This window comes from Rattus norvegicus, chromosome 3, assembly GCF_021556685.1.
Source record: "Rattus norvegicus strain SHRSP/BbbUtx chromosome 3, alternate assembly SHRSP_T2T, whole genome shotgun sequence".
Taxonomy (NCBI): domain Eukaryota; kingdom Metazoa; phylum Chordata; class Mammalia; order Rodentia; family Muridae; genus Rattus; species Rattus norvegicus.
The window spans coordinates 163,891,566-163,955,180 of record NC_141536.1 but is presented as its reverse complement, the minus strand read 5'-3'; the positions used below and the strand labels follow the sequence as shown (position 1 = coordinate 163,955,180).

General features: G+C 39.7%; 1 protein-coding gene and 1 pseudogene across 1 annotated transcript; both read left to right on the top strand.

Moving 5' to 3' along the window:
- Positions 1 to 3,334: 3,334 nt before the first annotated feature.
- Positions 3,335 to 33,625, top strand: LOC148006595 (uncharacterized; annotated as a pseudogene).
- A 10,719-nt stretch (positions 33,626 to 44,344) lies between these two features.
- Positions 44,345 to 47,347, top strand: Zfp931l1 (zinc finger protein 931 like 1). The gene is made up of 3 exons (XM_087655364.1): positions 44,345 to 44,391; positions 44,703 to 44,763; positions 45,729 to 47,347. Exons 1-3 carry the CDS (start codon positions 44,358 to 44,360, stop codon positions 46,804 to 46,806), a joined length of 1,173 nt encoding a protein of 390 aa, XP_087511490.1. The 5' UTR covers positions 44,345 to 44,357; the 3' UTR covers positions 46,807 to 47,347.
- The last annotated feature ends 16,268 nt before the right edge of the window (positions 47,348 to 63,615 follow it).

Below are 63,615 nucleotides of genomic sequence, written 5' to 3'. Positions count from 1 at the left end.
ACTTCCTATCCCCAGCATGTTCTTATTGGTGAAATTACAAGAGGCCAATGTCTAGGCAAAGACAGAGGAATCACTTTTGAATTCAAGAGCAACGATGATCACCAAACCAGGAAACAAATTGGATGCAGGCTTGGGAGCTGAGAAAGACAGAGTACCCTCCATGTAAGATTCAGGGAAGAGGGGCCTCAGTGGTATCTCCCCAAGTCGGTTTTGAGTAGCAAAGATGTGATAAAGATTTTACTAAGCAATCAGTCAGAACTTTCACGGGGGGAGGGGGGGCATTAGCAATGTAGAAGTTTGGGAGTGGGCCAGGCAATGAGATGATTTATGCATATTAAAGGCAGATCTGTGTGTGTATGTGTGCTTGTGGTGGGTGGCAAAATTTTAAATCCTATTTATACAGTGTTCGAACTTGCGTTGTGAGTATTACATAATGTAGACATTTCCTATTCCAAAGTTATGTAAATAAAATTAGCTAAAACATTATAGTCGTAAAACTTGTCTTCTGTACATATTGTAAAATAACAAGTGTTTTTTAATTATTGCCATGTCCACAAGAATAGGCAGCGAAGTTAAGAGAACAGACAGGACAAGCAGCCAACAGGCTGGGGGACCATCATTTTTTCAGTTGTTTGGGAACACATAAATAACAATCTTCAAGCTGCACATAGGCTGTACATGTTTTTGGGTGTGGGCCCAGGTCCAGGCCATGAATGCTCTTTGGTTTTTGGATAATTCTCTGGGCCCCCTTAAGTACTGAGGTCAATGAACTCTGTTGTTCTACTTGTGAAGTTCTTATTACTTCCAGATTCCTCAATTCCTCTAGGAAAATATTCCACCAGTTCCTGGAGCTCCCTCCAGTGTTTGGACATTTTGGAAAGCTACTACCTGGAGCCTCCAAGAGGACAGATATGCTAGGCTCCTGTCTGTAAGGATGCAGAGTATCATTAATGCTGTCTGGGAATGGTTCTTATCTATGAGATGGCTCTGAAGTTGGACCAGTCATTGGTAGCCCATTCCCTCAGACCCCACTCCTTCTTTGTCTCTGCACCTCCTGTAGGCAGGAAGGTTTTGTAGATGGGTTAGTATGATGATTCCTTCACTGGGACTCCAGGGAGGTTACATAAGGTGGTCACTTCAGGTTCTACCTCACGCGCTCCTTGGAGTGCGTCTCAGCTACCATCACACTAATACATTCCATGAAGCATCACCCAACCAGATCTCTGGCAAATCCTAGACAATCATGTCCCAATCATATTATTCCTTCTGGAATTGCCCCTTACCTCCTCATATCTGTCATCATTTAGTGTTGGGGTCCCTTGGTAGGGTCACAGCAATCGGGAGAGTGAGCAGGCAGAGAAACTGTACAACGCTACATACAATTTGTTATTTCTCAGTACCATTTATAGGAAAGCAATATAAAAATTTCTCACAGCTTCTAAATCGAAACAGCCTTTACTACACAAACGGTAGTTCATCTGGGTACAAGCAAACCTAAATCAATTTGCAGTTTGAGATGTCGCTCTGGGGTCATAGTGTTCTGAGTGTGGCTAGGGGTCAGCTCACACATTCATCCTTGCATGTTACCTTCCATGGTTTAACTGCTTACAATAGACACGGTGAACAAGGCAAATCTCATAAAGGACATCATTTAGATAGGATTGGCGTACAGGTTCAGAGTTTCAGCCCACTATCATCAAGAGAGGAACATGGCAGCATCCTTGTGGGCATAGTACAGCAGGATCTCAGAGTTCTACATCATTATCTGAAGGCTGCTAGCAGAATACTGGCTTCCAGGCAGCTAGGAAAGGGATCATAATTACCACAACCACAGTGATATACCTGCTCCAATGGTCCACACCTAACAACTCCACCCACTTGGCCAAGCATGTACAAAACAACACAAGGTAAGTTCTTTATTATCTGAGCTATTTACAGACTGACTCAGTGGAGTAACTATTGACAAAAGAGCATTCTGCACAAGAGGTACAATTTATGAAGCTGTGCACACTTTCTCAGACTGAAAGGACCAGGGATTCATCACAAGCTGTTGTACCCTCTGGGCATCTGTGCCCTCTCTGTGTGGAGCAAACTTTCAGCCCCTCACTCAGCTTGGTGCTTCTGGTGATTTAGATGGAGCAAAGTTAGGGATGCCTCCTAATGTGCATCAACCTAACTTCTGTGTCACGGCTGCCCTGCTTCTCCTCACCTTTTCAATTCCACTCCAACCCCACCTGCTTGACTCCACCTCTTCTTCCTCATCTTCCTATTCTTTTCATTCTTCTCCTGCACATCTTCCTGCACCCCCTCCTCCTCTTATTTTCATTGCTTGTTTTTCCTTTTACTTGCAGTAATGTACTAAGTATCTGTGATCTAACATCCTTCTACATACAAGTATCCAATTCAGCATGTTAAGAAGATGATGTACCAATCGCCAAGAACATATACAGAGTATCTTTCATATTCCAAACCTGTAATCTGTGTCTATTGAAACATTAATTTTCACTTTTCTCACCCACATATTGGCTCTGACTAAATACTACCTCTGTATGTTTGAAAGCTCTAAGGAACATGAAGTGTTTGTTGGTCATTGTGAAGGTGGCTCATTTCACTTTGCCTGAGGACCTCCTGGTGGTTTGAAAGAGAACACTGACGATACTCTCATATGTTTGCATATTCTGTCCCTGGTTGGTGGGACAATTCGGGAAAAGATTAGTTGGTAGGACTTACTAACGGACTTGTGTTTCCCAGGGAAGGAACAGGCAGACTTTGACGTGTCTAAAGCCCAAGCAATACTGAGTGTCTCTTTTCTGCCTCATCCTTGTGGATCAGGATTCAAGGTGTAATGTCTTACCTATTGTGGCAACATGATGACACTTGCTGATTGCCACTTTCAGTGCCATGATGATACATTCTTTTGTGTGTGTGTGTGTGTGTGTGTGTGTGTGTGTGTGATATTCCAAACATTCAGTTTTACCACTGAAGACTCAGGAGGCCAATGTTTTGGTGAAAGTCTTCTAGATCCAAAGGCAAAGTGAGAACCCAGCTGACCTTATTCCTAAACTGACTACCCAAAAATAAAGGGTCTTTCTCTTTCTCCAAGCTACCTTAAATACTCCTTAGCTCATTGCCTCCCTTTCCACATCCTGTGTTCATTCACTCTCAATTGTCACATTGTATTAATTTTGATTTATGGTTAAGTTCATTTAATCCTGTTTATAGAAATATCTCAGTTTCAATGTTATGCCTTAGAGCTGAGCAATGGCTCACCAAGCAACAGGTTTTTCAAATTCACAAACTTGGAGCTCACAATAAGAATAAATGCCTTGCAAAAATGGCTGCAAAATCTTACTGTACTTACTATGAAACTGTAAGTCCTCAGTGAGCTTTTCTATGTGTTTCCTTTGTTATGGTATTTTATCAGAACAATAGAAAAACTACTAAGGGACTTGAATGTTCATCCATATTATGGCAGATGTGTTGACTGATACTCTGTTCTCTGTATAAATCATGCATTCCTTACTTCTTCATCTCTCTAATGAAGTCTGGATGTTTCAACTTGCATGTCTTGAGAATATGGGTGTGATCAACCTGTGTGGAAACCTATATGACACCTGGTGTTCAGTTGTTCTGTAAGTGGAATCATGGGCTTCCCTGCTAATTCTTTGGTTGGTTGCCCTAAGGCTGTCACCATACCATTTTGTATAGAATGGGATCTTGTCATAATCACCCAACCATGCACAAGTGCTCTGGCCTGTTCAAAGCCCAGAAGACTTACTTTTCAGTTTGTCTCAACGACCATAGAAATGAAGAGGATGTGATGGATCCTTATAATTGTTAACTTGGCACAATCTGGAATCACAGGAAGGAAAGTCTCAAGCAGGGATCATTTGAATGAGGTTAGCATGTGACTATATGTGTGGGATACTGTCATAATTATGTTTTTTGAGGTGAATATACTCACTAAGGTGAGTGCTTCCATTTCCTAGGGACGGACCCTGGTTGTGGAAGAATTCAGAAAGTGAACTGTTCATTAGCCCACATAATCTAAGCAATCTCTGCTCTTGTCAGTGGACAGCTGCGTACTCGCGTATCAAGCTCCTGACCCTGTGACATCATCCAATAATGAGATATAGCCAGGAATTCTGATCTCAAATTATATTTTGTTTCCCAAGTTGGTATTGTTACTATATTTTATTTTAACAATAGCAATGAGCCTTAGAAATAAATTTAAACATTTCATTTCTACTTGTAGGATTTTTTAAAAATGAAACTTAAAGAGAATGTGGCTTGGATGGGGTAGTCTACAGAATACTAAGTTTATGGTTTTAGAGACATGTATTCCTGTCTCCTGGGATTAAAAGATTTTTCTAAATGGCTGGAGCTAATTTAGTTTGGTGGAACCTTGACAAAAGATCATTTCTTCCTTAATTCAATTTACTAACCTTCAAGGGAGGATTCAGCTCCATTTCACTGGATAACATTAATACTCAAATCATATATTTTGTACTTTTCCTCTCTCAACTTCCCGTTTTTCATTAAAGTGCTCTACATGAGACTTAACCTGAAAACAAAGTCTATGATGGGTATTTCTGAGACTTCTTTGTCAAGACATTTAATCTGAATCTTTTCACCTTAGCCTTGAGCAGACTCTTCAGACAAGGCATAAAGTAGTGACATTATGCAACAAAATACTGCATAAGCAGTCTATACAGCACATACTGAAATCGTTCTCCTTTGAACCCTCTTGGGCCAAGCCTGCACAATACAAATCACTCTCAGTAACAAAGATTGCCCCATTCCTAATAAGATAACACATTAAGTCCCATTTAAAGCATTCCATTGCTATCCAAACCCAAAGTCCCAAAGTCCACATTCTTTCAAAGAAAAGGATGAACAGGCCTATCACAGCAATACCCCAGGCCCTGGTACCAGTTTCTTTCTCACTTAGGGTTTTATTTCCATGAACACACACAATGGTCAATGCAAGTTTTTGCAGCACAATATTTAATTGGGGCAGGCATACAAGTATAGAGGTTTAATCCATTATCAAGAAGAGAGCATGGCAGCATCCAGGGGGGCATGGTGCAGAATGATCTGAGTTCTACATCTTCACCCAAAGAAAGCCAGGAACAGACTAATCATCTGAGGAGTAGGTAGGAGGAGGATCTCAAAGGCCATCACACAGTGACACACAACCTCAAACAAGGCCATCCCTGCTAATAGTGCAAATCCCTGGGCCAAGCATATGCAAACCATCACAATTTATAATGAGATGAACATGTTTTTTTTCTTTGAGTTTGTTTATACAATGAATTACATTTATGGAGTTACATATACTTTACCATCCCTGCATTCCTTGGATGAAACCTTCTTGATCGGGATGGGTGATTATTTTGATGTGTTCTGGGATTTAGATTGCTAGAAATTTATTGAGTATTTTGTAATTGGTATTCTTATGGGAAATTGATCTGGAGTTCTCTTTGATGGGTGTTTGTGTGCTCCCCTGCCGGGAAATTCCACCAGTTATACCTCCCCCACTCATTTGTGGTTTTATTACCTAGTTACATCCTCTCCTCTTGGTAGTCACATGACCGGTAGGAATGGCACAGACTTTCCACCACCCAAAACCACAGCATTGTCCCAGGAACCAAGGACAACCTGACTGTAGCTCCAAAAAAATCCTTGTGGGCCTTGATAGCCCCTTCCCCATTCCTGTGGCTTTTTTTTTTTTGGTTGTTGTCCTTAAATATAGCATATATCTGTAGAATGCGGTTCTTAGCCATCTTCTCCTGCTTGAAGGCTGAGGAACCCCGATGCCCCAGAATTAATAAACCTCTTGCTGATTGCATCGAATCTAGGCTCTGGTGGTCTTTGGTTACCTGTGGATCTTCGGTGGTATTCCTTCGGGTCCAAGAGTATCTGTGTAGAAAATTTTCCACTTTCTCCTGATGTTCAAGTTTTGTTGAGTATAGGTGTTTGGAATGGGATCTCATAATTATTTAGTATTTTCTGTTTCTGTTGTTTTTTCTCCCTTTTCATTTCTGATTTCGTTAATTTCGAAACAATCAAGGTACCCTCCCCTGAGTTTGGCAAAGGTTTTTCTACCTTGGCCATTTTCTCAAAGAACTAGCTTCTGGTTTTTTTCATTCTACATAGAGTTTGTTTTGTTGTTGTTGTTGTTGTTGCTGTTGTTGTTGTTGTTGTTGTTGCTTCGTATTTGTTTTGTTTGATTTTTCTTTTTGTTTTTCTTTTTTGTTTCTTTCTCTGTTTCCACTTGGTTGTTGTCAGCACTGAGTTTCAGTATGCCATGCTGTCTTTGTGTATAGTTGTTCCATTTTATTCTAGAGCTTGCAAGTGTGTTGTCAAGCTGCTGCTGTACTCTCTCCAGTTTGATTTTGGAGAAACTCAGAACTTTGAGTTCTCCTGTTAAGTGTGCTTTCATTGTGTCCCATGAGTTTGGGTATGTTGTCCCTTCATTTGCATTAAACTCTTAAAAGTCTTTAATTTTTTTTCTTTCTTCCTTAACTAATTATGTTGTTGTAAAATTATTAAATATATAATGGTTGTCTTTTACTCCCTCTAGATCCAGCATTTGGGTCTTTATTACTTACAGTTGGGTATTTCTTATTTACATTTCAATTATTATTACATTTACTGGTTTCCAGGGAAACATCCACCTAACCCCTTCCCCTCTCCTTCTGTATGGGCATGGAGTATGCTAAGCAGTCGTGTTTAAGATTAGGATAGTAGTATATATGTTTGTTTAGCAGGATTGTCCAGATATTTGTCTCCAAACCATAAAAAAGGGGACAAATCTTGTTTAAACTCAGCGATAAGGCCCATGATGGTATCAAAAACAGGACCCTAACAAAATGCTCAAGATGAGATTAGAGTGTCACAAACAACATTGAGGCCTGGTCTTCCATATGGATACATTATCAGTTCCAAGTCAAATGTGGACTTAGATAGGAATGTTTTTTGGATACTTACGGTTCCCTTTGTACAGCACTGTTTTATTAGACTTCTCCTGAGTTTGTACCATTTTATGAGAGTTACTGACGGCTTCATAGAAATTTCCACTTTGTTCTACCTATCCCCTGTAAATAGTATAAAACACGCTACTCTTCAGAACCTCACTTCATAAAAGACACAGCTTGTGCATGATCTACCCACCACAGCTGCTATAGATTCTACCTTCTACCTTTCCTAGCATTGTCATCCTCTGGACCTCCAAATCAGGACCCCATCACTGGAAAAGAAACTACTATTTCAGGACTCTCATGCACTTAAGAAATGATTCTGGGGATCTTTGCTGTGTAAATCTGCTAGCTGCCTACGTAGCACTTGTAATCCTTATTTAAACTGTATTTCAACAACCTGAGGCCTTTTCTGGATAGAAAATCATCCATCCCAGCATATGTGGAATCCAAAACACTGTTTTTTGGCTAGCTCCTCTTTTAGCATTACACAGAACGGAGCCCATGGTATCATTAAAAAGACTTTTGCTTGTTGATATTTTAATTGTATGGGAAGTGATTTCTTTCTGGTATATATTAACTCTGAGAGAGCTGTATCTTCTGGTCTGTATTGAAATGATTCTCAGACAATGTAGTCTTAGACTAGCCTAAGACTCAGGTAGCCTTGATCTTGGTCAGTTGCTCCCCAGGGCGATGACCTTGCATTCTTTTACTGGAAATGCCTAAATTTTTGAGATAAAGGAATGAAGCAAAATGATGTTTTATACTTGCTTTTTTGACTCATATAATGAACTGTCCATTTTTTCTACCTTCACATGAGAACCAGGGGAATTGTGTACTCTCTTAACTGTCAGATGAAAAAGGGCGGGCAATAGCTAGATCAACAACCAAAGTTGAAGGGAGTCTGCTGTAGCAGTCACCAATCTGGAGAAGTACCTGATTCAGGCAGGGTGAAAAATTTCTAATTTCACATCACATATTAAATAATACATGTAATAAAAAAGTAGATTAGTGGATCCTTAATTTTTGAAGATGAGCGTGAGACAGTGGATGATAAATTCCTATTATAGGACCCGTAATATAGAGATATGTGCAATCTTTGTTTACCAAATTAAATCATCCCCAAATTTTATAGAAGATGCCATCTTCTGTAGCTTGGTGTGTCATGATATGGAACTCAGAAGTTAACATTTCACATAGGGACAAGGATAAAAACTATCTTATTAATGCCATTCCTTCTATGAAGAAGTACCTGCTGTTTTTCAAAGTCACTTGTATTTATCTTTGCTTAATGTCAATTTTGGTTATTACTTTATAAATTTCATTATTTATGCACACATGCTATATTCCAGTACTGGTTCTATTCTCTAATGTTTCCCAGGAATTAAGAATTTCATTTCTTCTTATAAAGAGAATTTATATCTTCCTTTTTCGAGCAACATCTCTGTAGCTCAGGCTTTCTTGAAGTCATCCAGTTAAGATTGATTTGACCACCTAATCCTGCCTCTACTGACCAGTGGTCAGAACAATGTCCTCAACTCTTTTCTCACTCAAGTTTATCTTGTCATTAAGGAGAAAAAGAAGACATGAATGAGTGTTGTCTAACCTCTCTGTGTTAGGGATGCGAGAACTACAAATTACAAGGAACCTGTGTAGTTAAGAATTTACTTCTCTGACAACTTTGGAGCTGGAATAATCACAGCCCAAAAAAAGCCGGAGGAATACATAAGGCGAGGCATTTCTGCTTTGGAACTTGTTCTCATTAACCATGAGTAGGCAAGTAATTTTAGACAATCAGTAAATTTCCAGACTGGTCATCTTGGAGTGTTTTCCAGATCGGAGCAAAGGTGAACTTAAAAGAGAAACTGAACTTATATGTATGAACCAAATTTCTGTATTTCCACTAGTTCAAAAAAAAGAAGATCTAGACAAAGTGTGGCTGTGCCTAACCAGGAAAGTTATTATTCCTCTTTGAAAATACAAAATGTTAGAGAAAAGATATAATACTTGGTGTGCTCTAGTACACACATCAGTCTTTGGAAAATATCGGACCATCCAGTGTGTTTTGAATTTGACAAATAGTATTTGAGAATATAATTAATTCATTTCGTTCTTCTCCTTTTCAGTAGTGTTAAGTCTGAATCCCTGGGACCAATGGCATGGGAGCCCTATTTATCAAATCAATGCTAAACTGACCTTCTGATTCTCTAATCATAACTCACTCCCTAACAGTCACAGAATATTGCTGACATACCTCCTCCTCTACCCCAAGGGTTAGGATGCCAATCTCCCAGCTTCAATTCCTTATGTAATCCAAGCATTTGGTAACTGATCTTTCTCTTTTATCATTATCATTCTGACCCCTTCCTTGGTGTGGCTCTTGTTTCTTTCCTGCTTCCTGTCTCAACAAGTTTCAAGTTCATGTTTATTCTAGGCTTTCACAGATAATCCTGAAGCAAATGCATTTTGATCATCCTTCTGATTTTCATGTGTTCTATGGATCTATGGTAGTTCGAGACTATGGGCTAGTAACCACTTATCAATGAGTGCATACCATGTGTGTTTTTCTGTGATTGGGTTACCTCACTCACGGTGATATTTTCCAGTGCCATCCATTTGCCTATGAATCTCATAAAGTCATTGTTTTTGAGAGCGGAGTAATATTCTATTGTGTAGATGTACCACATTTTCTGTATCCATTCCTCTCTTCAAGGGCATCTGGGTCCTTTCCAGATTCTGACTATTATAAATAAGGTTGCTATGAACATAGTGGAGCATGTTTCTTTGTTATATGTTGGGGCATTTTTGGGTATATGCCCAAGAAAGGTATAGCTGGTTCCTCAGGTAGTGCAGTGTCCAATTTTCTGAGGAACCTCCAGACTGATTTCCAGAGTGGTTGTACCAGTCTTCAATCCCACCATCAATGGAGGAGTGTTCCTCTTTCTCCACATACTCGCCAACATCTGCTGTCTCTGGAGTTTTTCATCTTAGCCATTTTGACAGGTTCAAGGTGGAATCTTAAGGTTGTTTTGATTGGCATTTCTCTTATGACTAGAGATGTTCAACATTTCTTTAGGTGCTTCTCAGCCATTCAGCATTCCTCAACTGTGAATTCTTTGTTTAGCTCTGAACCCCATTTTTAATAGGGTTATTTGTCTCCCTGCAGTTTAACTTCTTGAGTTCTTTGTATGTTTTGGATATAAGGCCTCTATCTGTTGTAGGATTGGTAAAGATCTTTTCCCAATCTGTTGATTGCTGTTTTGTCCTAACAGCAGTGTTTTTTGCCTTAGAGAAGTTTTACAGTTTTATGCGATCCCATTTGTCGATTCTTGATCTTAGAGCATAAGCCATTGGTGTTTTGTTCAGGAAATTTTCTCCGGTGCCCACGTGTTAGAGGCTCTTCCCCACTTTTATCTCTGTTAGTTTGAGTGTATCTGGTTTGATGTGGAGGTCCTTGATCCACTTGGACTTATGTTTTCAAGAGGGTGAGAAGAATGGATCAATCTGCATTCTTCTACAGGCTGACCTCCAGTTAAACAAGGACCGTGTGCTGAAAAGGCTATCTTTTTTTCTTTTCTTTTTTTTTGTTAAAGGTAAAATTTTATTCACATAGACATTGACTTACAAATACATTTGCCCGTGATTTAATTCATGTATGAATGACTAGAGTCGGTTGCTGCAGGAGTCTGCCTCTGTTTCTTACATGAAAGCTGTGTATGTCCCACTGAAAGGTTTGCGGTTTTTTTTTTTAATTTATTTAATACTTAATAATAATTCTTTGGTTTCCGGGCAAACATCCCCCTCCCCCCTCCCCTTCCTTATGGGTGTTCCCCTCCCAACCCTCCCCCTATTGCCGCCCTCCCCCCACCAGTCTAGTTCACTGGGGGTTCAGTCTTAGCAGGACCCAGGGCTTCACCTTCCACTGGTGCTCTTACTAGGATATTCATTGCTACCTATGAGGTCAGAGTCCCGGGTCAGTCCATGTATAGTCTTTAGGTAGTGGCTTAGTCCCTGGAAGCTCTGGTTGCTTGGCATTGTTGTACATATGGGGTCTCGAGCCCCTTCAAGCTCTTCCAGTTCTTTCTCTGATTCCTTCAACGGGGGTCCTATTCTGAGTTCAGTGGTTTGCTGCTGGCATTCGCCTCTGTATTTGCTGTATTCTGGCTGTGTCTCTCAGGAGCGATCTACATCCGGCTCCTGTCGGTCTGCACTTCTTTGCTTCATCCATCTTGTCTAATTGGATGGCTGTATATGCATGGGCCACATGTGGGGCAGGCTCTGAATGGGAGTTCCTTCAGTCTCTGTTTTAATCTTTGCCTCTCACTTCCCTGCCAAGTGTATTCTTGTTCCCCTTTTAGAGAAGGAGTGAAGCATTCATATTTTGATCCTACGTCTTGAGTTTCATTTGTTCTAGGCATCTAGGGTAATTCAAGCATTTGGGATAATAGCCACTTATCAGTGAGTGCATACCATGTATGTCTTTCTGTGATTGGGTTAGCTCACTCGGGATGATATTTTCCAGTTCCAACCATTTGCCTACGAATTACATAAAGCCGTTGTTTTTGATAGCTGAGTAATATTCCATTGTGTAGATGTACCACATTTTCTGTATCCATTCCTCTGTTGAAGGGCATCTGGGTTCTTTCCAGCTTCTGGCTATTATGAGTAAGGCTGCGATGAACATAGTGGAGCACGTGTCTTTTTTATATGTTGGGGCATCTTTTGGGTATATGACCAAGAGAGGTATAGCTGGATCCTCAGGCAGTTCAATGTCCAACTTTCTGAGGAACCTCCAGACTGATTTCCAGAATGGTTGTACCAGTCTGCAATCCCACCAACAATGGAGGAGTGTTCCTCTTTATCCGCATCCTTGCCAGCATCTGCTGTCACCTGAGTTTTTGGTCTTAGCCATTCTCACTGGTGTGAGGTGAAATCTCAGGGTTGTTTTGATTTGCATTTCCCTTATGACTAAAGATGTTGAACATTTCTTTAGGTGTTTCTCAGCCATTCGGCATTCCTCAGCTGTGAATTCTTTGTTTACCTCTGAACCCCAGTTTTTAATAGGGTTATTTGTCTCCCTGGGGTCTAACTTCTTGACTTCTTTGTATATTTTGGATATAAGGCCTCTATCTGTTGTAGGATTGGTAAAGATCATTTCCCAATCTGTTGGTTGCCAATTTGTCCTAACCACAGTGTCCTTTGCATTACAGAAGCTTTGCAGTTTTATGAGATCCCATTTGACGATTCTTGATCTTAGAGCATAAGCCATTGGTGTTTTGTTCAGGAAATTTTTTCCAGTGCCCATGTGTTCCAGATGCTTCCCTAGTTTTTCTTCTATTAGTTTGAGTGTATCTGGTTTGATGTGGAGGTCCTTGATCCACTTGGACTTAAGCTTTGTACAGGGTGATAAGCATGGATTGATCTGCATTCTTCTACATGTTGACCTCCAGTTGAACCAGCACCATTTGCTGAAAATGCTATCTTTTTCCATTGGATGGTTTTGGCTCCTTTGTCAAAAATCAAGTGACCATAGGTATGTGGGTTCATTTCTGGGTCTTCAATTCTATTCCATTGGTCTATCTGTCTGTCTCTGTACCAATACCATGCAGTTTTTATCACTATTGCTCTGTAATACTGCTTGAGTTCAGGGATAGTGATTCCCCCTTGAAGTCCTTTTATTGTTGAGGATAGCTTTAGCTATCCTGGGTTTTTTGTTATTCCAGATGAATTTGCAAATTGTTCTGTCTAACTCTTTGAAGAATTGGATTGGTATTTTGATGGGGATTGCATTGAATCTGTAGATTGCTTTTGGTAAGATGGCCATTTTTACTATATTAATCCTGCCAATCCATGAGCATGGGAGATCTTTCCATCTTCTGAGGTCTTCTTCAATTTCCTTCTTCAGTGTCTTGAAGTTCTTATTGTACAGATCTTTTACTTGCTTGGTTAAAGTCACACTGAGGTACTTTATATTGTTTGGGTCTATTATGAAGGGTGTCGTTTCCCTAATTTCTTTCTCGGCTTGTTTCTCTTTTGTGTAGAGGAAGGCTACTGATTTATTTGCGTTAATTTTATACCCAGCCACTTTGCTAAAGTTGTTTATCAGCTTTAGTAGTGGAACTTTTGGGATCACTTAAATAAACTATCATATCATCTGCAAATAGTGATATTTTGACTTCTTCTTTTCCGATCTGTATCCCCTTGACCTCCTTTTGTTGTCTGATTGCTCTGGCTAGAACTTCAAGAACTATGTTGAATAAGTAGGGAGAGAGTGGGCAGCCTTGTCTAGTCCCTGATTTTAGTGGGATTGCTTCAAGTTTCTCTCCATTTAGTTTAATGTTAGCAACTGGTTTGCTGTATATGGCTTTTACTATGTTTAGGTATGGGCCTTGAATTCCTATTCTTTCCAGGACTTTTATCATGAAGGAGTGTTGAATTTTGTCAAATGCTTTCTCGGCATCTAATGAAATGATCATGTGGTTCTGTTCTTTCAGTTTGTTTATATAATGGATCACGTTGATGGTTTTCCGTATATTAAACCATCCCTGCATGCCTGGGATGAAGCCTACTTGATCATGGTGGATGATTGTTTTGATGTGCTCTTGGATTCGGTTTGCCAGAATTTTATTGAGTATTTTTGCGTCGATATTCATAAGGGAAATTGGTCTGAAGTTCTCTTTCTTTGTTGGGTCTTAGTGTGGTTTAGGTATAAGAGTAATTGTGGCTTCATAGAAGGAATTCGGCAGTGATCCATCTGTTTCAATTTTGTGGAATAGTTTGGATAATATTGGTACCAGGTCTTCTATGAAGGTTTGATAGAATTCTGCACTAAACCCGTCTGGACCTGGGCTCTTTTTGGTTGGGAGACCTTTAATGACTGCTTCTATTTCCTTAGGAGTTATGGGGTTGTTTAACTGGTTTATCTGTTCCTGATTTAACTTCGGTACCTGGTATGTGTCTAGGAAATTTTCCATTTCTTGTAGATTTTCAAGATTTGTTGAATATAGGCTTTTATAGTAAGATCTGATAATTTTTTGAATTTCCTCTCAATCTGTAGTTATGTCTCCCTTTTCATTTCTGATTTTGTTAATTTGGACACACTCTCTGTGTCCTCTCGTTAGTCTGGCTAAGGGATTATCTATCTTGTAGATTTTCTCAAAGAACCAACTTTTGGTTCTGTTGATTCTTTCTATGGTCCTTTTTGTTTCTAGTTGGTTGATTTCAGCTCTGCGTTTGAGTATTTCCTGCCTTCTACTCCTCCTGGGTGTATTTGCTTCTTTTTGCTCTAGAGCTTTTAGGTGTGCTGTCAAGCTGCTGACATATGCTCTTTCCTGTTTCTTTCTGCAGGCACACAGCGCTATGATTTTTCCTCTTAGCACAGCTTTCATTGTGTCCCATAAGTTTGGGTATGTTGTACCTTCATTTTCATTCAATTCTAAAAAGTTTTTAATTTCTTTCTTTATTTCTTCTTTGACTTGGTTATCATTGAGTAGAGCATTGTTCAATTTCCATGTAAATGTGGGCATTCTTCCCTTATTGTTATTGACGACCAGTTTTAGGCCGTGGTGGTCTGATAGCACGCATGGGATTATTTCTATCTTTCTGTACCTGTTGAGGCCCGTTTTTTGACCAACTATATGGTCAATTTTGTAGAAAGTACCATGAGGAGCTGAGAAGAAGGTATATCCTTTTGCTTTAGGATAGAATGTTCTATAAATATCCGTTAAGTCCATTTGGCTCATGACTTCTCTTAGTCTGTCTACGTCTCTGTTTAATGTCTGTTTCCATGATCTGTCCATTGATGAGAGTGGGGTGTTGAAATCTCCCACTATTATTGTGTGAGGTGCAATGTGTGTTTTGAGCTTTAGTAAGGTTTCTTTTCCGTATGTAGGTGCCCTTGTATTTGGGGCATAGATATTTAGGATTGAGAGTTCATCTTGGTGGATTTTTCCTTTGATGAATATGAAGTGTACTTCCTTATCTTTTTTGATGACTTTTAATTGAAAATTGATTTTATTTGATATTAGAATGGCTACTCCAGCTTGCTTCTTCTGACCATTTGCTTGGAAAGTTGTTTTCCAGCCTTTCACTCTGAGGTAGTGTCTGTCTTGGTCTCTGAGGTGTGTTTCCTGTAGCCAGCAGAATGCAGGGTCCTCGTTGCATATCCAGTTTGTTAATCTATGTCTTTTTATTGGGGAGTTGAGGCCATTGATGTTGAGAGATATTAAGGAATAGTGATTATTGCTTCCTGTTATATTCATATTTGGATGTGAGGTTATGTTTGTGTGCTTTTCTTCTCTTTGTTTTGTTGCCAAGACGATTAGTTTCTTTCTTCTTCTAGGGTATAGCTTGCCTCCTTATGTTGGGCTTTACCATTTATTATCCTTTGTAGTGCTGGATTTGTAGAAAGATATTGTGTAAATTTGGTTTTGTCATGGAATATCTTGGTTTCTCCATCTATGTTAATTGAGAGTTTTGCAGGATACAGTAACCTGGGCTGGCATATGTGTTCTCTTAGGGTCTGTATGACATCTGTCCAGGATCTTCTGGCCTTCATAGTTTCTGGTGAAATGTCTGGTGTGATTCTGGTAGGTCTGCCTTTATATGTTACTTGACCTTTTTCCCTTACTGCTTTTAATATTCTTTCTTTATTTTGTGCGTTTGGTGTTTTGACTATTATGTGACGGGAGGTGTTTCTTTTCTGGTCCAATCTATTTGGAGTTCTGTAGGCTTCTTGTATGCCTATGGGTATCTCTTTTTTAGGTTAGGGAAGTTTTCTTCTATGATTTTGTTGAAGATATTTACTGGTCCTTTGAGCTGGGAGTCTTCACTCTCTTCTATACCTATTATCCTTAGGTTTGATCTTCTCATTGAGTCCTGGATTTCTTGTATGTTTTGGACCAGTAGCTTTTTCTGCTTTACATTATCTTTGACAGTTGAGTCAATGATTTCTATGGAATCTTCTGCTCCCGAGATTCTCTCTTCCATCTCTTGTATTCTGTTGGTGAAGCTTGTATCTACAGCTCCTTGTCTCTTCTTTTGATTTTCTATATCCAGGGTTGTTTCCATGTGTTCTTCCTTGATTGCTTCTATTTCCATTTTTAATTCCTTCAACTGTTTGATTGTGTTTTCCTGGAATTCTTTCAGGGATTTTTGTGTCTCCTCTCTATGGGTTTCTACTTGTTTATTTATGTTTTCCTGGAATTCTTTCAGGCATTTTTGCGATTCCTCTCTGTAGGCTTCTACTTGTTCTCTAAGGGAGTTCTTCACGTCTTTCTTGAAGTCCTCCTGCATCATGATCAAATATGATTTTGAAACTAGATCTTGCTTTTCTGGTGTGTTTGGATATTCCATGTTTATTTTGGTGGGAGAATTGGGCTCAGATGATGCCATGTAGTCTTGGTTTCTGTTTCTTGGGTTCCTGGGCTTGCCTCTCACCATCAGATTATCTCTAGTGTTACTTTGTTCTGCTATTTCTGACAGTGGTTAGACTGTCCTATAAGCCTGTGTGTCAGAGATGCTGTAGACCTGTTTTCCTGTTTTCTTTCAGCCAGTTATGGGGACAGAGTGTTCTGCTTTCGGGCATGTAGTTTTTCCTATCTACAGGTCTTCAGCTGTTCCTCTGGGCCTGTGTCTGGAGTTCACCAGGCAGGTCACTTGCAGCAGAAAAGTTGGTCCTAACTGTGGTCCGGAGGCTCAAGTTTGCTCGTGGGGTACAGCCTAAGTCCTCTCCGCGGCAGCATCAACCGGGAAGATGTGCGCCGCTCTTTCCGGGAGCCTCTGTGCACCAGGGTTCCAGATGGCGTTTGGTGTTTTCCTCTGGCGTCTGGATGTGCGCAGAGTGCAGTCTCCTCTGGTATCCCAGGCGTGTCTGCCTCTCTGAAGGTTTAGCTCTCCCTCCCACGGGATTTGGGTGCAGAGAACTGTTTATCCGGTCTGTTTCCTTCAGGTTCCGGCGGTGTCTCAGGCACAGGGGTCCTGCCGCTCCTGGGCCCTCTCCTACGGAAACCCAGAGGCCTTATACAGTTTCCTCTTGTGCCAGGGATGTGGGCAGGGGTGGGCAGTGTTGGTGGTCTCCTCCGCTCTGCAGCCTCAGGAGTGCCCACCCAACCAGGCGGTGAGGCCTCTCTCCCACGGGTTTGGGAGCAGAGAGCTGCTGCGGGCCGGGATCCGCGGTTGTGGGACTTCCGGTAAACACAGGAAGTGCCCGGTCCTAGAGGAATTTTGCCTCTGTGTGTCCCGAGTTCACCAGGCAGGCCTCCTGCAGGGGAAAAGCTGGTCCCACCTGTGGTTCCAAGGCTCAAGTCCGCCCGCGGTGCACTGCCCAAGTCCTCTCCGCGGCGGCAGCAACCAGGAACATCTGCGCCGCTCTCTCCGGGAGCCTCTGCGCACCAGGGCTCCAGATGGCGTCTGGTGTTTTCCTCCAGTGTCTGGACGTGCGCAGAGTGCAGTCTCCTCTGGCCTCCCAGGCATGTCTGCCTCTCTGAAGGTCTAGCTCTCCCTCCCCCGGGATTTGGGTGCAGAGAACTGCCCATCCGGTCTGTTTCCTTCAGGTTCTGGCGGTGTCTCAGGCGCAGGGGTCCTGCAGCTCCTTGGCCCTCCCCTACGGGAACCCAGAGGCCCTATACAGTTTCCTCTTGGGCCAGGGATGTGGGCAGGGGTGGGCAGTGTTGGTGGTCTCCTCCGCTCTGCAGCCTCAGGAGTGCCCACCTGACCAGGCTGTGAGGTCTCTCTCCCACGGGTTTGGGAGCAGAGAGCTGCTGCGGGCCGGGATCCGCGGGTGTGGCGCTATCTTTTTTTCTATTGGATTGTTTTGCCTCCCTTATCAAACATCAAGTAACCATAGGTGTGTGGGGTCATTTCTGTATCTTCAATTATATTCTTCTGGTCTATCTGCCTGTCTCTTTATCAATCCCATACAGTTTTTATCACTACTGATCTGTAATACTGCTTGAGTTCAGGGATAGTGATTCCCCCAGAATTCCTTTTATTGTTGAGGATAGTTTTAGGTGTCCTGGGTTTTTTCTTATTCTAGATGAATTTACAAATTGTTCTTTTTAACCCTCTGAAGAATTGGATTGGAATTTTGATGGGAATTGCACTGAATCTGTAGATCGCTTTTGGTAAATCGGCCATTTTTACTATATTAATCCTGCCAATCCATGAGCATGGGAGATCTTTCCATCTTCTGAGATCTTCTTCAATTTCTTTAGAGGCTTGAAGTTCTTATCATACAGATCTTTCACCTGCTTGGTTAAAGTCACACCGCAGCATTTTATATTATTTGGGACTATTATGAAAGGTGTCTTTTCCCTAATTTCTTTCTCGACTTGTTTCTCTTTTCTGTAGAGGAAGGCTTCGGATGTATTTGAGTAAATTTTGTACCCAGCCATTTTGCTGAAGGTGTTTATCAGTTTTAGTAGTTCGCTGGTGGAACTTTTGGGATCACTTAAATATACTATCATATCATCTGCAAATAGTGATATTTTGACTTCTTCCTTTCCAATCTGTATCACATTGATCTCCTTTCGCTGTCTGAATACTCTGTCTAGGATTTCGAGAACCATACTGAATAAGTAGGAACAGAGTGGGCAGCCTTGTCTAGTCCCTAATTTTAGTGGTATTGCTTCAAGTTTCTCTCCTTTTAGTTTAATGGTAGCTACCGGTTTGCTTTATATAGTTTTACTATGTTTCTATATGGGCCCAAAATTCCTGTTCTTTCCTGACTTTTATCATGAAGGGGTGTGGAATTTTGTCAACTGCTTTCTCAGCGTCTGATAAAACGATCATATAGTTTTTATCTTACAGTTTGTTTATATAGTGGACTACGTTGATAGGTTTCCGTATATTACACCGTACCTGCATATCTGGCATTAAGCCTTCTTTATTATGATGGATGAGTGTTTTCATGTGCTCTTGGGTTCGGTTTGCCAGAATTTCATTGAGTATTTTTGCGTCAATATTCATAACAGAAATCGGTCTGAATTTCTCTTTCCTTTTGGTCTTTGTGTGGTTTAGGTATAAGAGTAATTGTGCTTTCATAGAAGGAATTGGGTAGCACTTCGTCTATTTCAATGTTGTGGAGTACTTTGGATATTATTGGTATGATGTCTTCTAGGAAGGTCTGATAGAATTCTCCACTGAACACATCTGGACCTGGGCTTTTTTTCATTGGGAGACTTTAATGACTGCTTCTAGAATCCTCTTCTTTTTTTTTTTTTTTTTTTTGGTTCTTTTTTTCGGAGCTGGGGACCGAACCCAGGGCCTTGCGCTTCCTAGGTAAGCGCTCTACCACTGAGCTAAATCCCCAGCCCTAATGACTGCTTCTAATACTTGACAGGTTATGGGGTTGTTTAAATGGTTTATCAGTTCCTGACTTAACTTCGTTTCCTCATATCTGTCTAGGAAATTGTCCAGATTTTCCAGTTTTGTTGAATATAGGCTTTTGTAGTAGGATCTGATGATTTTTTGAATTTTCTCTGATTCTGTTGTTATGTCTCCCTTTTCGTTTCTGATTTTGTGAATTTGGACACACTCTCTGTCTTCTCTGGTTAGTCTTGCTATGGGTTTATCTATCTTGTTGATTTGCTCAAAGAACCAGGTTTTGGTTCTGTTGCTTCTTTGTATAATCCTTTTTGTTTCTACTTGGTTGATTTCAGCTCTGAGTTTGATTATTTCCTGCCTTCTACTCCTCCTGGGTGTATTTGCTTCTTTTTCTTCTAGAGCTTTTCGATGTGCTGTCAAGCTGCTGACATATGCTCTCTCCTCTCTCTTTCTGCAGGCACTCAGAGCTATGAGTTTTTCTCTTAGCACAGCTTTCATTGTGTCCTGTGTATGAGTTTGGGTATGTTGTACCTTCATTTTCATTAAATTCTAAGAAATCTATAATTTCTTTCTTTATTTCTTCCTTGACCAGGTTATCTTTCAGTAGAGCCTTGTTCAACTTCCCTGCATATGTGGGAGTTCTTTCCCTGTTATTATTGAAGACCAGCTTCAGACATGGTGTTCTAATAGAACATTTGGGATTATTTCTACCTTTCTGTATTTGTTGAGGCCTGTTTTGTGCCCGATTATACAGTCAGTTTTGGAGAAAGTAGCATGAGGTGGTGAGAAGGAGGTATATCTTTTTGTTTAGGATAGAATGTTGTATAAATGTCTGTTTAAGTCAATTTGGTTCATGACTTCTTTTAGTCTACTATGTCTCTGTTTAATTTCTTTTTCCATGATCTATCCATTGGTGAGAGTGGGATGTTGAAATCTCCTAATATTCTTGTGTGAAGTGCAAGTTATGCTTTGAGCTTTGGTAAGGTTTCTTTTATGTATATAGATCCCCTTGTATTTGGAGCATAGATATTTAGGATTGAGAGTTCATCATGGTGGATTTTTTCTTTGGTGAATATGAAGTGTCCTTCCTTATCTTTTTTGATGATTTTTGCTTGAAAATTGAAAATCTCAATGTGGTAAGGTTTTTGGTCTAGAGAGCAATAGGACAACCTCAGCTCTGGAAGCAGATGCAGACCAAATGGAAACTGGAAGGCGATATCATGCTGTATCATGTACACATGTATTGTATCTTTTAGGATGTACTGATTTATGATGATGTGCATGTGAACTTCACTCAGGAAGATTGGGCATTGCTGGATCGTTCTCAGAAGAGTCTCTACCAATGTGTTATGCTGGAGACCTGTAGGAATCTCAGCGCTATAGGTAATTCAATGAATTTATTATTCACTTTGTAAAACATAGGCACAGCTGGTTTTGTTTAATACTTGATATTTTTTTTTTTCGGAGCTAGGTACCAAACCCGGGGCCTTGCGCTTCCTTATCTTTTTTGATGACTTTTTCTTGAAAATTGATTTCATTCGATATTAGAAAGGCTACTTCAGCTTGCTTCTTCAGACCATTTCCTTGGAAAGTTGTTTTCCAGTCTTTCACACTGAGGTAGTATCTGTCTTTGTTTCTCAGGTGTGTTTCCTGTAGGCAGCAAAGTGCTGGATCCTCATTACATATCCAGTTTCTTAGTGTGTCTTTTTATTGGGGAATTGAGTCCATTGATGTTGAGAGATACTAAGGAATAGTGATTGTTGCTTCCTGATATATTCATATTTGGATGTGAGATTATAACCGTGTACTTGTCTTCTCTTTTTTCTGTTGCAAGACAATTACTTTCTTGCTTTTTCTAGGGTGTAGCCTGCCTCCTTTATGTTGGGCTTTACCATTTATTATCCTTTGTATGGCTCAATTTGTAAAAAGATATTGTGTGAATTTGATTTTCTCAGGGAATATCTTGGTTTCTCCATCCATGTTAATTGAGAGTTTTGCTGGGTACAGTAACCTGGACTGTCACTTGTGTTCTGTTATTGTCTGTATGACATCTTTCCAGGATCTTCTGGGTTTCATAGTCTCTGGTAGAAGACTGGTGTAATTCTGATAGGTCTGCATTTATAGGTTACTTGACCTGTTTCCCTTACTGCTTTTAATATTCTTTCTTTGTTTTGTGCATTTGGTGTTTTGAATATTATGTAACGGGAGGAGATTCTTTTCTAGTCCAAACTGTTTAGAATTCTGTAGGCTTCTTTTATGTTTATGGGCATCTCTTTCTTTAGGTTAGTGAAGTTTTCTTCTATGATTTTGTTCAAGATATTTACTGGTTCTTTGAGCTGGGATTCTTTACTCTCTTCTATACCTTTTATTCTTAGGTTTGATCTTCTCATTGTGTCCTGGATTTCCAGTATATTTTGGGGAGTAGCTTTTTCCCTTTTACATTATCTTTCACTGTTGTGTCAATGATTTCTATGAAATCTTCTGCTCCTGAAATGCTCTCTTCTTTTTCTAGTTTTCTGTTTTATGCTTGTATCTACAGCTCCTTGTCTCTTTCTTTGTTTTTTTTTTTGTTTGTTTGTTTGTTTTTTTATATCCAGGGTTGTATCCCTTTGTGCTTTCTTCATTTTTTTTTCTATTTCCATTTTCAGTTCCTTCACCTGTTTGATTTTGTTTTCCTGTAATTCTTTCATGGATTTTTGTTTTTCCTCTCTAAGGGCTTCTACTTGTTTATTTGTGTTTTCCTGCATTTCTCTAAGGCAGTTCTTTATGTCTTTCTTGAAGTCCTCCATCATCGTGATCAAATGTGATTTTAAATCTAGATCTTCCTTTTCTGATGTGTTTGGATATCCAGTGTTTTCTTTGGTGGGAGGATTGGGCTCCCATGATGCCATGTATTCTTGATTCCTCTTGTTTGGGTTCCTTCAGTTACCTGTCAACATCCAGTTGTCTCTGGTGTTCAGTTGTTCTGCTATTTCTGAGAGTGACTTGACCCGTCCTATAGGCCTGCGTGTCAAGAGTCCTGTTTTCCTGTTTTCTTTCAGCCAGTTATGGTAACAGAGTGTTCTGCTTTGAGGAGTGTAGTCTTTCCTGTCCACTGGCTTTCAGCTGTTCCTGTGGGCATGTGTCATGAGTCCACCAGGCAAGTTTCTTGGAACAGAAAAGTTATTCTTACCTCTAGTCTCGGTTCTGAAGTGTTCCTCGGGGCTGTGTTTAAACTCTCAGTGAGGGCATCAGCCAGCAGGGCCTCCACCTCCTCCAGGATCTCTGTGCACAGGGCACCCAGATGGGACTAAGCAAATTCCTCTAGAGTAAGAAATGTGGGCAGAGAGTAGTCTCCTCTGGTTTCCCAGGTGTGTCTGCCCCTCTGATGGTATAGCTCTCCCTCCCACAGGATTTGGGTGCAGGGAGCTGCTTGACCAGGTGTTTTCAGTTCAGGACACAGTCTGGACTGCAGTTTACTGCAGCTTGATTGTGCCTATCTTCCTGTTCCCACAGGCCCTATACAGTTTCCTCTTAGACCAGGGATGTGGGCAATGGTAGGGAGAGTTGTCGGTCTCTACTGCCCTGCAGTCTCAGGAGAGCCCACAAGCCTCTGTGATGAACTCTCTTTCCCATGTCATTTTGTGAGTTCTTGAATTTCTGAATGTTCTACATTCAGTTTTGTTTGACTAATTTTGTCAATTGTTTAGAAATTAGTAGAAAAGAGGTAATAGGGTTCCTTCAGAAGTAGTTCATTACAATCCTTTTACCTTTCTATTACCTCCCGCCAATGGAATGATTCACAGAAATTCAATTCTTACTTACAAAAGGAGGCTCTGAGATGCAAAAGTTTCTCATGTGCTTATACTGCTGGGTCTGTAAATAGTACAAATTCCACATCTTGTAACATAATCCATATAGCAGAAAGCAGACATTAAATGATGTGTGTGATGGGAGGAGATTTTATTATGGTCCAGTCTATTTTGAATCTGTGGGCTTCTTTTACGTTCTTGGGCATCTCTTTCGTTAAGTTAGGGAAGTTTACTTCACAAAAAATTTGAAGATATTTGCTTTTTATCTTCGGCATCTTTATTATCTTCTATAACTACTAACCGTAAGTTTGCTTTTCTCACAACATTGTACTGTCTGGATTTCCTGGATGTTTTGACTTAGAAGTTTTGTGGGGTTTTTTTGCATTCTCTTTAACTGTTGTGTCAATGTTTTCTATGGGATCTTCTGCCCCTGAGATTCTCTCTCAAACCCTTATAATTTTTTGGTGATGCTTACGTACTACTCCTGATCCGTTTCCGATATTCCTATCTTCAGGTTTGTCTCTCCTTGTGGTTTCCTTATTGTTCCTATTTACAATTTTAGATCCTAGATGACTCTGTTCAGTTTCTTCCCCTCTTTATTAGTTTTTTTATGTAAATCTTTAGGGGATTTTATTGTTTCCTCCCTAAGGCAACTACTTATTTACATGTGTTCTGTATTGCTTTAAAGGAGGTAATTATGTCCTGCTTAAAATCCTCTATCATGACCATGAGATGTGATTTTCTTTTCTTTTTTTTTTTTTTATTAGTGAAACCTTGTAATTTTTTTTTTTATTAACTTGAGTATTTCTTATATATATTTCGAGTGTTATTCCCTTTCCCGGTTTCCGGGCAAACATCCCCCTCTCCCCTCCCCTTCCTTATGGGTGTTCCCCTCCCAACCCTCCCCCCATTGCCACCCTCCCCCCATAGACTAGTTCACTGTGGGTTCAGTCTTAGCAGGACCCAGGGCTTCCCCTTCCACTGGTGCTCTTACTAGGATATTCATTGCTACCTATGGGGTCAGAGTCCAGGGTCAGTCCATGTATAGTCTTTAGGTAGTGGCTTAGTCCCTGGAAGCTCTGGTTGCTTGGCATTGTTGTACTTTTGGGGTCTCGAGCCCCTTCAAGCTCTTCCAGTTCTTTCTCTGATTCCTTCAATAGGGGACCTATTCTCAGTTCAGTGGTTTGCTGCTGGCATTCGCCTCTATATTTGCTGTATTCTGGCTGTGTCTCTCAGGAGCGATCTACATCCGGCTCCTGTCAGTCTGCACTTCTTTGCTTCATCCATCTTGTCTAATTGGGTGGCTGTATATGTATGGGCCACATGTGGGGCAGGCTCTGAATGGGTGTTCCTTCAGTCTCTGTTTTAATCTTTGCCTCTCCCTTCCCTGCCAAGGGTATTCTTTTTCCTCATTTAAAGAAGGAGTGAAGCATTCACATTTTGATCATCCGTCTTGAGTTTCGTTTGTTCTACGGATCTAGGGTAATTCAAGCATTTGGGCTAATAGCCACTTATCAATGAGTGCATACCATGTATGTCTTTCTGTGATTGGGTTAGCTCACTCAGGATGATATTTTCCAGTTCCAACCATTTGCCTACGAATTTCATAAACTCGTTGTTTTTGATAGCTGAGTAATATTCCATTGTGTAGATGTACCACATTTTCTGTATCCATTCCTCTGTTGAAGGGCATCTGGGTTCTTTCCAGCTTCTGGCTATTATAAATAAGGCTGCGATGAACATAGTGGAGCACGTGTCTCTTTTATATGTTGAGGCATCTTTTGGGTATATGCCCAAGAGAGGTATAGCTGGATCATCAGGCAGTTCAATGTCCAATTTTCTGAGGAACCTCCAGACTGATTTCCAGAATGGTTTTACCAGTCTGCAATCCCACCAACAATGGAGGAGTTTTCCTCTTTCTCCACATCCTCGCCAGCATCTGCTGTCACCTGAGTTTTTGATCTTAGCCAATCGCACTGGTGTGAGGTGAAATCTCAGGGTTGTTTTGATTTGCATTTCCCTTATGACTAAAGATGTTGAACATTTCTTTAGGTGTTTCTCAGCCATTCGGCATTCCTCAGCTGTGAATTCTTTGTTTAGCTCTGAACCCCATTTTTTAATAGGGTTATTTGTTTCCCTGCGGTCTAACTTCTTGAGTTCTTTGTATATTTTGGAAATAAGGCCTCTATCTGTTGTAGGATTGGTAAAGATCTTTTCCCAATCTGTTGGTTGCCGTTTTGTCCTAACCACAGTGTCCTTTGCCTTACAGAAGCTTTGCAGTTTTATGAGATCCCATTTGTCGATTCTTGATCTTAGAGCATAAGCCATTGGTGTTTTGTTCAGGAAATTTTTTCCAGTGCCCATGTGTTCCAGATGCTTCCCTAGTTTTTCTTCTATTAGTTTGAGTGTATCTGGTTTGATGTGGAGGTCCTTGATCCACTTGGACTTAAGCTTTGTACAGGGTGATAAGGATGGATCGATCTGCATTCTTCTACATGTTGCCCTCCAGTTGAACCAGCACCATTTGCTGAAAATACTATCTTTTTTCCATTGGATGGTTTTGGCTCCTTTGTCAAAAATCAAGTGACCATAGGTGTGTGGGTTCATTTCTGGGTCTTCAATTCTATTCCATTGGTCTATCTGTCTGTCTCTGTACCAATACCATGCAGTTTTTATCACTATTGCTCTGTAATACTGCTTGAGTTCAGGGATAGTGATTCCCCCTGAAGTCTTTTTATTGTTGAGGATAGCTTTAGCTATCCTGGGTTTTTTGTTATTCCAGATGAATTTGCAAATTGTTCTGTCTAACTCTTTGAAGAATTGGATTGGTATTTTGATGGGGATTGCATTGAATCTGTAGATTGCTTTTGGTAAAATGGCCATTTTTACCATATTAATCCTGCCAATCCATGAGCATGGGAGATCTTTCCATCTTCTGAGGTCTTCTTCAATTTCTTTCCTCAGTGTCTTGAAGTTCTTATTGTACAGATCTTTTACTTGCTTGGTTAAAGTCACACCGAGGTACTTTATATTATTTGGGTCTATTATGAAGGGTGTCGTTTCCCTAATTTCTTTCTCGGCTTGTTTCTCTTTTGTATAGAGGAAGGCAACTGATTTATTTGAGTTAATTTTATACCCAGCCACTTTGCTGAAGTTGTTTATCAGCTTTAGTAGTTCTCTGGTGGAACTTTTGGGATCACTTAAATATACTATCATGTCATCTGCAAATAGTGATATTTTGACCTCTTCTTTTCCGATCTGTATCCCTTTGATCTCCTTTTGTTGTCTGATTGCTCTGGCTAGAACTTCAAGAACTATATTGAATAAGTAGGGAGAGAGTGGGCAGCCTTGTCTAGTCCCTGATTTTAGTGGGATTGCTTCAAGTTTCTCTCCATTTAGTTTAATGTTAGCAACTGGTTTGCTGTATATGGCTTTTACTATGTTTAGGTATGGGCCTTGAATTCTTATTCTTTCCAGGACTTTTATCATGAAGGGGTGTTGAATTTTGTCAAATGCTTTCTCAGCATTTAATGAAATGATCATGTGGTTCTGTTCTTTCAGTTTGTTTATATAATTGATCACGTTGATGGTTTTCCGTATATTAAACCATCCCTGCATGCCTGGGATGAAGCCTACTTGATCATGGTGGATGATTGTTTGGATGTGCTCTTGAATTCGGTTTGCCAGAATTTTATTGAGTATTTTTGCGTCGATATTCATAAGGGAAATTGGTCTGAAGTTCTCTTTCTTTGTTGTGTCTTTGTGTGGTTTAGGTATAAGAGTAATTGTGGCTTCGTAGAAGGAATTCGGTAGGGCTCCATCTGTTTCAATTTTGTGGAATAGTTTGGATAATATTGGTATGAGGTCTTCTATGAAGGTTTGATAGAATTCTGCACTAAACCCGTCTGGACCTGGGCTCTTTTTGGTTGGGAGACCTTTAGTGACTGCTTCTATTTCCTTAGGAGTTATGGGGTTGTTTAACTGGTTTATCTGTTCCTGATTTAACTTCGATACTTGGTATCTGTCTAGGAAATTGTCCATTTCCTGAAGATTTTCAAATTTTGTTGAATATAGGTTTTTATAGTAAGATCTGATGATTTTTTGAATTTCCTCTGAATCTGTAGTTATGTCTCCCTTTTCATTTCTGATTTTGTTAATTTGGACACACTCTCTGTGTCCTCTCGTTAGTCTGGCTAAGGGTTTATCTATCTTGTTGATTTTCTCAAAGAACCAACTTTTGGTTCTGTTGATTCTTTCTATGGTCCTTTTTGTTTCTACTTGGTTGATTTCAGCTCTGAGTTTGATTATTTCCTGCCTTCTACTCCTCCTGGGTGTATTTGCTTCTTTTTGTTCTAGAGCTTTTAGGTGTGCTGTCAAGCTGCTGACATATGCTCTTTCCTGTTTCTTTCTGCAGGCACTCAGCGCTATGAGTTTTCCTCTTAGCACAGCTTTCATTGTGTCCCATAAGTTTGAGTATGTTGTATCTTCATTTTCATTAAATTCTAAAAAGTTTTTAATTTCTTTCTTTATTTCTTCCTTGACCAGGTTATCATTGAGTAGAGCATTGTTCAATTTCCACGTATATGTGGGCATTCTTCCCTTATTGTTATTGAAGACCAGTTTTAGGCCGTGGTGGTCCGATAGCACGCATGGGATTATTTCTATCTTTCTGTACCTGTTGAGGCCCGTTTTTTGACCAATTATATGGTCAATTTTGGAGAAAGTACCATGAGGAGCTGAGAAGAATGTATATCCTTTTGCTTTAGGATAGAATGTTCTATAAATATCCGTTAAGTCCATTTGGCTCATGACTTCTCTTAGTCTGTCTACATCACTGTTTAATTTCTGTTTCCATGATCTGTCCATTGATGAGAGTGGGGTGTTGAAATCTCCCACTATTATTGTGTGAGGTGCAATGTGTGTTTTGAGCTTTAGTAAGGTTTCTTTTACATATGTAGGTGCCCTTGTATTTGGGGCATAGATATTTAGGATTGAGAGTTCATCTTGGTTGATTTTTCCTTTGATGAATATGAAGTGTCCTTCCTTATCTTTTTTGATGACTTTTAGTTGGAAATTGATTTTATTTGATATTAGAATGGCTACTCCAGCTTGCTTCTTCTGACCATTTGCTTGGAAAGTTGTTTTCCAGCCTTTCACTCTGAGGTAGTGTCTGTCTTTGTCTCTGAGGTGTGTTTCCTGTAGGCAGCAGAATGCAGGGTCCTCGTTGCGTATCCAGTTTGTTAATCTATGTCTTTTTATTGGGGAGTTGAGGCCATTGATATTGAGAGATATTAAGGAATAGTGATTACTGCTTCCCGTTATATTCATATTTGATGTGAGGTTATGTTTGTGTGCTTTCATTCTCTTTGTTTTGTTGCCAAGACGATTAGTTTCTTGCTTCTTCTAGGGTATAGCTTGCCTCCTTATGTTGGGCTTTACCATTTATTATCCTTTGTAGTGCTGGATTTGTAGAAAGATATTGTGTAAATTTGGTTTTGTCATGGAATATCTTGGTTTCTCCATCAATGTTAATTGAGAGTTTTGCTGGATACAGTAATCTGGGCTGGCATTTGTGTTCTCTTAGGGTCTGTATAACATCAGTCCAGGATCTTCTGGCCTTCATAGTTTCTGGCGAGAAGTCTGGTGTGATTCTGATAGGTCTCCCTTTATATGTTACTTGACATTTTTCCCTTACTGCTTTTAATATTCTTTCTTTATTTTGTGCGTTTGGTATTTTGACAATTATGTGACGGGAGGTGTTTCTTTTCTGGTCCAATCTATTTGGAGTTCTGTAGGCTTCCTGTATGTCTATGGGTATCTCTTTTTTTAGGTTAGGGAAGTTTTCTTCTATGATTTTGTTGAAGATATTTACTGGTCCTTTGAGCTGGGAGTCTTCACTCTCTTCTATACCTATTATCCTTAGGTTTGATCTTCTCATTGAGTCCTGGATTTCCTGTATGTTTTGGACCAGTAGCTTTTTCCGCTTTACATTATCTTTGACAGTTGAGTCAATGATTTCTATGGAATCTTCTGCTCCTGAGATTCTCTCTTCCATCTCTTGTATTCTGTTGGTGAAGCTTGTATCTACAGCTCCTTGTCTCTTCTTTTGGTTTTCTATATCCAGGGTTGTTTCCATGTGTTCTTTCTTGATTGCTTCTATTTCCATTTTTAATTCCTTCAACTGTTTGATTGTGTTTTCCTGGAATTCTTTCAGGGATTTTTGCGATTCCTCTCTGTAGGCTTTTACTTGTTTATTAATGTTTTCCTGTGCTTCCCTAAGTGTGTTCAGGTCTTTCCTGAAGTCCTCCAGCATCATGATCAAATATGATTTTGAAACTAGATCTTGCTTTTCTGGTGTGTTTGGATATTCCATGTTTGTTTTGGTGGGAGAATTGGGCTCCGATGATGGCATGTAGTCTTGGTTTCTGTTGCTTGGGTTCCTGCGCTTGCCTCTCGCCATCAGATTATCTCTAGTGTTACTTTGTTCTGCTATTTCTGACAGTGGCTAGACTGTCCTATAAGCCTGTGTGTCAGGAGTGCTGTATACCTGTTTTCCTCTCTTTCAGTCAGTTATGGGGACAGAGTGTTCTGCTTTCGGGCGTGTAGTTTTTCCTCTCTACAGGTCTTCAGCTGTTCCTGTGGGCCTGTGTCTTGAGTTCACCAGGCAGCTTTCTTGCAGCAGAAAAGTTGGTCTTACCTGTGGTCCCGAGGCTCAGGTTTGCTCGTGGGGTGCTGTCCAGGGGCTCTCTGCAGCGGCAGCAACCAGGAAGACCTGTGCCGCCCCTTCCGGGAGCTTCAGTGCACCAGGGTTCCAGATGGTCTTTGGCTTTTTCCTCTGGCGTCCGAGATGTGTGTGCAGGGAGCAGTCTCTTCTGGTTTCCCAGGCCTGTCTGCCTCTCTGAAGGTTTAGCTCTCCCTCCCACGGGATTTGGGTGCAGAGAACTGTTTATCCGGTCTGTTTCCTTCAGGGTCCGGCGGTGTCTGTGGCAGGGGTCCTGCCGCTCCTGGGCCCTCCCCCACGGGAGCCCAGAGGCCTTATACAGTTTCCTCTTGGGCCAGGGATGTGGGCAGGGGTGAGCAGTGTTGGTGGTCTCTTCCGCTCTGCAGCCTCAGGAGTGCCCACCTGACCAGGCGGTTGGGTCTCTCTCTCACCGGGTCTGGGCGAGATGTGATTTTCAATCCAAATCTTGCTTTGCTGGTATGTTGATATACCCATTACTTGTTGTGGTGAGAGAACTGCGTTGTGATGATGACAATTAGTGTTGATTTCTGATGCTTTGCTTCATATGCTTGCCTACTGCCATCCAGTTATTGCTAATGTTAGTTGATCTTGCTGCTTCTGACAATAGCTTGTTCCTCCTGCAGACTCATATGCCTCTGATCCTAGGAATGAGAATGCTCCTGGGAGACCAGTACTCTCTGGCCTTGTTTTTGGTCTGGAGGGCTATGACACACCCTTAGCACTGGGTACAGATAGAGACCAGGTCTGTCCTCTGCCAGGCCTACCCACCACTCCATTGCCAAGATTGTTCCAAGCTCATCTCTCCTTTAACAACTGTGGAGCAAATGTGTGTTCCAACCTGTATGATTTGCAATGAGAGCACTCCTAAGAGACCATCTCAATGTGGTGAAGTTTTTGATCTAGAGAGCAATAGGACCGCCTCAGCTCTGAGAGCACATGCAGACCATAAGGGTCGCATCCCAGGTTAATCAGACATTCCTGTGCCTTGAAAGCTCCTGGTGTATCTCCCTTTGGATAGTCAGTGGAGAGAAAGTGCAGTTTCACCTGTGGGCATAGGAGTGAGAGTGCTCCTGATAGACCACCCCTGAAGACCGGTTTTGGGTATGCAGTTCCTTGGGAAAGCTCCAGCTTTTGGCACAAATGGAGAGTGGAAGGCGGTATCATGATGTATCATGTACACATGTATTGTATCCTTTAGGATGTCCTGACCTATGATGATGTGCATGTGAACTTCACTCAGGAAGAGTGGGCATTGCTGAATCCTTCTCAGAAGAGTCTCTACCAAGGTATAATGCTGGAGACCTGTAGGAATCTCAGCGCTATAGGTAATTCAATGAATGTATCATTCACTTTGTAAAATATAGGCACAGCTGGTTTTGTTTAATATTTAATTTGTTTTTTTGGTTTTTTTTCGGAGCTGGGAACCAAACCCAATGACACTTGCGCTTGCTAGGCAAGCGCACCACCACTAAGCTAAATCCCCAACCCTGATTCAGTTTTTTTTTTTTATTTCACTTAAAATGAGGAAGAATGAAGTGAGTAAATCAGACATGGTTCTAAAGTTCACTAAAGATAGTATCTTAAATGTTGCCTAATTCCAATTATTTAACATAATTTCTCTGATACCATTTTTAGGATACATTTGGGAAGACAATACTACTGAAGAATATTATAAAAGTTCTGGAAGACATGGAAGGTAATTTTCACGTGAAAGATGATAAGATAATGCCTCCCACGAAAATTTCATGTGTGCAGCAAGTTTTAAAGAAATGCAACAGGGTAAAATACACACTGCATCAAATATTGATTAGGTCATCATTATATGTCTACACCCTTTTAATAAGCAAATAGTCCATAGTAAATTGTGGTGAACCATATTCTGTAACAGCATGACTAAATTTAATGATATGAACAGTTTATGAGATTTAAGAATGGTTTTGTGGAGAAACCTTAAACCCTGTTCCACAGCTCTGTAAGGAAAACAAAGTGAAATTGTGTAAATGTAATGTAGAAGTTTTCTTTTGTAATGTGTTGACTGTTATGTGTTATTCTTCTTTTGATATGGATGTCATATGTCCCTGTGAATGCAAGCCAGGAGAGCATAGTGATACTGAAAGTAGCAACATACTTTTCTCTTTTCCAGAACAATTAGAAGATGTACAGTAGATACCACTTTGAGGAGAGTTTCTTAATGTGGGCAAAGTTGATAAATATTTAGTTTTTGACTATGATTGGTGACATTTACACATTCAAAGTGCTGAATCACTTTATGAGATTAGGGTTATAGAAATTATCCTCTTTTCATTGGCTCATGTTGCAATTGTAGTATTCCTCAAAGATAGCAAAATTTATCTTTGCAGTCAGTCTACAAACGCTCTGAGTTCATTGAGTTCTCTTCAAATATGTTAACACTCTTAATAGAAAAATTATGGAATAAATATGAGTCATGTAATCAATTCTCTTCCTATTCCATGTGTCTTCAAACATTCAAGACAACCCATAATAAAAAGCAACACCTTTGAATGTAAACAAACTGATATTATGTTAAGATCATTTTGCTCTTTACACTTAAACCAAATTTGAAATGAATTCATAGATATAAAAAGATTCATGAATATAATCAATGTGAGAAAAAATTTACATGTGCCAATTGTTATTGCAGGTATGAAAGAAATTTTACTGGAAAGCAAACCTTTGATTTTATTCTGTATGGTAATGGCTTTGCAGTTCAGAGTCATACCCAAAGGCATAATGCAGAGGAGCCCTATGAAGGTAACCTATGTGGTAAAGCTTTTGTACAGAGGAATAATCTCAAAACACATAAAAGGACACATAATAGAGGAGAACCTTCTGAATGTAACCAATGTTGTAAAGACTTTGTAAGAAGCAGTGCTCTCCAAAATCATGAAGGAACACACACAGGAAAGAAACTCTGTGAATGTAGTCAATGTGGTAAAGCCTTTGCACAAAGGAGCAGTCTCAAAAGACAAAAAAGGACATGTAATTGGGAAAAACGTTATAAATTTAACCAATGTTGTAAAGCCTTTGTCCAAAACCATGGTCTCCAAAAACATAAAAGGACCCATACAGGACAGAAACCCTATGAATGTCACCAATGTGGCAAAGCCTTTGCACAGAGCAGTCATCTCCAAATACATATAAGAACTCATACAGGAGAGAAAACCTATGAATGTAACCAATGTGGCAAAGCCTTTGCAGACAGCCGTAATCTCCAAACACATAAAAGAACACACACAGGAGAGAAACCCTATGAATGTAACCAATGTGGGAAAGCCTTTGCACAAAGGAGTCATCTCAAAAGACATATAAGAACTCATACAGGAGAGAAACGCTATGAATGTAACCAATGTGGCAAAGCCTTTGCAGAAAGCCATACTCTCCAAATACGTATAAGAACTCACACAGGAGAGAAACCCTATGAATGTAACCAGTGTGGCCAAACCTTTGCATACAGCAGTAGTCTCCAACAACATTAAAGAACAGACACAGGAGAGAATGCCTATGAATGTAACCAATGTGGCAAAGCCTTTGCACACAGCAGTACTCTCTAAAAACATAGAAGAACACACACAGGAGAGAAACCCTATGAATGTACTCAATATTGTAAAGCCTTTGCAGGAAACAGTCATCTCCAAAGCCATATAAGAAAACATACAGGAGAGAAACCCTATGAATGTAACCAATGTGGCAAAGCCTTTGCACGCAGCAGTACTCTCCAAAGCCATATAAGAACACATACCGGAAAGAAGCCCTATGAGTGTAACTAATATAGCAAAGCCTTTAACAAAGGAGTAATCTCAAAAGACATTAAAGAACATATAATTGAGAAAAATCTTATGAATTAACCAGTGTTGTAAACCCTTTGTAAAAAGTGGTGATCACCAAAAATATAAAAGAATGCATACAGGAGAGAAACCCTATGAATGTAACCAATATGGGAAAGCCTTTGCAGGAAGTAGTAATATCTAAGAACAAAAACGAAGACATACTGGAGAGAAACCCTGTGAATGGAACAAATATGCTACAGCCTTTGCACAAAAGAGTCATCTACAAAGACAACAGAAACCATGCAGGAATGAAACCCTTTAACTGTAACCAATGTGTCAGAGCTTTTTCACAAAGCAGTGGTCTCTAAAATCTTAAAAAGTACACATACAGGAGAGAAAGTTTTTTGAACGCATCCAGTGTGGTTTTATAACATTCTCACAAAGCAGTGACCTCCAAATACATAAACAATCACAGCAGAGAAACCCAATGAATGTCTTAAATCTTCCTAAGCCTTAGACATCCCAATCATCTTCAATTGTATAACTGAATATGTACTAGAGAAAAATGCTTGGACTGTAACTACTGTGGTAAAATCTTTCCCAAAACAGTCATTTCCTAGCCCATAATATAATACATACTGCATAGGAACCCTATGAATGTAAGAAATGTGGCACACCTTTTTTAAATCATAGTACTTTGCAAGTAAATAAAAGAAGACATACTCAATAGAAACCCAATAATATAATCAGTGTTATTATGCCTCTCTGTTTGAATGAGCAATCATCGTTCAAATACATAAAAGAAGACAAACAAGAGGGACACCCTATGAATGTAAGCAAAGTGGTAACACCTTCGCATATCAGTCATATTCAAAGGCAAAAAATAAACCATAATTTAGAAAAATCCTTTGAGTGAAGTTAATAAAACCTTGTGAGTGCATTTAGCCTGGTGAAACAATCATGTATTTCTATAGACTTCACCAACATGAAACGATCCGTACCAGATAGTAACTATGTGAATAGATTTAATATGGGGAGGTCTTTTCAATTCTCACATATCATCATCAGGGCAAAAAAAAGCTATGAAGGCATTGAATATGGTAAAGCCTTTGCACATTTCTAAAGCATTTATCATCATGAAAATAATCATGCTGTAAAGATATGAGTGTAAACAATGTGGAAAAGCCTTTGTGCAATAGGGTTCTCTCAAATTCAACACAACTCAAACACAGGGGATGAAAATGGTAGGAATTTATTGTAATAAAGCTGCTCCTGGATCATGGACAGAAAATGAACTCAAAGCCTAAACTGTGACAAGTAAGACATCCTCTAATCACTGTTACACAGAATGTCAAAGAGCTGCCATCCCACAATCAAAATCTCTGACCCAGAATCTTCCCTGTGTAAAAGAACTGGAAGAACAAAAATGGAGAAGAGCCTGAGCAAAAGGAGGTCCAAATTGAGTTCCAGCTCAGTGGGAGACACCAAGATCTGACACTATGATTCAGGCTATGGTTTGCTTACAAACGGGCCTATCATGACTGCCTTCTGAAAGACCCTAGAAGCAGCTGAAAGAGTCAGATGGAGACATTTACGCCCAACCAATGGACAGAAACTAGGACCCCTGTGGTTCAATGAGGAAAAGCCTAGAAAAACCTGAAGAGTGATACTATATGAATACCAGCAGTGTTAATTAACCTGGGCCCCTGGGATGTCTCAGACACTGAGCAACCAGCCAGGCAGCATATACATGCGCATAGGAGCCACCAACACATACAATAGAGGACATTTAGGTCTGGACCCATTCAGAGAAGATACACATATCTTCAGGAGACTTAATGTGACACAATGTGGGATGATGGGATGGGGACATTCTCTTAGGTGTGGTAGGGAGGAGGTGTGGGATGTGGAACTGTCAGGGTAGACCGGGAGGGGGATAACACTGGAATGAAAAAAAATTGAACAATCATTTAAAAAATAATGAGGAAACACATCTGGGCCAATTTCAGATATATTTTCCCACTGTCCAGAATTTAGGGGTAGATGCTTATGTAGATTAAAATGTCAACTGTTTTAGGATGTGGGTGTTACAGTTTAGTCAATGATATTCGTTTGTTATTTGGTATTGGAGTACACATGTTGTGTTTTGAGGAGCACAAGATAAATAGCCGGGGCATTATTAGAGACCGTCGTTATGTTTTCAAAATCAAAAAGATGAGTAAAGGAAGGTGGCCACCAAAGGGAAGTCCACAACTCCTGTCTGCTTCGGAACGTGAACTTAGTTTCACCAGATGATTAAAGGAGGTTGACTAAAAAAGGGGTGTATTCTTGGGGCTGGGGCTTGTTTCTTTGTTGCTTCTTCCCAATTGGTGTGGATTGGTTGTAATGTCCTCTAGTGCTAAATTGGTTCCCAAATTACATGAGAATCCTGCATTTGAGACATGAGACTCCCTATCCAGAGCACGTTCTTATTGGTGAAATTACAAGAGGCCAATGTCTAGGCAAAGACAGAGGAATCACTTTTGGATTCAAGAGCAAGGAGGATCACCAAACCAGGAAACGAATTGGATGCAGGCTTGAGAGCTGAGAAAGACAGAGTACCCTCCATGTAAGTGCCACAGAAGAGGAGCCTCAGCGGTTTTGCCCAAAGTCGGTTTTGAGTAGCAAATATGTGATAAAGATTTTACTAAGCAATCAATCAGAACTGTCACAGGGGGGTATGTTAGCAATGTGCAAGTTTGGGAGTGGCCCAGGCAATGAGATGATTTATGCATATTAAATACAGATCTGTGTGTGCATGTGTGCTTGTGGGGGTTGGTTTGTATGTGTGTGTGTATGTGTGTGTGAGTGTGTGTGTGTGTATGTGTGTGTGTGTGTGTATATCCTTCATTTGAAAAACCATACCATTGATTGTTGTGGATATGTACATATTTTTTAAAGTTCTGTGGTTCTTCAGGTACCAAATACTTCAAGAATGTCGTCCAAGGAGATTATCTAAAGATGCTAGATAATGTAAAAGAAATGAGAAGTATTTTTAATAAAATATTTTGTGTGTGTGTGTGTGTGTGTGTGTGTTTACTGTGATATGGGTTATTAAGGCATGTAAGATGTTGAGACTGAGAGACAAAATTTTAGATCCTCTTTATACAGTGTTCGAACTTACGTTGTGAGTATTACATACTATAGACATTTCCTATTGAAATAATAGAAAAACCACTGAGGGATTTGAATGTTCATCCATATTATGGCAGATGTGTTTACTGATACTATGTTCTCTGTATAAATCTTGCATTCCTTACTTCTTCATCTCTCTAATGAAATCTGGCTGTTTCAACTCGCATGTCTTGAAAATATGGGTGTGGTGAACCTGTGTGTGGAAACCTATAAGACACCTGGTGTTCAGTTCTTCTGAAAGTGGAATTATGGGCTTCCCTGTTAATTCTTTTGTTGGTTACCCTAAGGCTGTCACCATACCATTTTTTTGTTTGTTTTTTTCTTTTTTCTTTTTTTCAGAGCTGGGGACTGAACCCAGGGCCTTGCGCTTGCTAGGCAAGTACTCTAACACTGAGCTAAATCCCCAACCCCTACCATCCCATTTTGTATAGGGTGTGATCTTCTCACAATCCCCCAACCATGCACAAGTGCTCTGCTTTGTTCAAAGCCCAGAAGACTTACTTTTCAGTTTGTCTCAACGACCATAGAAATGAAGAGGGTGTGATGGATCCTTATAATTGTCAACTTGGCACAATCTGGAATCACAGGAAGGAAAGTCTCAAGCAGGGATCATTTGAATCAGGTTAGCATGTGACTATATCTGTGGGATACTGTCATAATTAAGTTTCTTGAGGTGAATACACTCACTAAGGTGAGTGCTTCCATTTCCTAGGGATAGACCCTGGTTTTGAAAGAATTCAGAAAGAGAACAGTTCATTAGCCCACATAATTTAAGCAATCTCTGCTCTTGTCTTTGGATAGCTGTGTACTCTTGTATCAAGCTCCTGAACCTGTGACATCATCCAATAATGAGATATAGCCAGGAACTGTGATCTTAAATTATATTTTCTTTTCCAAGTTGCTATTGTTACTATATTTTATTTTAACAATAGCAATGAGCCTTAGAAACAAATTTAAACAATTCGTTTCTACTTGTAGGATTTTTTAAAAATGAAACTTAAAGAGAATGTGGCTTGGATGGGGTAGTCCACACAATACCAAGTTTATGTGTTTAGAGACATGTATTCCTGTCTCCTAGCATTAAAAGTTTTTTCTAAATGGCTGGAGCTAATTTAGTTTGGTGGAATCTTGGCACAAGATCATTACTTCCTTAATTCAATTTAATAACCTTGAACCCAGGATTCAGCTCCATTTCCCTGGATAACTTTAATACTCTAATCATATATGTTGTACTTTTCATCTCTCAACTGCCTGTTTTTCATTAAAGTGCTCTACATGAGACTTAACCCAAAAACAAAGTCTATGATGGATATTTCTGAGACTTCATTTGTCAAGACAATTAATCTGAGTGTTTTCCCCTTAGCCTCAGGCAGACTCTTCAGACAAGGCATAAAGTAGGGACATTCTACAACAAAATACCATATAAGCAGTCTATACAGCACATACTGAAATCCTTCTCCTTTGAACTCTCTTGGGCCAAGCCTGCACAATTCAAATCACTCTCAGTAACAAAGATTTCCCCATTCCTAATAAGATAACACATTAAGTCCCATTTAAAGCATTCCTCTGCTATCCAAATCAAAAGTCTCAAAGTACACATTCTTTCAAAGTAAAGGATGAACAGACCTATCACAATAATACCCCAGGCCCTGGTACCAGTTTCTGACTCACTTAGGATTTTATTTCCGTGAACACACACAATGGTAAATGCAAGTTTTGCAGCACAACATTTAATTAGGGCTGGCTTACAAGTATAGAGGTTTAATCCATTATCATCAAGAAGGGAGCATGGCAGCATCCAGGGGGGCATGGTGCAGAATGATCTGAGTTCTACATCTTCACCCAAAGAAAGCCAGGAACAGACTAATCATCTGAGGAGTAGGTAGGAGGAGGGTCTCAAAGGTCATCACACAGTTACACACAACCTTAAACAAGGCCATACCTTCTAATAGTGCAAATCCCTGCACCAAGCATATGCAAACCATCACTATATATAACGAGATGAACATGGGTTTTTTTCTTTGAGTTTGTTTATACAATGAATTACATTTATGGAGTTACATATACTTTACCATCCCTGCATTCCTTGGATGAAACCTACTTGATTGGGATGGGTGATTATTTTGATGTGTTATGGGATTTAGATTGCTAGAAATTTATTGAGTATTTTGTAATAGGTATTCTTATGGAAAATTGATCTGGAGTTCTCTTTGATAGGTGTTTTTGTGCAACCCTGCAGGGAAATTCAACCAGTTATACCTACCCCCCCCCATTTGTGGTTTTGTTACCTAGTAACATCCTCTCCTCTTAGTAGTCACATGACCGGCAGGACTGGCAGAGACTTTCCACCACCCAAATCCAGAGCATTGGTCCAGGAAACATGGATAATCTGACTATGGCTGCAAAAGAAATCCTTGTGTGCCTTGATGTACCCATTGGCATTCCTGTGCCTTTTTTTTTTGGTTCTTGTGCTTAAACGTAGCATGTATCTGTAGAACAGAGTTCTTAGCCTTCTTCTCCTGCTTGAAGGCTGAGGAACCCCAATGTCCCAGAATTAATAAACCTCTTGCTGATTGCATCGAATCTCGGCTCTGGTGCTCTTTGGGTATGAATGGATCTTTGGTGGTATTCCTTTGGGTCCAACAGTATCTATATAGAAAATTGTCCACTTTCTCCTGATGTTCAAGTTTTGTTGAATGTAGGTGTATGGAATGGGATCTCATAATTATTTAATATTTTCTGTTTCTGTTGTTTTGTCTCCCTTTTCATTTCTGATTTCATTAATTTCGAAACTGTCACTGTGCCCTCCGCTGACTCTGACTAAGGGTTTTTCTACCTAGGACATTTTCTCAAAGAACTAGCTTCTGGTTTTGTTCATTCTACATAGAGTTTGTTTTTTGTTGTTGTTGTTGTTGCTTTGTATTTGTTTTGTTTGATTTTTCATTTTGTTTTTCTTTTTTTTTTTTTGGTTGTTTGTTTCTACTTGGTTGATTAGAACACTGAGTTCAGTATGCCGTGCTGTCTAATCCTCTTGGGTGTATTTTTTCCTTTTTGTTCTAGAGATTGCAAGCGTGCTGTCAAGCTGCTGCTGTACTCTCTCCAGTTTGATTTTGGAGGATCTAAGAACTTTGAGTCCTCCTCTTAAGTCTGCTTTCATTGTGTCCCATAAGTTTAGGTATGTTGTGCCTTCATTTGCATTAAACTCTTAAAAAGTCTTTAATTTTTTTCTTTCTTCCTTAACTAATTATGTTGTTGTAATATTATAAAATATAAAATGGGTTCTTTTACTCCCTCTAGATCCAGCATTTGGGTCTTTCTTACTTACAATTGGGTATTTCTTATTTACATTTCAATTGTTAGTACTTTTCCTTGTTTCCAGGCAAACATCCACCTAACCCCTTCCACTCCCCTTCTATATGGGTGTTCTCCTCACAATCCTCCTCACATAACCGCCCTCCTTTCAACAATCCCATTCACTGGGGATTCAGTTTTGGCAGGACCAAGGGCTTCCCCTTCCTCTGGTGCTCTTAATAGGCTATTCATTGCTACCTATGCAGTTGGAGCCCAGGGTCAGTCCATGTATAGTCTATGGGTAGTTGCTTAGTCCCTGGAAGCTCTGGTTGGTGGGCATTGTTGTTCATGTGGGGTCTCAAGCCCCTTCAAGCTCTTTCAGTCCTTTCTCTGATTCCTTCAACTAGGGTCCCGTTTTCAGTTCAGTGGTTTGAAGCTGGCATTCGCCTATGTATTTGCCATATTCTGGCTATGTCTCTCAGGACATCTACATCCGGTACCTGTCAGCCTGCACTTCTTTGCTTCATCCATCTTATCAAGTTTGGTGGCTGTAGACATATGGGATACATGTGGGTCAGGATCTGAATGGGCGATCCTTCAGCCTCTGTTCTAAACTTTGCCTTCCTATTCCCTCCCAAGCGCATTCTTGTTCCCCTTTTAAAAAGGACTGAAGCATTCGTATTTTGGTCATACTTCTTGAGTTTCATGTGTTCTGTGCATCTAGGGTAATTAGAGCATTTGAGCTAATATACACTTATCAATGAATGCATACATTTGTGTTTTTCTGTGATGGATTACCTCACTCAGGATGATATTTTTCAGTGCCATCCATTTGCCTATGAATTTCATAGAGTCATTGTTTTGATAGCAGCATAGTTTTCCATTGTGTAGATGTACCACATTTCCTGTATCCATTCCTCTGTTGAAGGGCATCTGGGTTCTTTCCAGCTTCTGGCTATTATAAATAAGGCTGCTATGAACATAGTGGAGCATGTGTCTTTGTTATATGTTGGAGCATCTTTTGGGTATATGCCCAAGAGAGGTATAGCTGAATCGTCAGGTAGTACAGTGTCCAATTTTCTGAGTCACTTCCAGACTCATTTCCTGAATGGTTGTTCCAGTCTGTAATCCTACCAACAAGGGAGGGATGTTTCTCTTTCTCCATATCCTCACCAGCATCTGCTGTCACCTGAGTTTTATATATTAGCCATTCTGACTGGTGTAGGGTGGAATCTCAGGGTTCTTTTGATGTGCATTTCCCTTATGACAAAAGATGTTGAACATTTCTTTAGGTGTTTCTCAGCCATTTGGCATTCCTTAGTTGTGACTACTGGCTGGCCTGGGACTCCCAACATAAGACTGTATGGTCTGGACTCAGTGAAAGAAGACACACCAAACCCTTGAGAGCCTTGATATCCATGGGAATGGGACAAGCTGGTGGGATATTGTGTATGTGTCTGTTTGGAGACATCCTCTTGGAGAGGGGGTAGGAGGAATGAGATGACGATCTGTTGGAGGGCAGAAAGGAGGGAGATAAGGACTGGACAATAAAAAATTATGAAAGATAAGTTTACAAAGTGATTTACCTTCCTGGTTGTTTGAAGTATCTCTTTTAAATTCCCAGCGAAAACCCCACTTCACCTGGCCACAACCTAAGTTTGCAATCATCCTACCAACTGAATAAAGTTATACCTTAATTACAGAAAGATAGATAGATAGCTAGATGTAGAGATATAATATATATATAATGTTTTATATATATTGATATATATATATATATAAAGAGAGAAAGAGAGAGAGAGAGAAAGAGAGAGAGGGGGGGAAGAATATACCTTGCATTATTAATTCAAAAGATAGACATTACTCTCAGAAGACACTAATTAACAAAGAATATTTTCAGGTTCCCGTGTAGGACACAGCAATTTAAGGCCAGGACCCAGGAGTTTTTGAAATGGTAATTTCAGGACATTCCCACCAAGCTCTCTTAACATCTCTGCTTAACAGAGACTCTGTTAAGTACTTTTGCAATGTTGACAGAAAATATGTCCTTGTTGTCTACTAAAAAATAAGGGCCTGTTGTCATGGGAAGCTCATTCTTAAGATAATCACAAGGAAACTTTGAGTGAATGATTGGGTTGATATGTAAAATGAAAGGCTGGGTTTGTTATCTGCATGCCATGAGCTACACAGAGAATTTTTTTTTGAACCGCTCAATAAATAAATGAATTGCTGCTCAATAAAGAGTAGAACTCTCCTGCAGTTGGGACAATTAGACTCAGAAAAACCTGACTTCCCTTTGTAGCCATTCAGTGCAATCAATGCAGTTTGGTCAGTCCTGAAACCATAGGCACACATCAACTGAAATGGACTCATCATGCTTTATTCATGTATGTGAACATACTTTTTCACACATAGTTAAAAGTAATCAGAAATTGATGGGAAAAGTTTTGGGACATGATGGTCCTAGGAATAAATGGGACAACTGATGTAGCACACATTCATTAAGAAGGATAAAAATAATTTTAAATTACAAAATGGCTAGTGGGCAAAGTTAGAGCTAAGAATAATTTATGTTGTTGCCAAACATTAGTGTTCCATCCCTACAAATTGGTTTTGCTGTAATTCCAGTCCCATGCTTCTCCTGTGATTGTATGTCCTCTGTGGGATCAGACACGTGCAAACACATGAAAACCCACTCAATCATGTTCACAAGCACAGGTTTTCTCTAGAGGCATACATACATATATGTGATCATGAATTAATTGTAACATAAATGTAAATGTAATGTAACATAAATGTAATCTGGCAGAGGTATTTCTTTACCTTTTGTTTGTTCCCAGTCCCTGCACAACAAAACTTAGATTTACTTAAAAGTGCTCCTCGACTGCTAAGCAATCAAAGACCTATGCTGACCTTCGATGCTGACCTGGCTACCTCCAAACCCTATCCTGTGGTACTTATTTATATTTATTGACTTGACTTTTCTCACAACATTGTACTGTCTGGATTTCCTGGATGTTTTGACTTAGAAGTTTTGTGGGGTTTTTTGCATTCTCTTTAACTGTTGTGTCAATGTTTTCTATGGGATCTTCTGCCCCTGAGATTCTCTCTCAAACCCTTATAATTTTTTGGTGATGCTTACGTACTACTCCTGATCCGTTTCCGATGTTTCCTATCTTCAGGTTTGTCTCTCCTTGTGGTTTCCTTATTGTTCCTATTTACAATTTTAGATCCTAGATGACTCTGTTCAGTTTCTACCCCTCTTTATTAGTTTTTTTATGTAAATCTTTAGTGGATTTTATTGTTTCCTCCCTAAGGCAACTACTTATTTACATGTGTTCTGTATTGCTTTAAAGGAGGTAATTATGTCCTGCTTAAAATCCTCTATCATGACCATGAGATGTGATTTTCAATCCAAATCTTGCTTTGCTGGTATGTTGATATACCCATTACTTGTTGTGGTGAGAGAACTGCGTTGTGATGATGACAATTAGTGTTGATTTCTGATGCTTCGCTTCATATGCTTGCCTACTGCCATCCAGTTATTGCTAATGTTAGTTGATCTTGCTGCTTCTGACAATAGCTTGTTCCTCCTGCAGACTCATATGCCTCTGATCCTAGGAATGAGAATGCTCCTGGGAGACCAGTACTCTCTGGCCTTGTTTTTGGTCTGGAGGGCTATGACACACCCTTAGCACTGGGTACAGATAGAGATCAGGTCTGTCCTCTGCCAGGCCTACCCACCACTCCATTGCCAAGATTGTTCCAAGCTCACCTCTCCTTTAACAACTGTGGAGCAAATGTGTGTTCCAACCTGTATGATTTGCAATGAGAGCACTCCTAAGAGACCATCTCAATGTGGCAAAGTTTTTGATCTAGAGAGCAATAGGACCGCCTCAGCTCTGAGAGCAGATGCAGATCATAAGTGTCGCATCCCAGGTTACTCAGACATTCCTGTGCCTTGAAAGCTCCTGGTGTATCTCCCTTTGGATAGTCAGTGGAGAGAAAGTGCAGTTTCACCTGTGGGCATAGGAGTGAGAGTGCTCCTGATAGACCACCCCTGAAGACCGGTTTTGGGTGTGCAGGTCCTTGGGAAAGCTCCAGCTTTTGGCGCAAATGGAGACTGGAAGGCGGTATCATGATGTATCATGTACACATGTATTGTATCTTTTAGGATGTCCTGACCTATGATGATGTGCATGTGAACTTCACTGAGAAAGAGTGGGCATTGCTGAATCCTTCTCAGAAGAGTCTCTACCAAGGTGTAATGCTGGAGACCTGTAGGAATCTCAGTGCTATAGGTAATTCAATGAATGTATCATTCACTTTGTAAAATATAGGCACATCTGGTTTTGTTTAATATTTAATTTGTATCTTTTTTTGTTTTTTTTCGGAGCTGGGAACCGAACCCAGGGACACTTGTGCTTGCTAGGCAAGCGCTCTACCACTGAGCTAAATCCCCAACCCTGATTCAATTTTTTTTTATTTCACTTAAAAATGAGGAAGAATGAAGTGAGTAAATCAGACATGGTTCTAAAGTTCACTAAAGATAGTAACTTAAATGTGGCCTAATTCCAATCATCTAACATAATTTCTCCGATACCATTTTTAGGATACATTTGGGAAGACAATACTACTGAAGAATATTGTAAAAGTTCTGGAAGACATGGAAGGTAATTTTCACGTAAAGATGATAAGATAATGCCTCCCACAAAAATTTCATGTGTGCAGCAAGTTTTAAAGAAAAGCAACAAGGTAAAATACACACTGCATCAAATATTGATTAGGTCATCATTATATGTCTACACCCTTTTAATAAGCAAATAGTCCATAGTAAATTGTGGTGAACCGTATTCTGTAAGAGCATGACTATATTTAATGATATGAACAGTTTATGAGATTCAAGAATGGTTTTGTGGAGAAACATTAAACCCTGTACCACAACTCTGTGAGGAAAACGAAGTGAAATTGTGTAAATGTAATGTAGAAGTTTTCTTTTATAATGTGTTGACTGTTATGTGTTATTCTTATTTTGATATGGATGTCATATGTCCCTATGAATGCAAGCCAGGAGAGCATAGTGATACTGAAAGAAACAACATACCTCTCTCTTTTCCAGAACAATTAGAAGATGTACAGTATATACCATTGTGAGGAGAGTTTCTTAATGTAGGAAAAGTTGATAAATATTTAGTTTTTGACTATGATTGGTGACATTTACATATTCAAAGTGCTGAATCACTTTATGAGACTAGGGTTATAGAAATTATCCTCTTTGCATTGGCTCATGTTGCAATTGTAATATTCCTCAAAGATAGCAAAATTTATCTTCGTAGTCTGTCTACAAACGCTCTGAGTTCATTGAGTTCTGTTCAAATATGTTAACACTCTTAATAGAAAAATTATGGAATAAATATGAGTCATGTAATCAATTTTCTTCCTATTCCATGTGTCTTCAAACATTCAAGACAACCCATAATAAAAAGCAACACCTTTGAATGTAAACAAACTGATATTATGTTAAGATCATTTTGCTCTTTACACTTAAACCAAATTTGAAATGAATTCATCGATATAAAAAGGTTCATGAATATAATCAATGTGAGAAAACATTTACATGTGCCAATTGTATTTGCAGGTATGAAAGAAGTTTTACTGGAAAGCAAACCTTTGATTTTATTCTGTATGATAATGGCTTTGCAGTTCAGAGTCATACCCAAAGGCATAATGCAGAGGAGCCCTATGAAGGTAACCTATGTGGTAAAGCTTTTGTACAGAGGAATAATCTCAAAACACATAAGAGAACACATAATGGAGAAGAACATTCTGAATGTAACCAATGTTGTAAAGACTTTGTGAGAAGCAGTGCTCTCCAAAATCATGAAGGAACACACACAGGAAAGAAACTCTGTGAATGTAGTCAATGTGGTAAAGCCTTTGCACAAAGGAGTAGTCTCAAAAGACATGAAAGGACATGTAATGGAGAAAAACGTTATAAATGTAATCAATGTTGTAAAGCCTTTGTCCAAAACCATGCTCTCCAAAAACATAAAAGGACCCATACAGGACAGAAACCCTATGAATGTCACCAATGTGGCAAAGCCTTTGCACAGAGCAGTCATCTCCAAATACATATAAGAACTCATACAGGAGAGAAACCCTATGAATGTAACCAATGTGGCAAAGCCTTTGCAGATAGGGGTAATCTACAAACACATAAAAGAACACACACAGGAGATAAACCCTATGAATGTAACCAATGTGGGAAAGCCTTTGCACAAAGGAGTCATCTCCAAAGACATATAAGAACTCATACAGGAGAGAAACCCTATGAATGTAACCAATGTGGCAAAGCCTTTGCAGAAAGCAGTCATCTCCAAAGCCATATGAGAATTCATACAGGAGAGAAACGCCATGAATGTAACCAAGGTGGCAAAGCCTTTGCAGACAGCAGTACTCTCCAACAACATAAAAGAACTCACACAGGTGAGAAACCCTATGAATGTAATCAATGTAGTAAAGCCTTTGCAGGCAGCAGTCATCTCCAAAGCCATATAAGAACACATACAGGAGAGAAACCCTATGAATGTAACCAATGTGGCAAAGCCTTTGCAGAAAGCAGTTATCTCCAAAGACAGATGAGAACACATACAGGAGAGAAACCCTTTAACTTTAAGCAATGTTCCAAAGCTTTCTCACAAAGCAATGGTCTCTAAAATCTTAAAAGTACACGTACAGGAGCCAAACTTTTTTGAATGTATCCATTGTGGTTTTATAACATTTATACAAAGCAGTGACCTCCAAATACATAAACAATCACATACAGCAGAGAAACCCAATGAATGTGTTACATGTTCTTAAACCCTTAGACATCACAAGCATCTTCAACTACATGACTGAATAGGTCCTAGAGAAAAATGCTTGGACTTTAACTGATGTGGTAAAACCTTTCCCAAACCAGTCATCTCCTAGCCCATAAAATAATACACACTGAATAGGAACCCTATGAATGTAAATAATGTGGCAAGCCTTTTGCAAATCACAGTACGTTCCAAGTAAATAAAAGAAGACATACTCAATAGAAACCCTATGAATATAATCAGTGTTATTATGTCTGTGTATTTGAATGAGCAATCACCTTTCAAATACATAAAAGAAGACAAACAGGAGGGACACCCTATGAATGTAAGCAAAGTGTTAAAGCCTTCGCATATCAGTCATATTCAAAGGCACAAAATAAACCATAATTTAGAAAAATCCTTTGAGTGTATTTAATAAAACCTTATGAGTGCATTTAATCTGGTCAAACCTTCATGTATTTCTATAGACTTCATCAACATGAAACAATCTGTACCAGATAGTAACTATGTGAATAGATATGATATGGGGAGGTCTTTTCAATTCTCACATATCATCATCAGGGCAAAAAAATAAAGCTATGAAAGCATTGAATATGGTAAAGTCTTTGCACATTTCTAAAGTCTTTATCATCATGAAAATAATCATGCTGTAAAGATATGAGTATAAAAAATGTGGAAAAGCCTTTGTGCAATAGGGTTCTCTCAAATACAGCACAACGCAAACCCAGGTGATGAAAATGGTAGGAATTTATTGTAATAATGCTGCTCCTGGATCATGGACAGAAAATGAACTCAAAGCCTAAACTGTGACAAGTAAGACATCCCCCAATCACTGTGACGCAGAATGTCATAGAGCTCCTATCCCACAATCAAAATCTCTGACCAGAATGGTCCCTGTGTAAAAGAACTGGAAGAACAAAAATGGAGAAGAGCCTGAGCAAAAGGAGGTCCAAATTGAGTTCCAGCTCAGTGGGAGGCACCAAGATCTGACACTGTGATTCAGGTTATGGTATGCTTACACACAGGGGCCTATCATGACAACCTTCTGAAAGACCCTAGTAGCAGCTGAAAGAGTCAGATGGAGACATTTACACCCAACCAACGGGCAGAAACTCGGGACCCCTGTGGTTGAATTAGGAAAAGCCTGGAGAACCTGAAGAGTGATCCTATATGAATACCAGCAATGTCAATTAACCTGGGCCCCTGGGATGTCTCAAACACTGAGCAACCAGCCAGGCAGCATATACATGAGCATAGGAGCCCCCAACACATACAATAGAGGACATTTAGGTCTGGACCCATTCAGAGAAGATACACATATCTTCAGGAGACTTGGCGAAACAATGTGGGATGGTGGGATGGGGACATCCTCTTGGGTGTGGTAGGGAGGAGGTGTGGGATGTGGAACAGTCAGGGTAGACCGGAAGGGGGATAACACTGGAATGAAAAAGAATTGAACAATCTATTAAAAAATAACGAAACACATCTGGGCCAATTTGAGATACATTTTCCCACTGTCCAGAATTTAGGGGTAGATCCTTATGTAGATTAAAGTGTCAACTGTTTTAGGATGTGGGTGTTACAGTTTAGCCAATGATATTCATTCGTTCTTTGATGTTAGAGTGCCTGTGTTGTGTTTTTTTTTTCTTTCTTTTTTTTTTCCGGAGCTGGGGACTGAACCCAAGGCCTTGCGCTTGCTAGGAAAGCCCGTGTAAAGATGAGTAAAGGAAGGTGGCCACCAATGGGAAGTCCACAACTCCTGTCCGCCTGGGAACGTGAACTTAGTTTCACCAGATGATTAAAGGAGGGTGACTAAAAAAGGGAGGAACTCTTGGGGCTGGAGCTTGTTTCTTTGTTGCTTCTTCCCAATTGGTGTTGATTGGTTGTAATGTCCTCTAGTGCTAAATTGGTTCCCAAATTACATGAGAATCCTGCATTTGAGACCTGAGTTTATGGTTTAGAGACATGTATTCCTGTCTCCTGGGATTAAAAGATTTTTCTAAATGGCTGGAGCTAATTTAGTTTGGTCGAACCTTGGCAAAAGATCATTACTTCCTTAATTCAATTTACTAACCTTCAAGGGAGGATTCAGCTCCATTTCACTGGATAACATTAATACTCAAATCATATATTTTGTACTTTTCCTCTCTCAACTTCCCGTTTTTCATTAAAGTGCTCTACATGAGACTTAACCCAAAAACAAAGTCTATGATGGGTATTTCTGAGACTTCCTTTGTCAAGACAATTAATCTGAATCTTTTCACCTTAGCCTCAGGCAGACTCTTCAGACAAGGCATAAAGTAGTGACATTATGCAACAAAATACCACATAAGCAGTCTATACAGCACATACTGAAATCCTTCTCCTTTGAACCCTCTTGGGCCATGCCTGCACAATACAAATCACTCTCAGTAACAATCATTGCCCCATTCCTAATAAGAAAACACATTAAGTCCCATTTAAAGCATTCCATTGATATCCAAATCCAAAGCCCCAAAGTCCACATTCTTTCAAAGAAAAGGATGAACAGGCCTACAGTTTAGTCAATGATATTCGTTTGTTATTTGGTATTGGAGTACACATGTTGTGTTTTGAGTAGCACAAGATAAATACCCGGGGCATTATTAGAGACCATCATTATGTTTTCAAAATCAAAAAGATGAGTAAAGGAAGGTGGCCACCAAAGGGAAGTCCACAACTCCTGTCTCCTTCGGAACGTGAACTTAGTTTCACCAGATGATTAAAGGAGGTTGACTAAAAAAGGGGTGTATTCTTGGGGCTGGGGCTTGTTTCTTTGTTGCTTCTTCACAATTGGTGTGGATTGGTTGTAATGTCCTCTAGTGCTAAATTGGTTCCCAAATTACATGAGAATCCTGCATTTGAGACCTGAGACTCCCTATCTCCAGCACGTTCTTATTGGTGAAATTACAAGAGGCCAATGTCTAGGCAAAGACAGAGGAATCACTTTTGGATTCAAGAGCAAGGAGGATCACCAAACCAGGAAACGAATTGGATGCAGGCTCGAGAGCTGAGAAAGACAGAGTACCCTCCATGTAAGTGCCACAGAAGAGGAGCCTCAGCGGTTTTGCCCAAAGTCGGTTTTGAGTAGCAAATATGTGATAAAGATTTTACTAAGCAATCAATCAGAACTGTCACAGGTGGGTACGTTAGCAATGTGCAAGTTTGGGAGTGGCCCAGGCAATGAGATGATTTATGCATATTAAATACAGATCTGTGTGTGCATGTGTGCTTGTGGGGGTTGGTTTGTATGTGTGTGTGTGTGTATGTGTGTGTGAGTGTGTGTGTGTGAGTGTGTGTGTGTGTGTGTGTGTGTGTATCCTTCATTTGAAAATCCATACCATTGATTGTTGTGGATTTGTACATATTTTTTAAAGTTCTGTGGTTCTTCAGGTACCGAATACTTCAAGAATGTCATCCAAGGAGATTATCTAAAGATGCTAGATAATGTAAAAGAAATGAGATGTATTTTTAATAAAATATTTTGTGTGTGTTTGTGTGTGTGTGTGTTTACTGTGATATGGGTTATTAAGGCATGTAAGATGTTGAGACTGAGAGACAAAATTTTAGATCCTCTTTATACAGTGTTCGAACTTACGTTGTGAATATTACATACTGTAGACATTTCCTATTGAAATAATAGAAAAACCACTGAGGGATTTGAATGTTCATCCATATTATGGCAGATGTGTTTACTGATACTATGTTCTCTGTATAAATCTTGCATTCCTTACTTCTTCATCTCTCTAATGAAATCGGGCTGTTTCAACTCGCATGTCTTGAAAATATGGGTGTGGTGAACCTGTGTGTAGAAACCTATAAGACACCTGGTGTTCAGTTCTTCTGAAAGTGGAATTATGGGCTTCCCTGTTAATTCTTTGGTTGGTTACCCTAAGGCTGTCACCATACCATTTTTTTGTTTGTTTTTTCTTTTTTCTGTTTTTCAGAGCTGGGGACTGAACCCAGGGCCTTGCGCTTGCTAGGCAAGTACTCTAACACTGAGCTAAATCCCCAACCCCTACCATCCCATTTTGTATAGGGTGTGATCTTCTCAAAATCCCCCAACCAACCACAAGTGCTCTGGTTTGTTCAAAGCCCAGAAGACTTACTTTTCAGTTTGTCTCACCGACCATAGAAATGAAGAGGGTGTGATGGATCCTTATAATTGTCAACTTGGCACAATCTGAAATCACAGGAAGGAAAGTCTCAAGCAGGGATCATTTGAATCAGGTTAGCATGTGACTATATCTGTGGGATATTGTCATAATTATGTTCCTTGAGGTGAATACACTCACTAAGGTGAGTGCTTCCATTTCCTAGGGACGGACCCTGGTTTTGAAAGAATTCAGAAAGAGAACAGTTCATTAGCCCACATAATTTAAGCAATCTCTGCTCTTGTCTTTGGATAGCTGTGTACTCTTGTATCAAGCTCCTGAACCTGTGACATCATCCAATAATGAGATATAGCCAGGAACTGTGATCCTAAATTATATTTTCTTTTCCAAGTTGCTATTGTTACTATATTTTATTTTAACAATAGCAATGAGCCTTAGAAACAAATTTAAACAATTCGTTTCTACTTCAAGGATTTTTTTTTTTGTTCTTTTTTTTGGAGCTGGGAATCGAACCCAGGGCCTTGCGCTTCCTAGGTAAGCGCTCTACCACTGAGCTAAATCCCCAGCCCCTCAAGGATTTTTTTAAAAATGAAACTTAAAGAGAATGTGGCTTGGATGGGGTAGTCCACACAATTCCAAGTTTATGTTTTTAGAGACATGTATTCCTGTCTCCTAGCATTAAAAGTATTTTCTAAATGACTGGAGCTAATTTAGTTTGGTGGAATCTTGGCACAAGATCATTACTTCCTTAATTCAATTTAATAACCTTGAACCCAGGATTCAGCTCCATTTCACTGGATAACTTTAATACTCTAATCATGTATGTAGTACTTTTCATCTCTCAACTTCCTGTATTTCATTAAAGTGCTCTACATGAGACTTAACCCCAAAACAAAGTCTATGATGGATATTTCTGAGACTTCCTTTGTCAAGACAATTAATCTGAGTGTTTTCCCCTTAGCCTCAGGCAGACTCTTCAGACAAGGCATAAAGTAGGGACATTCTACAACAAAATACCACATAAGCAGTCTATACAGCACATACTGAAATCCTTCCCCTTTGAACCTTCTTGGGCCAAGCCTGCACAATTCAAATCACTCTAAGTAACAAAGATTTCCCCATTCCTAATAAGATAACACATTAAGTCCCATTTAAAGCATTCTTCTGCTATCCAAATCAAAAGTCTCAAAGTACACATTCTTTCAAAGTAAAGGATGAACAGACCTATCACAATAATACCCCAGGCCCTGGTACCAGTTTCTGACTCACTTAGGATTTTATTTCCGTGAACACACACAATGGTAAATGCAAGTTTTGCAGCACAACATTTAGTTGGGGCGGGCTTACAAGTATAGAGGTTTAATCCATTATCATCAAGAAGGGAGCATGGCAGCATCCAGGGGGGCATGGTGCAGAATGATCTGAGTTCTACATCTTCACCCAAAGAAAGCCAGGAACAGACTAATCATCTGAGGAGTAGGTAGGAGGAGGGTCTCAAAGGTCATCACACAGTTACACACAACCTTAAACAAGGCCATCCCCGCTAATAGTGCAAATCCCTGCACCAAGCATATGCAAACCATCACTATATATAACGAGATGAACATGGGTTTTTTTCTTTGAGTTTGTTTATACAATGAATTACATTTATGGAGTTACATATACTTTACCATCCCTGCATTCCTTGGATGAAACCTACTTGATTGGGATGGGTGATTATTTTGATGTGTTATGGGATTTAGATTGCTAGAAATTTATTGAGTATTTTGTAATAGGTATTCTTATGGAAAATTGATCTGGAGTTCTCTTTGATAGGTGTTTTTGTGCAACCCTGCAGGGAAATTCAAACAGTTATACCTCCCCCCCCCCCATTTGTGGTTTTATTACCTAGTAACATCCTCTCCTCTTAGTAGTCACATGACCAGCAGGACTGGCAGAGACTTTCCACCACCCAAATCCAGAGCATTGGTCCAGGAAACATGGATAATCTGACTATGGCTGCAAAAGAAATCCTTGTGTGCCTTGATGTACCCATCGCCATTCCTGTGCCTTTTTTTTTTTTTTTTTTGGTTCTTGTGCTTAAACGTAGCATGTATCTGTAGAACAGAGTTCTTAGCCTTCTTCTCCTGCTTGAAGGCTGAGGAACCCCAATGTCCCAGAATTAATAAACCTCTTGCTGATTGCATCGAATCTCGGCTCTGGTGCTCTTTGGGTACGAATGGATCTTTGGTGGTATTCCTTTGGGTCCAACAGTATCTATATAGAAAATTGTCCACTTTCTCCTGATGTTCAAGTTTTGTTGAATGTAGGTGTATGGAATGGGATCTCAAAATTATTTAATATTTTCTGTTTCTGTTGTTTTGTCTCCCTTTTCATTTCTGATTTCATTAATTTCGAAACTGTCACTGTGCCCTCCGCTGACTCTGACTAAGGGTTTTTCTACCTAGGACATTTTCTCAAAGAACTAGCTTCTGGTTTTGTTCATTCTACATAGAGTTTGTTTTTTGTTGTTGTTGTTGTTGCTTTGTATTTGTTTTGTTTGATTTTTCATTTTGTTTTTCTTTTTTTTTTTTTTGGTTGTTTGTTTCTACTTGGTTGATTAGAACACTGAGTTCAGTATGCCGTGCTGTCTAATCCTCTTGGGTGTATTTTTTCCTTTTTGTTCTAGAGATTGCAAGCGTGCTGTCAAGCTGCTGCTGTACTCTCTCCAGTTTGATTTTGGAGGATCTAAGAACTTTGAGTCCTCCTCTTAAGTCTGCTTTCATTGTGTCCCATAAGTTTAGGTATGTTGTGCCTTCATTTGCATTAAACTCTTAAAAAGTCTTTAATTTTTTTCTTTCTTCCTTAACTAATTATGTTGTTGTAATATTATAAAATATAAAATGGGTTCTTTTACTCCCTCTAGATCCAGCATTTGGGTCTTTCTTACTTACAATTGGGTATTTCTTATTTACATTTCAATTGTTAGTACTTTTCCTTGTTTCCAGGCAAACATCCATCTAACCCCTTCTACTCCCCTTCTATATGGGTGTTCTCCTCACCATCCTCCTCACATAACCGCCCTCCTTTCAACAATCCCATTCACTGGGGATTCAGTTTTGGCCGGACCAAGGGCTTCCCCTTCCTCTGGTGCTCTTAATAGGCTATTCATTGCTACCTATGCAGTTGGAGCCCAGGGTCAGTCCATGTATAGTCTATGGGTAGTTGCTTAGACCCTGGAAGCTCTGGTTGGTGGGCATTGTTGTTCATGTGGGGTCTCAAGCCCCTTCAAGCTCTTTCAGTCCTTTCTCTGATTCCTTCAACTAGGGTCCCGTTTTCAGTTCAGTGGTTTGAAGCTGGCATTCACCTATGTATTTGCCATATTCTGGCTGTGTCTCTCAGGACATCTACATCCGGTACCTGTCAGCCTGCACTTCTTTGCTTCATCCATCTTATCAAGTTTGGTGGCTGTAGACATATGGGATACATGTGGGTCAGGATCTGAATGGGCGATCCTTCAGCCTCTGTTCTAAACTTTGCCTTCCTATTCCCTCCCAAGCGTATTCTTGTTCTCCTTTTAAAAAGGACTGAAGCATTCGTATTTTGGTCATACTTCTTGAGTTTCATGTGTTCTGTGCATCTAGGGTAATTAGAGCATTTGAGCTAATATACACTTATCAATGAATGCATACATTTGTGTTTTTCTGTGATGGATTACCTCACTCAGGATGATATTTTTCAGTGCCATCCATTTGCCTATGAATTTCATAGAGTCATTGTTTTGATAGCAGCATAGTTTTCCATTGTGTAGATGTACCACATTTCCTGTATCCATTCCTCTGTTGAAGGGCATCTGGGTTCTTTCCAGCTTCTGGCTATTATAAATAAGGCTGCTATGAACATAGTGGAGCATGTTTCTTTGTTATATGTTGGAGCATCTTTTTGGTATGCGCAAGAGAGGTATAGCTGAATCGTCAGGTAGTACAATGTCCAATTTTCTGAGTCACTTCCAGACTCATTTCCTGAATGGTTGTTCCAGTCTGTAATCCTACCAACAAGGGAGGGATGTTTCTCTTTCTCCACATCCTCACCAGCATCTGCTGTCACCTGAGTTTTATATCTTAGTCATTCTGACTGTTGTGTGGTGGAATCTCAGGGTTCTTTTGATGTGCATTTCCCTTATGACAAAAGATGTTGAACATTTCTTTAGGTGTTTCTCAGCCATTTGGCATTCCTTAGTTGTGACTACTGGCTGGCCTGGGACTCCCAACATAAGACTCTATGGTGTGGACTCAGTGAAAGAAGACACACCAAACCCTTGAGAGCCTTGATATCCATGGGAGTGGGACAAGCTGGTGGGATATTGTGTATGTGTCTGTTTGGAGACATCCTCTTGGAGAGGGGGGAGGAGGAATGAGGTGACGATCTGTTGGAGGGCAGAAAGGAGGGAGATAAGGACTGGACAATAAAAAATTGTGAAAGATAAGTTTACAAAGTGATTTACCTTCCTGGTTGTTTGAAGTATCAATTTTAAATTCCCAGCAAAAACCCCCCTTCGCCTGGCCACAACCTAAGTTTGCAATCATCCTACCAACTGAATAAAGTTATACCTTAATTACAGAAAGATAGATAAATAGATAGCTAGATGTAGAGATATAATATATATATAATGTTTTATATATATTGATATATATATATAAAGAGAGAAAGAGAAAGAGAGAGAGAAAGAGAGAGAGAAAGACAGAGAGAGAGAGAGAGAGAGAGAGAGAGAGAGAGAGAGAGAGAGAGAGGGAGAAAGAATATACCTTGCATTATTAATTCAAAAGATAGACGTTACTCTCACAAGACAGTAATTAACAAAGAATATTTTCAGGTTCCCGTGTAGGACACAGCAATTTAAGGCCAGGACCCAGGAGTTTTTGAAATGGTAATTTCAGGACATTCCCACCAAGCTCTCTTAACATCTCTGCTTAACAGAGACAGATCTCTGTTAAGTACTTTTGCAATGTTGACAGAAAATATGTCCTTGTTGTCTACTAAAAAATAAGGGCCTGTAGTCATGGGCCACTCATTCTTAAGATAATCACAAGGAAACTTTGAGTAAATGATTGGGTTGATATGTAAAATGAAAGGCTGGGTTTGTTATCTGCATGCCATGAGCTACACAGAGAATTTTTTTTTGAACCGCTCAATAAATAAATGAATTGCTGCTCAATAAAGAGTAGAACTCTCCTGCAGTTGGGACAATTAGACTCAGAAAAACCTGACTTCCCTCTGTAGCCATTCAGGGCAATCAATGCAGTTTGGTCAGTCCTGAAATATGATATGCACACATCAACTGAAATGGACTCATCATGCGTTATTCATGTATGTGAACATACTTTTTCACACATAGTTAAAAGTAATCAGAAATTGATGGGAAAAGTTTTGGGACATGATGGTCCTAGGAATAAATGGGATAACTGATGTAGCACACATTCATTAAGAAGGATAAAAATAATTTTGAATTACAAAATGGCTAGTGGGCAAAGTTAGAGCTAAGAATAATTTATGTTGTTGCCAAAGATTAATGTTCCATCCCTATAAATTGGTTTTGCTGTAATTCCAGTCCCATGCTTCTCCTGTGATTATATGTCCTCAGTGGGAGCAGACACGTGCAAACACATGAAAACCCACTCAATCATGTTCACAAGCACAGGTTTTCTCTAGAGACATACATACATATATGTGATCATGAATTAATTGTAACATAAATGTAAATGTAATGTAACATAAATGTAATCTGGCAGAGGTATTTCTTTACCTTTAGTTTGTTCCCAGTCCCTGCACAACAAAACTTAGATTTACTTAAAAGTGCTCCTCGACTGCTAAGCAATCAAAGACCTATGCTGACCTTCGATGCTGACCTGGCTACCTCCAAACCCTATCCTGTGGTACTTATTTATATTTATTGACTTGACTCTTCTGACCATCTTTTCATGCGTCAATTTCATTTTTCCACACAGCACACCTGCTCCCCACCTATCCTCACCCTTCCTAGTGGAATTCCCACCCTGATCTCTGATTCTGCCCAATCTCTTATTCAGGATTCCTTGATCAGCATTACAAGACAGAGAATATGTGATAAGAATTGTGTACACAACTTACAAACTTGAAAGAGGCGATTCTTTGTATAATCATTACAATGTGTCTTTCCAATTTAAATAGGATTTAAAATATCAGCTCAGGGTTTCCTAAGATCATAATCACGATTTATTTGAACACCTAATCCTGCCTCTGCTGACCAGTGGTCAGAGGACTGTCATGCAATTCCTTTCAAGCTGGGCTCTGTCTGGATAGTAAGAGAAAAAGACCAGGTGAATGAGTGTTGTTTTATGTCCCTATAATAGGATTGATGGGAGTATGAATTAAGAGGAACCTGTGTAAGAATTGAATTCACTGACCAACTTTCAAGACCAGAAAAAGAGGCGGAAGAAGGAAGGTGAAGCCTTTCTGCTTTGGTAGTTGTTGGCATTAACCATGAGTAGGCAAGAAATTCATTTTAGAAAATCAGTAAATTTCCATACCGGCCAGCTTGGGGCATTCTACAGAGCATGCCAATGACAAACCTGAATGAGGAACTGAACTGATATATAGAAACCAAATTTCTGTGTTTTCCCTAGTCCAAAAATAGATCAAGACAAACTGGTGTGGCTGTACCTAACAGAAAAATTATTACTCCTCTTTGAAAATAAAGAATATAAGAGAAAAGATACAATACTTGGTGTGCTCTAGTACATACTTTAGTCCCTGAAAAATATTGGACCATACAGTGTGTTTTAACTTTTAAAAATAACATTTGAGAGTAAAATTAAATCATTTCTTTCTTTTCCTTTCTTCTTGTTGTTAAGTCTGAAAGCCTGGGAAAAGTGGCTAGCCGGGAGGGAGCTAATAATCAAAACAAAGCAAGCCTGGCCTTCTTATTTTCTCATCAGAACTCAGTCCCTAACTGTCACAGCATATTCCTGGCATACCTCATCCTCTAGCCCAAGAGTAGGGGTGCCATTCTCTCACTTACATTTCCAACCATTTGATAACTGGGCTTTTTCATTTATAATTATTATTCTGACCTCTTTGTCTGGCTCTTGCTTCTCCCCTCCTTCCACTCTCCACAAGTTTCAAGGTCATGTCTATTCTTCGCTGTCCCAAAAACCCAAAGATCTATCTGTGTTCTCTCTTTTGTGTATAATAAACTCTCTAATCCAACATGCCTAGGAGCAGTGATGTCTTTTATTTTATACAGTGCACGTATAATTGAATGTGCAAAGATTGGACACTGTGCCATGGAAAAGGGTAACAAGTGCTCTGGGAGACTGGAACATTCTATTAAATGCCAACGTCATGGACTGGGGCTCTGTCTGTACTCATGATGGAACTGCAGAGCTTGGAGGACTCAGATGTTTGAGTCATTCGCTCTGTGATTCCCCCAGTAGAGGAGCTACTACTGTCCTGGGGCCCAAATGAGTTGTACAAGCTTATTAGTACCTCTGGCTATGCCTTTCACACATGAACAATGACATATAGTTTGAAGGTTCATTATAGGGGTCTCCTTAAATGCATCTGTAGCGATTGGGTATCAAAGCCCTAAGAGGACAGGAACTCAATATGTCCGGATCGTGATTTTCCTAGTCGCTGGGTGCAGGGGCACAGATGGCACTAGGCATTTTCCTCTTATGTCAGAAATTTAAGCAGAGAGTAGTCTCCTCTAATTTCTTAGGAGCGTCCACAATTCTGAGGGTTGAGCTCCGTATCCACACTTCATGAGTTTTGTGTTTGTGGAGCTGTTTGACCAGTTCAGTTCAGTTCCAGATGCAGACCTGCACTGTGGGTTCACACACTTGACTGCTCCTATATTCCTATGTCCAGAGGCATTATGCAGTTTCCTTGTGGGCCAAAAATATTGTAGAGGTGGGCAGAAGTGGCAATCTGTCCTGCAGTCTCAAGATTATCTGCACTTCTGGGTTTTCAGTTCTATCCCCCAAAACATTTGGGAGCAGGGAGCAATTGAATTGGATCAGATTATTTCCAGACACAGCCAGAAACCAGAAGTGGCCTGTTCCAGAGCACTTCTGCCTTTCTGTGTCCTGAGTCAACCAGGCAGGTCACTTGTTGTAGAAAAGTTGGTCTTACCTCTACATTGAGGCATGTAGGCAGACCTGTTGTCTGGCATTCAGGTCTCAGCAAGGGCAATAACCTGAAGGGTCCTACCCCAGATTCCTCCTAGGTCCCTGGGTGAAGGGGGCACTGATGGCACTAGGCATTTTCCTCTTGGTTTGGCAATGTGGGCATAGAGTAGTCTCCACCAATTTCTCAGGAGTGTCCTCAGTTCTGTGGGTCTGGCAATCCCCCCCAACAAGATAGATAAACCCTTAGCCAGAATAACCAGATGTTACAGAGAGCCTGTGCAAATTATGAAAATCAGAAATGAAAAGCGAATCATAAAAACAGAATCGGTGAAAATTCAAAAAAGTCATCAGATACTACTACAAAAGCATACATTCAAAAAAAACTTGAAAATCTGGAGGAAATGGACAATACTGTCCAAACTATTTCACAGAATGAAAACAGATGAGCACATCCAAATTACTTCTATGAAGCCACAATTACTCTTGTACTTAAACCACACAAAGACCCAACAAAGAAAGAGAACTTCAGACCAATTTCCCTTATGAATATTGACGCAAAAGTACTCAATACAATTCTTGCAAACCGAATCCAAGAACACATCAAAACTATCATCCACCATGATCAAGTAGGCTTCATCCCAGGTATGCAGCAATGGTTCAAAATATGGAAATCCATGAACATAATCCACTATAGAAACAAACTCAAAGATAAAAACCACATGATCACACTAAACCCAGGGACTATACAAAGCTGTCCAATCTCTCCCTACTTATTCAGTATAATTCTCAAAGTCATAGCCAGTGCAGTCAGAAAACAAAAGGAGGTCAAATGAATACAAATTGGAAAGGAAGATGTTAAAATATCACTATTTGCAGATAATATGATAGTATACTTAAGTGACCCCAAAAGATCCACCAGAGAACTACTAAGCCTGATAAAACACTTCAACAAAATGGCTGGGTATATAATTAACTCAAACAAATCAGTCGCCTTCCTCTACTCAAAGGATAAACAGACTTAGAAAGAAATTACGGAAATTACACCCTACATAATAGTCCCAAAGGATATAAAACACCTCGTTGTTACTTTAATCAAGCAAGTGAAAGATCTGTATAATAAGTATTTCAGTCTCTGAAGAAAGAAATGGAAGAAGATCTCAGAAGACCTCTCATGCCAATGATTGGCAGGATTAACGTAATAAAAATACACATTTTGCAAAAAGCAATCTACAGATTAAATGCAATCCCGAACAAAATTCCCACTCAATTCTAGATAGAGATAGAAGGAGCAATTTGCAAATTAATTTGGAATAACAACAAAAAAAACAGGAGAGCTAAAATAATTCTCAACAATAAAAGAAATTCTTGGAAATCACCATTCCTGACCTCAGGAAGTATTACAGAGCAATAGTGATAGAACCTGTATGGTATTGGTACAGAGACACGCATATAAATTGGTGGAGTAGAATTGAATTATCAGAAATTAAGCAACACACCTGTGGTCTCTTGATCTCTGCCAATGAGCTAAAACCATCCAATGGAGAATAGATAGCATTTTCAAACAATGATGGTGGTTCATCTGGAGGTCACCATGTAGAAGAATACAAATCAATCTATTCTTATACCCTGTACAAAGCTTAAATCCAACAGGATCAAAGACCTTCAAATAAAAGCAGATGCACTCAAACCAATAGAAAAGTGGAGAAGATTTTTGTACACATTGGCACTGGGGAGGTTTCCTGTACAGAAAACCAATGGCTTATGCTCAAAGATCAAGAACTGAGAAGTGAGACCTCATAAAAGTGTGATGATTCTGTAAGTTAAAGGTCAATGTCCTTAGCAAAATCATCAACCAACAGATTGGGAAAAGGTCTTTTACAATCCTACACAGAGGATTGAGGGCTAATATCCAAAATATACAAGGAAGTCAAGAAGTTAGACTCCAGAGAGCCAAATAACCCTATTAAAAAAACGGGTACAAAGGGTTGGGGATTTAGCTCAGTGGTAGTGCGCTTGCCTAGCAAGCACAAGGCCCTGGGTTCGGTAGCATTTTACACTGTACGATTTCTTTATACAAGAATAAAATGTTCAGTGTATAATTAATCTCACTAGTCTAAAAGGACTGAAGGGAATCTATGACATTCTGTTACAGAAGATTAGATTTCAGGAGAAACAATGTGTTCATAATCTTTTGAAGCTGTAAGATATGATCGACCTCCTACTTTCTTAAAATTATAATAATATTTTTCTTCGATTACAAAAATTTCTCAACCAGGTATAAAACATTTTGGACGTGTATTACTGCCTTTTATGTATATGATAAAAACAATGTCTAAAAAAACTTAAAAAACAATTTAATTTACCCATGGCTTTAGAGGGGTGTAGGTTCCCATGTGAGGTGACAACAGAAGTATTAAAAATTCCTTTCAGATATTGTGATTTGTTATATATGTTTGCTTGGATGTCAGTCATTAGTCAAGGGAACCTTTTGCCTCTTGATTTTTATGTGTCAGCCTGCTGCATACATGTTATAACATAGAAGATACACTTCAATCTATCCTGTTTTGTCAACACATTTTAACAATGTTAAAGTTAAATGTTTAAAAGAATGCAACAATGATTAAATAATTCATATGTATCCAAACAGCGTTTTCACATATATCTTAGAAGTAAATAAATATGATAATCAGTAACTAACTCTGTATCTCACAGCATACCTCCATTGTTATGTATAGGTACATATTTTTGATGTTCTATGCTTCTTTAGATTCCCATTGCACAGGACTTTGTCCTTCATCTTCAAGTATGTCATCAAAGGAGTTTATCTAGAGATGCTACATAATGTAAAAGAAATGTGATTTATTTTAATAAATACTTTATTATATGTGTCTTCTAGTTTGGTGTTTCTGTGTGTTTGTGTGTGCCCATGTATGTGTGTGTTTTAAATGTGTTATATGGGTTTTTAAGGCATGGATCATATGTGGTGACTGAGTGACACAATTGTAGACCCTTCTGGGCCCTCTTTATATAGTGTTCAAAGTCAGGTTGACTACCTTGTATACTCTAGACCTTTCGTATTGCACAGATGTGCCAATAAATTTAGCTAAAACATTACACTAGTAAAATATTGTCTTCTTTATATTTTGTAAAATAGCAAATGATTTTTCATTAATACTACGTCCATGAGACTAAGCACTGAAGTTAGAACAGACCCCACAGGGAGACAACAGAATCAGGGAATCTCACTGCTCCAGGTGTTGGGGAACCTACCTGAATACGAAGCTCCAAGCTGCACATATGCTATGCATATTTTCAGAGGGTAGCACGGGTCCAGTCCATGAATGCTTTTTGGTTTGTGGAAAATTCTCTGACAACCCTTAAGTATAGACGTCAATTAACTCTGTTGGTCTATGTATGAAGTTCTTATTACCCCCAGATTCCTCAATTTCTCCTAAAAATATATCACAAACTTCTGGAGCTCTCTCCAGTGTTTAGCCATTTTGTACAGCTGCAGCCTGAAGCCTCTAAAAGGACAGATATGCTAGGCTCCTGTCTGTCAGGATGCAGAGTATCATTAATACTGTCAGGGATTGGTTCTTGTCCATGGGATTCATCTGAAGTTGGACCAGTCATTGGTTGGCCACTCCCTGAGACCCCACTCCTTCTTTGTCCCTGCACCTCCTGTAGGCAGGAAGGTTTTGTAGATGGGTTAGTATGATCAGTCCTTCATTGGGAGTCCGGTCAGGTAACAGAAGGTGGTCACTTCAGGCTCCATATCACACACTCCTTGGAGTGAGCCTCAACTACCATCACACTCACTCATTCCATGGATCATCCCCCATTCCAGGTCTCTAGAGAAGTCCTTCCACAGCCTCTCATTCCTTCTGGAGATGCCCCTGCCTTCTCACTTCTGTCATAATCTAATGTGTTGGCGTCCCTTGGTAGGGTCACAGCAATCAGGACAGTGGGGAGGCAGAGAAACTTTGCAACACTGCATACATTTTTGAATTCTCCTGTGGCATTTATACACAAGCAGAATAAAAATTTCTCATAGCTTCTAACTCACAACAGCTTCTATTACTCAAACAGTAGTTTATCTGGGTACATGTTGACCTAAATCAACTTGCAGTCTGACATATCTGTCTGGGGTCTCACTCTTCTAAGTGTAGAGAGAGGTCAAATCATTCCTTCCTGCTTGCCTGGATTAACTGCTGGGAACAAAACCAGGAACAAGGGAACAAGGGAGATTGACTGGAGAACAGACAGGTAAGCTATTGGAAGAAAAGCGTTGGTGCTGCTGAAATTCTGACCTGCAGGTATTGCAAAACATTGGCCTAGGCTGGAACCCCTATGCTGTGTCTCTTTAAAACCCTTGAACCCTAAGGATA

Bases quoted from the DNA above. Each gene is read 5' to 3' on its own strand.
- Zfp931l1 (XM_087655364.1), top strand. From the start codon at position 44,358: ATGCTGGAGACCTGTAGGAATCTCAGTGCTATAG. The intron at 44,392-44,702 runs GTAATTCAATGA...TACCATTTTTAG, and splicing joins TAGGAATCTCAGTGCTATAG to GATACATTTGGGAAGACAAT. The intron at 44,764-45,728 runs GTAATTTTCACG...TTGTATTTGCAG, and splicing joins AGTTCTGGAAGACATGGAAG to GTATGAAAGAAGTTTTACTG.